The sequence below is a fragment of the Argentina anserina genome, chromosome 7 (genome assembly GCF_933775445.1).
Source record: "Argentina anserina chromosome 7, drPotAnse1.1, whole genome shotgun sequence".
Lineage (NCBI taxonomy): Eukaryota > Viridiplantae > Streptophyta > Magnoliopsida > Rosales > Rosaceae > Argentina > Argentina anserina.
This window is the reverse complement of record NC_065878.1, coordinates 17,314,126-17,375,073: the sequence shown is the minus strand read 5'-3', so window position 1 is coordinate 17,375,073 and position 60,948 is coordinate 17,314,126. Positions and strand designations below refer to the sequence as shown.

Below are 60,948 nucleotides of genomic sequence, written 5' to 3'. Positions count from 1 at the left end.
CAAATATTTTATTTTCGTATCATTGTACATGAACTTTGTATGGCAATAAACATTTGTTTTAGGTTTCAACTTTTCATTTTTTTTTCACTATTTACTGTTTCTTAATAGATAGAAGCATGCATATCAGTATAAATTGCAAATTCAACCTATGAAAGAGATTTTTGGAATGATAGATACCTAACAAACAGGTTGATATAAAAATTCCTAGAAAATATGTATATAGATACATACCTAATCATTATGTTGTAATTAAAAATAAAAAACCTACTAGATAGGGAAAAACTTATATATATACCTCAAACGTAGGTTGCATTGTTGTTTATATGAAATCTACCTATGAAATAGAATATTTAAATTATTCAAAAAAATGGAAAGTTTGTGTCACCATTAAGTGATTTCGATATTGAATTGATTTAAATTGAAAAGCTTCTGAAATCTAAATATGTAATTAAGGAATGTTCAATTATTTCTAAATTTATGATGAGTAAAAGAAAATTTTCAATTATTTAAGGGACTATGAAAATCTATAATTAAGGTAGTAAATGAGAACATAATTTGTTGAGTGACTAATCAGCTTTTAATAGTGGCATTTTGTAATTTAAATTTAAGAGAATGTCAATAATTCAGTATATAATGAAGAAAAAACTATGTGGGTTTCTTATAAAAGAGCTTTCAAAAATTGGGTGTATAGTGAAATACCCCTTAATTCTTTTCTCATCCCGAATCTAATTTCAATTTTCTGTTTTGTATTTTATGGGCACTAAACATTGTTTTTGATAGCTTTGTTAGCTCTAATGATCCGGTTACAATATCCCATGATTATGAGATCTGGGCTGTTTGCCATGGGTCTTTAGTTAGTGTAGGTAATAATCGTGAGAGAGATATTCATGGGAAAATGAGGGTATATCTTTCACTTCTGATGGAGATAAAAATTCATGGTAAAATAAATGGATGATGAAGGTGAAGAACTCAGTATACATAATGGATCACAAGTTTGGGATCGATCTAGTTTGTGTGTGAAAATGAAGAACAACCCTTGCAGAATGCAGATTTCGTAATATAGAATGACGGAGTCAGCACCCCAAAAACATATCAGCTCTGATTTTACTTGTTTTGCACGTCTCAGTCCTTCTTTAATTGGCTTGGGACACCATGTCAGCAATGTAATGTGCCCTAAGAGGAATTTTCCAGTCCTCTCGGAGAGCAATTTCCAGTAGTATTACATTCTAATCACAATTTTACACTTAAAATTTAATTTAAAAAAATTATATTTAAATTATTTTATCAAAAATAATTTGGGTGTTTTTCTAAAACACTACACCATATATTTTAATATTCTAAACTCTAAAACTCGGACTATACCCTAAATTCTAAACTCTAAATTCGAAATTCTAGTTTAAAATTATCAATAATCATAAAAATTATTTCACAAATAATAAAAATACGCAAAATTATAATTTTAATATAATAAATTCATGTGTCAAAATATAACACATTAACACAACGTTCTCCAAGAGAGCACTAAAAAAATTTTCGTTGCATCGAATAATTTATATTTGTCGACCTTCAATGCCAAACTAAGCCCTATTCGAAATTATTAACTTGCCTTCCTTTTTTGTCTTCAATCGTTGGGGGAAGAATGACGACAAATAACGTTTATATGTGGCGCTAAGACCACGTGGAAGTACATAGAGGGTCCTTCACGATCTCTAATAAGAGACCCTTCTCCCATTTCCCACCTCTTCACACTTCGAACCGCGGACTCCAAGTCTCGAATCACCAAAGCGCCCTTTCTGTCTCTCATGGTCGGACTTCCACATTCCCCAGCATCGACACCTGCGCCCCCCGCTGACGTCCCAAGAGATTCCACCACCACAGAAGGTCACACTCTATTCACTCGCATCCGCCTGGCTCAGCCCCCTGACGTCCCCCACATCACCAGCTGGCCGTCTTCGAGCGCCTCACCCACCTCTTCTCCGCCACCAAGCCTCCCTCGCCTCCACTCTCTTCAAGACGCTTCCTTTCCAGTCCTTCACCATCTTCCTTTTCGAAGTCTCCCCCGCACCTTTTCACAACGACACTCACTCCTCCAACCCTTTCTACCACCCCACCGTCACCACCCTAAATCTCGACCTCCCCATCTCCAACCCGGACAGCCAAATTTTCCTGTCTAGCGGCGACGCCCTTGTTGCCGGGTTTGGGCTGTTTTTCCCGAACTATCCTAGCTTTCTCGCCAAGCCGGGGTTTTATGTGGAGGACTTGTTCGTGAGGGAGTGCTACAAGAGGAAAGGGCTGGGGAAGATGCTGCTCTCGGCGGTGGCGAAGCAGGCAGTGAAGATGGGGTACGGAAGAGTGGACTGGGTCGTGCTGGATTGGAATGCAAATGCGATTAAGTTTTACGAGCAAATGGGGGCTATGGTTACGCATGAGTTCCGGACTTGCAGGCTCACTGGGGATGCTCTTCAGGTTTATGATAAATGATGCTTCGGTCGAAAATGAGATCCGAGAGGCTGGCGTTGGTGTTCTTGTTAAGTTGTTATGTTATTATGTTGTTGTGTTTGTCGAGGGGCAATGGTACCTGTCGAGAAAAACTTGCCAACCAGCAATGGAGGATTGTTTTTTTTTTTAATAAGAATCTTTCGAGCAAACACAAAACTACAGCATAATCTAAAGTTTAAACATTAATCCAAGATTATTTGAAACTTGTAATGGTTTGATTTTGTTTTACATGTGACATTAAGATAAGACATACTTGCCACGATCCTGAGCTGATGCTCCCTCTCGATTCCATATGAACTACGTATCACTACCTTTGTGAGATATACTTGACCGGAATATACCCTAATCCCCTCGTTAGTGTGTGAACACTCGTTAGTGTGTTTTAAGATGCGCTATCACATCCTTATTAAGTTATCTATCTCGTAATTGAGTTACTCAATTACAACCGCTGCCCAAAATCACTGATCGATATAATTAATTTAGAGCAATCTCTTATGCACCATTTTATTTTTCATATTATCACGTATTGCATCTTTCATTTGCTAGTCATAATCGATATATATTTCAATTAATCTCTCTAAATCTATTAAACAAGCATTCTGCCTGCTACTTAATCATACTAATCCACCCTGAATTTCTAAATCAAAAACGTTTTCATTGGTCCAAAACAGAAAACATGACCTAGCCCCATGAAAAAACGAAGTCTTCCTTTGTCTGCCTCCTCCCATCGCTTGCCCTTTTCTTCTCTCAATCTTAGCTCCTCCATGACGACAATGACTTAACTCAAAAGTCACAACAACAGTATATGAAAATTCTAATATACAGTATACATCTCACATATATGAGATGTATAAATAAATAAATAAATATATATATATATATAGATTAACCCCAACAGTATATAACTTCCTAATTCTCAAACTCCAACAACATACTCTCGTCCTCCTCTGTCGTCCCAAACTTCCTATGCTATGATACGCCGTCGTCTCTTCCCCCATGTGCAAGACCAAAAAGAGCACGCAGGCAATTGAGCCGTCCCGGAGCCCCCACAAACCCCGAACCTCCAAGTCCCTCTCCTCCTCTTCCATCCCCAACGATCCTTTCTCCGGCAACTACTGCCCCACCGGCGGCAACAGCTCCAGCTACAACGACTTCTCCAAATCCTCCACCTCCTCCTCCGTCGCATCCCTCAAGTCCCTCAAGTCCTCCCTCCCCGAAAACCCCGTGATCTACGACACCTCGGAGATCTCCTCCTCCACCAATAACTTCCTCAACCACCGCCTCTCCTCCTCCTCCACCTCCTCCTCATGGCGCTGCACCCTCCGCGGCAAAGACGCCATCGTCTTCCAGCGAAAGTCCCGGGCCACGATCGACCTCCTTGACCTCCAGCAGAGCCTCTCCCTCATCTCCCGCAGCCACCACACCAGCCTCATCAAGCTCCTCGGCGCGTCGCTCTCCGGCAGCTACGTCTACCTCGTCTACGAATTCGTCGACGGCGCAAGCCTCGCCGACTGCCTCCGCAGCCCAAACAACCCCAGCTACACCGTTCTCTCCACCTGGCTTTCCCGCCTTCAGATCGCCACCGACCTAGCTCACGGCCTCGACTACATCCACCACTGCTCGGGGCTCGGCTCCGGCTTGGTCCACAACCACATCAAGAGCTCGAGCATCATTGTCACATCCTCAACACTCAACGCCAAGATCTGCCACTTCGGCACGGCGGAGCTCTGCGGAGAGAGCCGGGCACAGTCGAAGAAGGTGGAGGGAACAAGAGGCTACATGGCGCCGGAGTTTCAAGTCAGCGGAGCGGTGACGCAGAAATGCGACGTGTACGCTTTTGGGGTGGTGATGTTGGAGCTAATCTCCGGGGAGGAGCCATTGAAGTATAAGATGGAGGCGGAAGACGGCGGGTATAAGAGAGTGAGTGTTATAGAGACGGCGAGGGACGCGGTGGAATGTGGTGGCGGAGTGAGGAGGTGGGTGGATAGGAGGTTGAAGGACTCGTTTCCGATGGATGTGGCGGAGAAGATAGTGCAGGTGGCGCTGGAGTGTGTGGAGGATGACCCGGAAAGGAGACCGGACATGGGTCGGGTTGCGGGTTTGGTTTCTAAGTTGTTTTTGGAGTCGCAGAAATGGGCGGAGAGAATAGGGTTGCCGCTTGACATGTCTGTTTCGTTGGCTCCACGATGATGATTCATTATTCATTACTTGCTTCATAGCAGAATTTTCCCATAGATGGTAGCTGTAGGTTTTGGACTTTCGGTTTCCATTTTTGAGGTGGATTACACTTCACGGGATTGGCCGGATACAAGAATGTGAGTGTATAGTGTATACACAGTTGTAGATATTGTGAGTAATATAAGTTAAAAAGACATTGATTCGTTTGATGCATGGTTATGACCAAAATGCGAGTTAAAAATTGATTAAGAACCATGAAGATATAACAAATTAATGTGGGTGATCGAACATCGGTGTTGTGAAATCACAGAGGAACCTTTAAGCATTGGTGGCCAAATTCACTGTGGTCATAATTTTCGAGTTAACCTAAGAAGCATGATCGAGATGAGTTATAACAGATTAGTGTGCTCAGTTTGAGCAGCTTTTGTTCATCGATCTATTGATCTATACATACATATAGAATACCAAATCATAAATACTATATGAGTTAACACAGTCGTAATATGTAATTATGAAATGTGTATATGTATCTTCTTATGGAACGATGTACCTAATAAAGCTTAATTAGTGAAGATTAAAAAAAAAATCAGAGATGGCAATCTGTTCAATCATATGATCTGAGATACTGGGAGTAACTAATCAATCAACTGTAACGAGTTTATGGACTTAATATTTCAATATCCAGACATTTGAGTAGCACAAATATACCACTCTTTTCTTATGAATGTTATATTCTTGATACTCTGATTGCATAGAGCAATTATCGATTGTAGCTCAAATTTCAGTTGAATATCAAATTGAATGAGATACCATTTATCATTCAAATACGCAATTTATACCTCATTTTATTAATTGAGAGTTGTAATGTAATTGAATGAGGAACTTACTCGGTAATCAAGTATGGACTATGGAGCGAGGTCTTGGCCGGTGAGAAGGACCTCTTGAGAATTGAATGTTTCAAGTTGTGGAGGATAAACTAATTAATAGCTCCGGTAACCCAAATCTTGTTTATACAATTATACTAATACAAAAACAAGTGTTTTGTATAATCAGCATATATATGTTGTCATTCTGTTTTCTTAGTAAGTGGTTTGAATATTGTAATGCGCACACCAAGTGAGGATCCATGATCATCGAGTTTTCTTAGTAATGATGTTCAAGAGGAAATGGTCTGGTCCCTTAAATTTATTGAACCAATTGACATATGAATTTCAACACTTAACTATGCAATTAAGTATCAGATGATGTTATACGTAACTTCTATTTTCTTCAATTTAACTAATAATCGTATAACTGAATTGACACAAAATCAGTGTACTCCAGTTGAACGGAGACTTAATTCCAGGGACTCGGTCACTATGACCCAACTTACTACTCGGTAACTGAGTCACGTAAAAACTCCTACGGTAAAAAACAAAGATTTAAGGGCAGAGTTTGATTGAACGTCCTAAACCCTGAAAAAGAGAAAAGACCAGAGTGTGAAAGCTCACCATGGCCGCCCGGATGTTGCAGAAGCGAATCTCCTCCGTTCTCCTCGGCAATCAGCCTCATCTCTCTCATGTCGTCAAAGGTCAGTACCCAATTCTCTATTCTTGTTTTTTGATACCTCTTTGTTTTTGTATTTGTGAGTGAAATTTTGAGAAAGTTGATTGGGATTTGTATCAGTATGTTTGAATTTTTGAGTCAAATTTAACTTCTTGCATTTGGATCATGCCCTGATTGCTGAAATTTTTGTTCTGTTGGAAGTTTGGAGTTGATTTAAGGACAAAGTTTGGGGCTTTTTGATGGGTTATATTGTTATGAGACCAAAATGAAATTTAATTGATGAATGAAACCCTGGTTCTTTACTATGTTCTATTGGGGAAAAAGTCTTCATCTTTTAAGTGTTTAAAGGTTTGATCTTGAAGGGCATTAGTTGATGAACTGTGGTGTTTTTCTTTATGGGATCATCTATGAATTCAGTTCACTGTGTTTAGTGTGGATTACTGATTGAGAATGGAGTTTATGTCTTTGAATCCATGATGTTATAAGAACTGTTGGTAGTGAAATTGGTAAGAATGTTATGGGTTTCCTGTGTTCGAGTTTAAGCACTAGGAGTTACTTCAGGGATGCTGGACTACAATGTAGGGTCTCGCTATCTAAACTCATAGCCCCATGTATACCTTTTCTCTATGTCAAGAGTGATGAGAACAATGTCTATTAACTCTTTGCCTGTACCTTCGAGTCACATTTTTAACAATGTCTATACACCACCCTTATCGCTATCTAAACTCGTATATGCATTTATCGTCTTCCAGGATAGATAAGACTCCCAATTTGTTTATACACGCTTCTGATGATGGTTAATGTTTAAACTTTATAGAGTTTCTGCTTCGCTATAGCTAAGACACATTCTGGACGTTGATATTAAATTATTAGCAATTCTTTTTTATAATCAATCCGTAAGAAAGGATGTGAGTGAGGATTTAAACGGCCCCAAGTATGAGAATGAGACGGTTATCCTATGTTCTTCTATTCATGGTGCTGATTAAAGGATGCAACCATGCAACTGGTTGTTAATTTGTTATGTGTTTGGTTCACACGCACACAAGACACAGTAAGATTAAGAATTTAAGATACTGGCCAAAACTTGAAGTTCATTTGGGCAACCAAATTGTTATATGTTCCATTGCCTTTTCTCTTCTCTGTGCTTAATACTTTAGATGAACAATCATATGTATTTGTTTGACATATTTGCCTTTACAGCTAAAGATTTTGAGCTCACTGTGTATACGATATATGTCTGCCTGTGCATTTTGTTGCTTGCAGAAAAATCTGTTCCTTCTGCATATTCTATCTTCAGCACATTTCAGCTCGGTAAAAGAGATATCCAGACAGAAACAAGGCCAACTGACTTCACCAATGAGGACCCTAAATTTGAAAATCATGAAGATGATACCTTAAAGCTTAGTTGTGACTCTGATGACCAACCATCTGAGTCATCTCCCGGCGGATTTCAGCTTGGTAAAAGAGATATTCTGACAGAAACAGAGTCGGCTTTTAAGCCATCTTATGAGTATTCTTTGTACGAAAATGAAGAGGAGGCTTTAAGTGAGTCTGAAGACGAGGATGATTCAACCCCCAGAAAACTTGTTGATATCAAGATCAATGCTGAATATAACTTGAAATTATCCCCGAGGCATGACCTTTGTATAGTCTTCACTTGCTCAGTCTGTGAAACAAGAACAATGAAGACAGCTTCTCGAGAATCATACGAGAAAGGTGTGGTGGTGGCACGCTGTAGTGGGTGCAGCAACTACCACCTGATGGCTGATAATCTTGGTTTGTTTGGAGAGAAGTGTACCGTTGAGGACTTTCTGGCTGCCCGTGGGGAGAAGGTCAAGAAAGGTCATTCTGATACGCTGAATTTGACCATGGAAGATTTTGCTGGGATGGATTTGGCTGCAATTTCTGCAAAGGAAGTTGGCAAAACTTGAACTTCAGCCATTACAATCTAGTGTTATGTATAAATTTGGAACATATCTTTAGTTATGTAGAAAACCTCTGAAACATATCTTTAGCTATGCAATTTCAATTTGGAATGTCAAGCACCTGTGTTTGGATCCTCTAATGGAAGTAATTCGCCGCATCATCTTTCTATTTGTTTGGCGCATAATTGTTAAATTGTCTTTGATGCTGTTACTTTCAACTTCATCTGATGCCCTAATACAAGGACTGTTTATAACAATAAGCAAAATGCTGTGCTATACAAGAGGCAAAATAGTGAACAAACAAACAAACAAGCATATGTGGTAAGTCTAGGGAAACAGGCTTGTAGTTTACCGGGATGTTTGTTAAGTTTATAGCTAGGTATCAGGCTCCTGATCTTACAACTTTGCAAGCTAGTCATACAAAGGACAGACACAAGATATAGTAATTAATGTTCCAAAACAATTTTGCATAACATTTGATTGTTTGTGGAATATTGATAATTAGAAGAATTCCATATCGATAATAAGTTATTTGAAATTCATGTTTTTGTGGAGTCACATCTATCTTTCTTATTGCCTAGCCTGTCGGGATCTTTGCTCGATGAAATGTGGCTAACCACGTCTTGGTGTCTGAGTAGTTAGGTAGCTACCCACGAAATGAGAAATCTAACTGAGATTCGTCCCATAAGAAATACCCAGTCAGTTCGATATGTCACGAATTATTTTTAGAAGATATTCTGATAATGAACTCCCTAGAACAAGTTTGAATAAGACTTAGAATCCCACAACGAGACAATGACATAAAATGTGCATTTATAAGGTATTAGATCGTTTCTTCCTTATTCCCGATAAACTTGTAACCTAGTGAGATGCAACTATTTTAATTGAACAAATCCAGTGAAGTCACATTAAGCACTCCCCTTAAACAAACCACAAATTGAGGTAAATTACAGTCTCACTTCTCACTAAGATGATCATCACTTCAACGTGTCGTCGACTATATGCCCTCAGCATATAATTAATTTTTAATTTCTGGCTTGTTTTAGTGAGGACAGAGAATCTTAATTTCCTTTCATGCAGTTACTTTCAGCTTCATTCTAATCGCTTTCACTCTCATCCACAGCTAAACAAACATACCAACCTTAAGAAATTGTGAGAGTAACCAAAAACCACAGAAGCGAATCATAAAAAAGGACGAAGGTAAAATGGATACGAGTCCCGGGTCAAGTAGTTGAGACCGACATAAGAGAGACTGAAACCAATCTTTGTGTTGGAACTCAAGACAAACAAGCAATGGCGACTGGTACGTGTATTCCCTCCACCTTCACACCCATACTTCAAAACTTGACTTCCAGAAACTCCATTGCTATGGTGGGTTTGCTTTCTTATGCCCCCAAAACCTTGAGGCCTCTCTGTTATTCCCAGAGCTTCGGTTTCAGTTCACTTTCCACAGCCAGAAAACCCCCCAGAAAGTTTCTTCAATTCCAAGGTAGTTCCTTTTCTCTCAAGGTTTGATATTTCGTGGGTCTGATTGGTTTTGCGTGTTGGGTTATCTTTGTTTGGACCAAAATCAAGACTTTTTGTATTGATTGATGCCAAGTTTGTGTTAGTGACATGTGTTGTTGTAGTTTGGTTTGTTTGAATTGTTTGATTGAGTTGTGGTGGATAGCTGGGAAGATATTGAAGTAGAAGTCATAGTGTTCGTAATTAAAGTAGGAGGAGAGAATGGACATGTCTGGTTTTGAAATGTCAGATTTTTATAGTGTTGTAGTGGTGAATTTATGTGCGAAATGCGGCAGAGAATACATGATAAGGTTTTCTTGTGGAAAAGAAAACTGTACCAGATAGGCAGATATCATATTGAAAAGAATGGAGCTTTGGGACGGAAGTTGTGTTATAAAATTTGTACTGGGGTTATTGTATCTTTGGCTCTAAAGTGAAAAGGAACTAGGATAAACAATAAGGAATAAATTGAATGTAGAAATTAATAAATGGTGAATTATGTGGATTATGTATAGAGATTGTGCACTCTGGAAACATGTATATTTGAAAGTTGTCTCAATATGAGTTTTCTCAATCTTGTTGGAAAAACATTCTACTTCCTGTACAGCTTCAGCAGGTCATAATATAGTTGAATTTCATGGACTATGAGTAGGCACGAAATGCACTGGTTGAGAATTTTCATGCTACTTTAAGTCGACAAATTTTTTGGGAAAAAAGGTCATCTCTCAACGAAATGTAGTATGATCGGCAAAATATAATTACAGGAAAATGAAATTTTAGTTCCTCCCCTCTCGTTTTCTCTTAGATGATCAAGTTATTGAGTGGTCAAATAGAATGGGTGTCATGGCTATTTAGTCATGGAATTTTATTACCGCAATTTATATGTAGGCACTAGGCAGTATGTACACAGTCGTCCTTGATTCACTCAAACCACCATGTGTCACCATGTGGCTTATGGTACCAGGATAAAGAATAAATTACTAAGAACAACTAAGTGTCTCACCAGTTTAGAAGGATGGTCTGATATTTGGATCATAAGCTTCTTGCAGTTCATAATGGAGTTTCAACAATGCTTTTATTTTTTGTCAGTGAGATCAGTGGCCACTCCTGCGGAATCTGTTGCAGGGTTTGAAGAGATGGTTGCTGGGACGCAGCGAAAGTATTACATGTTAGGTGGTAAAGGTGGAGTTGGTAAGACCAGCTGTGCAGCTTCACTTGCTGTAAAGTTTGCCAACAACGGTCATCCTACTCTTGTGGTTTCCACTGATCCCGCACATTCCTTTAGTGATTCCTTTGCTCAGGTTTAAAAAAATGATCCGCCCTTTTGACTTTCTTTGAAGTGTTTGTGTTATCTTTAGAAGGAAACTTAGTAGGTTGTTCTTTGTGTCTGTTTATGTGCTGACACATATATTGTGCATATTATTTTTTCCTAAAGGATTTGGCTGGAGGGACACTTGTACCAGTTGATGGGCCTGATGCTCCACTTTTTGCTCTGGAGGTAAAAAGGACAGTGGGATTAGCTTCATACAATAAGTTTTTCTTGCCTATTCTGGTGTAGTAATTTATGGCGAGATAGTTACTATGATGAAAAGCTTTTATTTTTATTTTTTTATCTGGTTGGATATTTTAATCTCATGTCTAACTTATAGCTGTACCACAGATTAACCCTGAGAAGGCAAGGGAAGAATTCAAAACTGTAAGCCAGAAAAATGGTGGAACAGGGGTCAAAGATTTTATGGATGGTATGGGCCTTGGGATGCTTGCTGAACAGGTAAAAAGCTCTATTCCAAGATGTTGGTATTGCAGCACATGTGATTGACTTTATTTTTATGATAATACTTGATTCTCTTACATTTTCTACTTCATCATTTTTGAAGTTGGGAGAGTTAAAATTGGGAGAACTGCTAGACACACCTCCTCCTGGTCTGGATGAAGCTATTGCGATTTCTAAGGTACGAGTTTTCTGGCTTGCCATAAAAGTATTTCTTGAATTTGTAATAATCTTAATCCTTTTACAGGTGATACAGTTTCTCGAATCACCAGAATATAACATGTTTACTCGTATTGTCTTTGATACTGCACCCACGGTTAGTAATGTTTAGTTTTCTGATTGCCACTTTTTTCTTTATAGTATCTATATAAGCACACCGTGATGGGATAATTGTTACAGGGCCATACATTGCGGCTTTTGTCCTTGCCAGACTTCTTGGATGCATCAATTGGCAAGATATTGAAGGTTTTGTGTCAACTTAGATGAATCACTATTAATCTGACTGTGTATTAAATTTTCTCTTGGAACTAAATTGAATTGATTTAACAATATGACTCGAGAAGGTAGTTATGAGACAGCATTTCAAATCATCTGCACTGCCTTTAAAATTTCAATATGATGAGTCTCTAGAGACTGATTTCCAGGAATTTCTGAAACTTTAGCTTTTACAGCTGATTGAAATTTTATGCTATGTTTATATTGTCCATTACAGCTTAAGCAAAAGATATCTTCAGCCACCTCAGCCATCAAATCCGTTTTTGGGTCAGAAGAAAATAATTCTGGAGCAGTAAGCCTGATGTTTTGATCTCTTTATGTATTCTCTCTTTCTGTGAGAGGTTTGCTTACATTTTGTTTCCAAAACTTCAATGCAGTCAGACAAATTAGAGAAACTACGGGAGAGAATGATTAAAGTACGTGAGCTTTTCCGTGACACTGATTCCACAGAATTTGTCATAGTAACAATACCCACGGTAAGAGCTTTGCGTTTATATGTAAACTATTCCTTTTCTTATCTGATGTAGTTTATTCTATTTTGAATTTTACTTTGAAAGTGGGCACTTGGGATTAGCGTACAAGTTGGTTATGTGGTAAAATGGTTAAAGATTGTTTCTGGTTGATTTTTCTTGTGTGCTGTTTCTAAGGTCATGGCAGTCAGTGAGTCATCTAGGTTGCATGCCTCTTTGAAGAAGGAAAGTGTTCCTGTGAAGCGACTTGTTGTTAATCAGATTCTCCCCCCATCTGCGTCAGACTGCAAATTTTGTTCAATAAAAAGAAAGGTAAGGAAACTAATCGCTGTCCTTTTGGTTTTTGGGTAGACTTTATGCTCTCTCCTTTTAGCTGAGAAGTATCTGTTGTTGTGGCATTGAGTAAAATTAGTGGCATTTAGAAACCAGTAAATGGTAGACTTGTTCAAAACTTACTTACTAGAAAGTAATAACCAGTTAATGCTAGACTTGTTTGAAACTTGCAGAATTTATTTGCTATTTTGTTTGCAAACAAGATATTCATTCCAACTTTTCTTTCCAAATGCCTCAGGACCAGATGCGAGCTCTTGATATGATCCAGAGTGATTCAGAGCTCTCTGGCTTGACATTGATCCAGGCTCCACTAGTTGACGTGGAGATCAGAGGAGTTCCTGCCCTTCGATTCCTGGGAGACATAGTTTGGAAATGATTATCAATCTGCGCACTCCAAGCAGTTCATACAATTGATGATAAAGAGAACAACTTTTTGTTCAATCTTTCAAATGATAGTGATAGCATTCTCATATGAGGAAATAGGTTAACTTAAATGTTCCCTACATATTTTATTTGATCATCTCTCATCGTCAAAATTACATGGATGATTCTTCAAAAAAAAAAAAATTACATGGATGAAGTAATTCACATTTACTAAACGGTGACATTCCCGTCTCTCGGAATATATTGCAGCATCTTCATCAATCGGAAAGATAACATCTGAAGAATATTGTTTTTGGTAAAGGAATTGAGTCTTGGTCCATAAATATGCAACTGTTACATATGAACTCACCCAAGGAACGGTACGATAAAACTAACTCGTTCTTAGAGAACCACAGTTGGTCTAAAACAACAATGCAAGCTAAACATGGCATCCTAAAATGTAACCAAATCATAAAAAGATTAGTAGCACAAGACTTAAAAATTAGTTCCTGAGCGGTGAGAAAACACGGGTAAAATTGACTTTTCCAATGCCTCTGATTGTAATTGACGCCTATCTGAGCATTTTCAAAGAAGTTCCGACGAGTATTCGAGAGTATCATTTCTCCGAACGAAACGATACGCTCGGAAACGCGCCGTAAATGTCCGAATTCGCTCCGGGGACGATCGAATACGTTCAGAGAACGTGACTAAAAGACAGTATTACCCCTCTGTAGATTAGAGAGAAAACGCAGTCTTTAGAAAAATTGAATGGGGCGGGAACTGACACGTGTCATTTTCGCGGGCACAGGCCGCGGTTATGTTTCGTATTATAATTTCTAAACGATGCAAAGCAAAGCAGCGTTACTTGAATCTGAGAACCCTAAAACGGCACCAGCAAGAGTTGGTTGCTCGACTGAAACCGGCGGCGTTCTCAGTCGACTGTCGATTTTCCTGTAATTGGTTGGTTACCCAGAAAAGAAAGGACATTATTCTTCTGTCTTTAACTTTATGAATGACGCTTTTACTAATATATGGTAGAATTCTTTTGCTTGGGTAAATTGTTATGAATTTTTCTGGTTATTGGCTGCAGATTTTTAGGTTGCAGAAATTTTTTTCATCAGAATAACTGAATAAGAGTACTCATTGTCTTCCTATAGAAAGTTTATTTTGTAATATCTTAGCCCACATTGTATCTGCAATATTTCAGTGTATCATAAGTTCATAACCATCTTTAATATAACAGGTTTCTCTTTCGAGTTACTGAGACCAAATCACCAAATTATGTGGATTGGAAAGTAGAAGAGGTTTGCATCATATATCGGAATCACATTCTTACAGAAGACCCTTTTTCATTCTGAGTGCACAAGGAGATCCCTTTATCTGGCTGTGTAGTTGAGTGCTTTCCTGCTGAAATGTATTACATATAAATTGCGCATAACTGCCATACCAAAATGTGTTTGGTTTCATACAGACTACAAAGGCATTGTACTCTCATTTACAACATTTGCAAGGCAATTTACAACTTCAGACAACCGGTTGTTGTACAATAACAGGCGTGCGGTAAGATTGGTTCGTATTGTATATTCAGTAGTGTATAGTAAGTTCTGTCTCTGCAGCTACTCCAAAACTTCCAACTATCTATCAGTTAAGACCGAGTCACTCCACGAAAGCATCGCGTCCCGCATAAACGATGGAAAGTCTGCAAGTCGCAGCACAAGACTTTAGATATCAACATAGTAAGCCATTGGGAGTATGAAATGGAGAGCACATGTTTTACTTCAGCTCGCTTGTCTTCCCACTTTTGTAAAATTCAATTTTATTTACAGTAAATAGTTATGAATTTTACCTCGTACAGAGTTATTCTTTGATCGTTTATATTATCTCCACTACTATAACTAGAAGCTCTCATTTGATGTCAACAGTTTCACCAAAAAATGAAAAATAGATTTACCAGAAGTACCCATGCCAGAGAGAATGATTAGTTAATAATTTAATATGATAATATATGAAAGAGTAAAAAAGTAAAAAAGTAAAAAAAAACAAAAATTACAAGAAATAAAAAGGGAGAGAGAAGTGTTGTGAGGTTAGCTTTATTTTAGTGGATAGTGGGAAGTTGAATCCGTGCATTTGCACGGGTAAAATGCTAGTTACTTATAATTTGGTGTTTTGTTTGGTATTTTGTTTAAATATTCACCATTTACACTCCATGTAACAAGGTCCAACTAAACCTTCTTGACAATAACTCAAGAAGAAGAAGAAGTGAAGTGGTGGAAGAGCTTCATAAGTCGCTAGAAATTAAAGAGTCTATTTGGAAGCAAAGGTCTAGAATTCAATGGCTGCAGGAAGGGGATAAAAATACTAAATTCTTCCATGGTTTTGCTAAAAGAAGAGGTCGGAAGAATAAAGTTGGGGGAATTTATTCTGACAGTGGAGAGTTGATAGAGAATGAGGAGGAAGTTCAACAGGTTTTTCAGGCCCATTTCTCTCAGATGTTTAGTTCGGAAGGATGTAATAACATGAAGCTGATTTTAAACACGGTCCCTCAAAAAGTCTCTTATGAGATGAATTCTAAGTTGAACAGACCGTTTATGAAATTAGATATTGATGAGGCCCTGAAGCAGATGGGGTCGGATAAGTCTCAAGGGGAAGATGGGTTTTCAGCAAGGTTTTTTCAGACATATTGGGAGGTGGTTGGGAATGAAGTTAGTAACCGTTGTTTACAGGTTCTAAATGATGGAGCTAGTGTGAAAGATCTAAACCACACCTTGCTGGCACTTATTGCTAAAGTTGATAATCCACATATCGTTTTTGATTTCCGGCCGATCAGTTTATGTAATGTGGTTTACAAGCTAATCTCAAAGACAATGGTTAATCGTATGAAATTGATTCTGCCAGATGTCATTTCATGCTACCAAAGTGCTTTTGTCCCTGGAAGATGTATTCATGACAATGTGATTATGGCTTTTGAGACGGTTCACTCTATCAGAAACAAGCAAACAGGTCTGGACCCTTACTGTGTTCTCAAATTAGATATCAATAAGGCTTATGATAGGGTTGAATGGGTCTTCCTCCGTAATATCATGTTGAGATTGGGATTCAGCGACTTATGGGTTGATTTGGTTATGCAGTGTGTGGAGTCAGTCACTTTTAGCATTTTGTGGAATGGACAATCTTTGGGTATGATCAACCCCACTAGAGGCTTGCGACAGGGTGATCCACTATCACCATACCTATCTTTGCTGAGAGAGATGGTCTTATTCATGGAGCTCGTGTCACAGCGGTGGCAACGCCTATTTCCCATCTCTTGTTTGCGGACGATAGTCTATTGTTCAGAAGAGCTCATATGCAGGAGATAACTTTACTAAAACAATATTTGTTATTATATGAAAGTGCGGCAGGACAAAAGGTTAATTTTCAAAAGTCATCAATGGCTTTCAGGCCTGGTTTAGTTAATGAGCATATGAAGTCCATTGCTGATTTTCTTGGAGTTCCTATGGTTCCTTTTCATGAAAGATATTTGGGTTTGCCTACGGTGGCTGGAAGGAATAAGAAGGAGATGTTTAAGAAAATTCATGAGAGGCCTAACTACCATTTGCAGGGTTAGCAGTCTAGGTTGTTGTCCAAAGCTAGAAAAACGGTTTTAATCAAGGCAGTTGCCCAAGCAATTCCCTTTTATACTATGTATGTTTTTAAACTCTCAAAAGGAGTATGTCGTGCTTATCAATCGAATGTAGCTAAATATTGGTGGGGTTCTGGAGGCAAGAAAAAAGGTATTCATTGGTGCAAATGGGAGTTGCTATGTAAAAATAAGATGGGAGGTGGGTTGGGATTTCGAGATATTGAATGTTTTAATCAGGCTTTGCTTGCAAAAACAATGTGGAGAATTATTTTGCAGCCTGGTTCTTTGGTCAATTCTGTGCTTCAAGCTAAGTACGTTGCAGACGAGAATTGGGGAGCGACTCAGGCTGGTCCTAAACCATCTTTTATTTGGAGAAGCTTGGTATGGGGAAAGAAGCTGTTATGTTTAGGCATTCGTTTGCGGATTGGTGATGGTATAGTTACAAGAATTTGGGAGGATAAATGGCTTCCTTCACCTTGGTCTTTCCGAGTTGTGACTCCCCGTTTCATGGAGTCTAATACTAGAGTTTGTACTCTAATGTTGCGGCTAGGAGTGGGGGATATGCATCTAATAAAAACCAAGATGCAGAGAAGATTTTATCTATACCTATTTGTGAGAAGAGTGGAAATGATGTTGCAATTTGGCATTATACAAGTGATAGACACTATACTGTGAAGTTTGGTTATTGGCTGGGAATGAAGATTAAACAGTTGGGTATGAGCACATGCAGTTGCAGCGAGAATGGTGAAACAAACTCCAAAACTATCTAGAGTATTATTTGGGAACTTTCAGTCCCTATCAAAGTCAAGCTTTTCCTTTGGAGAGCTTGTCATTCATTCTTGCCATGTGTTGAGCGTTTGTTTAAACGCAAAATTTGCTCATCGGATAGGTGTGAAAGGTGTGGAGGGGCCAATGAAACTATTCTGCACAGTCTATGGGAATGTCGATGTTCTGTCAAAGTTTAGAAACATATTTGGTTAGCTAGAGTGGTAAAACAATGGAAGATGCAGTCATTTGAGGACCTTTTATTTAGAGTTGCCGAGGAAGGTACACGTAAGGAGTTAGAGTTTTTCAGTTTGATGTATCGGTGGATTTGGAAACAAAGGAATGAAATGATTCATGGGAAGCATCAATTGGAGCCCCGGGTGCTGGTCCAGCACTGTATTGATTGGCATGAAGAGTTGTGCTAGATTCAAACTCATATTCACCCCTCCATCATGACTGCAACAGTTGATGAAAGGCATGTTGTTTTATCACATGTTAGTAATGTTCGAAATTCCCTCTTGTTTTTTGATGGGGGATGTGGATAAAAATAATGGTAGAGTGGGAGTTGGAGCTGTTGTTTTAAGTTCAGATTTTAATTTGTTGGGTGCTTTATCAATTCCTCTTCCATATCCCCTTCTCCCAAAAGCTTATGAGGCTTTGGCTTTATGGCATAGTGTGGAGTTTTGCAAATCTTTGGGGTTGAGGAGAATTGCTATTAGGGGTGATGTTTTAAATGTTTTGGATGGGCTAAACTGTAATGGTTGGGATTTCAGCGACATTGGTGGTGTTCTGGACGAAGTTCGTGAGACTCTGTCAAGTTTTGAGCTCGTTTCTTTGAAGCATGTTAAAAAACACTATAATGTTATTGTTCATCAGTTAGTCCGACTCTGTCTTTAAAGGAAGGTTGGTTCTGCAATGATTAAGGGCCTAGTTGGATTCTTGATTTAGTCGTTAGTAGTTAATTAATGTACTGGGGTTCTGTGTTGAGAATATTACCCTGCTGTTGAAGTTATTAATTTCTCTTTTTCAATAAAAGAAAAAACTAAACCTTCTTGACAGTTGACACACACTACTCAATGAAGTCCCCATCGTATCGTTGACATTAATACATGGAAAAAATGGCTGCCTGTGTTGGCACACCCTCCCCAATCCCGATTGCATAACCAAGCAAAATCCGAAATCTACTCCAAATCATGATCCATGAAGAGAAGATACGTATCTCGAGGTCACATTCCGTACAACTTGGTTGGAAAAAGCAGGCAGATTTCTCTCATTGTTCCTGGTACATCATTTACATATCTTCTTTGTAGTGTTAAAAGTCAATACACTAACTCTCTGTATCTCTAAACTCAAAGGCTGATATCAAACACTTTCAGCCAAGTTTGTGTAGTGCTATTCCTGATCTCTGATGTCACTTCTTCTGAAATGTCACCATGCAGAGGAAAGCTATTACACGGCTGATGAACCCTGTGAAGATGAGGACTATTATACAAAGACTCCAGTCATTCAGATTGTAGCCCTTTTTCAAAAGTGCCCCGCACCGAGTTATTAGCCATACTCCAGAATACCTGTAGCAAAAGGTAAAAGAGTTCATTGTAGTTGAGATACATCAGAGAAACTCACCAAAATACAAAATTTCTTGAAATGGAAAATATGCAGTACGTACCTTTCAGCATTTACAATCACAAATGCTTCCAAAGCCCACTTAGGGTAGCATATGTTGGTTAAAATCTTTAGAATCTGACCATCTTGAGGCCGTGTTGCTATAAGTGTTAAAACAACTGGAAGGAGAACCGATGACTGCAAGAATAACAGCTTGTTAGTTAAATATCAGATTTATTAGCGAAACTGAATATTGAGCAATAATCTGTTGGCTGGTTCTTTCACTTACTAGCTGGGCTGCACCTTGTTCGAAAGATATTGCTAATGCATAGGCTATGCCAGTTACACAGTACACAAGGCACATCAAAACAACATAATTGTCTGCAAAGCTAGATCTTGGGTTGGTGAAGAAGTAGAACATGGACAGATACACAAAGGGTTTGATGACTGTATTAAAATGGTCGACTGAATCTTTAGCAAGAAAATAAGCCAAACTACTCATCCCAGATGAGCTTTCTCTCCAATATTGTAACCTATCTAGAGAAAATGATCTCAAAGCCGCGATTTTACACAGTAGAGCTGAAAGAAACAACAAGACTCATGATAAGTGATAAAGTGATCTGGGGTTCGCATCCAAAACCAATTGGCAATGGATGAAGTAGCTCAAACCTTTACAAACCCACAGGCTAAGTCCCATTTTTCCAATATGGGATGTATAATCTCAACAGTAAGAAAATAAATACTTGACACATATGCATGATTGGAGATCAACTCGCATTAGGGTTTATTAAAGCAAAAATAAGAATAATATGGCAAATATAGACAATGTAGAGATGCATCTTTCAGGTTGCATAAACATTAATACTAGGCTAATATAATGTCTCTTAATGAAGAAACATGGAGCATGTTGTGTCTAGAAATGAAGAAAGCACCCTATAGCTAATTGTACTTACAAACTGCAATTATGGTATATGTGTAACCAAGTGCACCAAAGTCCTGATCGCTCGTTTTTGCAAGTGATCCTAAGCAGGCTCCAGCGAGTAATAGGATCAAATAATCTACTGCTTGTGTCCGAGCTTCTCTAAGCCTCTGCTTACCAAGTCTGACATGACATGAATTTAAAGATCAAGAATTGGAAACTCAAAGAAGTGTACAAAATCATTTGGATAATATCTAAAACTTTATATATATATATATTCTTTCAGGGAAGAAGTCATAGTCACCCAATGAAAAGATATTTAGAAGCATGCCAGATCATCTGGCACGTTTATCATGTTTCCAAGTTATTGGAAAATGACTTGGGAAGTATGCTAGTGTATACTTATGCAACCCATTGGATAGACCAATTTGGTTTTCAACTTTTCAAACTTAACAACATGAAAGGATAAAAAAAGTAAAGCTTTGCTTCAGTAGTTCAGGAAGGCTTAAACACAACTCAAGGAATCAGGCTGCAGTGAGAAAATTCCTTTCATATAGGTTGACTAGGTAAAAGATACTTCTGACAGGCATTTTAGACATATGTGATACCATAAATGAATTCCATTTTAAAAGGCAATTGTTTGATAAATATGTAATATTCAAATCCACCTCAAAACTATTAATTATATTTACCTTCCTAGGAAGTATCTGTATTGCAGAAATACACCTGGAGTTCTTCGATTAGACATATCCTTAGACTTCAAGAAATTGAGACGTATCTTATCACGGTGCAGGTCCACGTTAGTTTTCACATCTTGCCATAACTCTCCAGCAAAAGATTGTTCCTCTATTTGAGAACCATCAGGATTTGTTTCATGAACCGAGTTTTCATCCATTGAGGACAATGTAAGTTGAGCAGCACTTGGCCTCATATCAGGGGGTACTGAGTACCCATTATAAAGCATCCATCTGAGGGGAAGATCTCTATAACTCACTCCCGAACTTCTTTCTGTTGTTACCATACCCTCCAAAATGTCAATGTAGTGGTCTGGAGGATTGATGCGCTCTGGCACATTGATTCCAAGGTTTGAAAAGTATTCTTCTACTTGTTTTGCTGATCCATGATACACAGTTAGACCACCTTTTGCCAGGAGTACTAACTCATCAAACATCTTGAACAAGGCATAACTGAAGCAGACAAGTTACACATTAGTGATTAACTGATGCGCTATGGCACATTGAAAAAGAAAACAAGGCAAAGTTACAGGTCATGCAGCTTAATCAATTATCCCCATTTTTCTGCATTGCATATAATCTAGGCGAAAGTAGATCAGCCTCTTAAACTCCACCAGTATAACAACATCCTTAAAAATGATTTTTTTAAAAGTGAAAAAAAGGTATATATGTGTAATAGACCAAAAGCTCCATTCCACGACAATGAGATGTCTATTGTTCTGGTACCATTATTCAAGAAAAACATTTTGAATCAGAATTCAAGGGATACATCACACAATGAAAGATAAGCTATAAATAGTGGATTTTCAAGTACAAAAAATCTTGTTTCAGAAGGTTACCTAGGTTGGTGAACCACCATGCAGATGTTTACCCCTTCAAGAGCTTCTCGTCTAAGTGCTCTAAGAAGTAGCTGAGAAGAGGCACTGTCCAAACCAGATGTGGGTTCATCCAAAATCAAAAGTGAAGGTTCCATAACCATTTCCAAACCAACATTTACACGTTTTCTCTGGCCTCCAGATATTCCTCGCTTCTCTACTGTACCAACCAAGGAATCACGTACTGTCTGGAGCCCTAGGGACTCGATAGCTCTTTCAACCACTAGAACTTTATCTGGTTTTAATAAGTCTGCTGATAACCTTTCAAAAAAAAAAAAGGTAGCAACAATCAGTACAGTAGGATTGTACAACATTCATTGGTGTCCCAGTGTCCCACAAGATATCTACCCTCTTTCCATGCAAGCTTCTTTGGAAATTTTCTATAGAGCCATTTTTGGAATTACTCTAGAGAAAAGGGTACTGATGCAACCAAGCGATAAAATCGCAGGTTTTTTAAACGTTAAAAGCGTATTTTCCAAAGCAATCAAGACAGCTATGGTTTCTTTTATGGTCTATTAGCTTTGTTATTATTGGAATTTTAGTTGAATTTCGAAATTATTATTTTGAGTAATCTTAAATTCTGAAGATGAACATCTGTTGCGTGTTACAAGCTAATAAATTACTTTTTATTTATGTATATTTATCATGTTCATAACATTTATGTGGGGGTTATAGTGGTTACAAATTATTTATTTCTTTGTAACTTCTTTTTTTATCTTTATGAGTTACAAACTTCCACTCCTATATAATCTTGACATCTCTTGCTCATTTCATTATATACACAGATACATATACACATATACATACATATTCTCTATTCTATTCCATATGGTTAAACTCTCTTAGTTGTTTTCTATCATGCCAAAAGAAATACCAAGTAGTTCTAGGATCCGAGTCTGCGAGTGTACGCTTACAAGGATCAACAGTTGTTGTACCCTGGAGAGTAGACGCCACAAACCTGCTACACCGAGACATTGTCTCCGAGGGACGAAATCTACTCTTAAGGGCAGTGTTTACACGCCTCAACCTTAAACCTTTCGTTATTTAAGTGTTATTTGCAAGCCTCGCTAATCAAAGATAAGTAGTCATTTTATGCTATTTACCAATGATTTTGACTTAAATATTACTAATATTATTTGTTAATAATATCTTGCATTTGTATGACTCTGTAGGAGACGGAATCATGATGACTAGAGGATCATCCATCAACCAAATTTCCCATAGTTATGTAGATTACAAGCTAGTGTTCCAGGTCATAATTATATAAATCAGCATATTCCCACCATTAACCAACATTCCAAACTATAGTAACTGTGAGTTTCGGGTTGATGTGAACTCACTGCTTCAAAGAAAACCTTTTGGTATCAGGTTGATGAGAAACTATAACAATAAATTTCAACTAAAGAAAGGATATGAATATGGAATATATCAGCTATTATTAGCAAATAACTGAATCTGGCATACCTGCACTTTGCACTGAACCATAGATTCTCTTCCACTGTCAAGTTTCCATGCACGATATCATCTTGCGGCACAAAACCTATGATTTTCTTATACGAATGGATTGAAACATTCCTCCCATTCACAAGAATTAAACCAGTCATTTTGCATCCAATCGCTTTTCCAGCAAGGGCAGAAAGAAATGTTGTTTTTCCAGCTCCTGATGGACCCATAACTGCAGTAATGCGACCAGGTTTTATTTTTCCAGTTACACACCTCAGTAGATGCTTGTTTTTCGATTTCAAAGTAAGTGTTAGGTCCTTGAAAGAAATCTCAATTAGAGGCCTCTTTCGTACTTCATTGTTAGTAGCCATTTTAACCACCCCAGAGAAAGTAAGGTCCTTGTAGTCTTGCTGCTGGGCCTTCTCTTTCTCAATCTGAGCATAAGCATAATTGAAGATTTGTGTATGAGTATGTATTTGCTTTCCTTTTGGCACATTTCCTACATTTGTGTCCTCACCTCCAATACTGAAACCTTTATAATTCTCCGGGTCATCTTCAATTTTACGCATAATCTGCATGAGCTCACTAGATTCCTTTTTATTTCCCTTTGGTGGCAGAGATGTAGATGGTGAGACATTTGATCTACTTGGATGTGGAAGTGTAGGCAGATCATCATCTGTGTCTGTTTTTGGCTCATTCAAAATCTTATGCGTCTCAGGATCTTGAGAATCCTTTTTCCGAGAAAATGTGCGTGATAAATGAGCTTGTAATTCACTTGCATGCTTCTTAGCAGCATCTTTTGCACCTTTCCATCTTTGGCGTGCTTTTGCCATTTCCCTTGCACTTTTGGCTGCTTTCTCCCGAGATTTAGCCAATCTCCTACCCCTAGTGATGAGTACTTGGTCAGAACAATTGTAAATAATGAGCAGCAGGGTGATCAAAGCTGCCTGCAAGAGGAATTGAAGAGCATAAATTTCATGTCTTGTTTTAGGTGCTAATTTTCACTTGTGCCAACCGGCAAGCTATAAGTATGATTCCCTAAAGCATTCCACAAAATGATGCAGGTAAGATGCATAACCTCATATTTTTAAAAGAGTTCTGAAGATTTATTTCTTCTTTTTCAGAAAGATTATCAGATGGGCAATGTGATTTCTATATGAATAAAACTCATGTTGGTCTATGGAGCCTGCTGAGTTTTTTGTTTCTGAAGTAAAGTGCAAACTTACAATAAGCATTATCCCGTATGCATGAATGTTTTGATTTGCAGTGTTTGCCTCACAGGACGTCAACTTGAAACAGCCTGTGACATAATAATTTGCAAACATGTCTGAATGAAAGGTCTATTACGCAGAATGATATCTGTAGTAAGTCAAAATTCCAGGTGGGAAAAAATGTCATGATCATTAAACACACTGCAGTTAGGAACTGGTGAATCTTTTTACAAGATACTAATTAACACGAAACTTACGTTTCTCATCTGTAGAACCCATCCGGCAGTAATGTCTGCAATTGCATGAAAAGTAAAAGGACTTAATAACTCAGAATACAGATATTGATTTATCAAGTCAAACTTGATTTATGATGAAAATATCAAAGTGCAAAGCATTGCACAGAATAAATGATGCACTGGACACGTTTGATAAATGATGCAGGGGTGAAACTTAATACCCACTACTACAAGGAATTTTTTTCACGGTGGTTGGACAGTATGATCCAGCTGAACAGAATAATTCACCACTACTAACAACATCAGCCCATATATTTGCTCCTCCACAAGTATGGTTTGATCGTCCAGGGGGTAGCTGGTAAATGTATCTGCAGAAGCATATCAATGAATCATTTTCACATCTTCCAGGCTGTTGAACACCATAAACAGTGATTGCTAAAGCTGGAATCTGAACTTACGGTTCACAAATCCCTGTTGCTCTGTTCAGGGTTGCCATGGGACAGTGAGAACCCGATGGGCAAGCTTCAATAGCATGATATAAAGGAATGATCAGATACATTACAAAAACAAAAGATATGCAAGGGTTTCAACCATAAAGAACTAAACTGTTAAATATTCGATAACTTACGTATCATGCATGTGAGACCATGGGGACAAAAGAAACCCTCACAACAAGGTTGGCAACTCTTAGTTCTGGGAGGCATGTCCTTTGCATTTCCGATGTCAACCTGCTGATCTTGGCCAACACTACAAGCCCATCCTGGCTCACACCCAGAAACCCAAGAAGTTAAATTACAGTTCTGGTTGGGTTTCAAGTAATTTGCACTCTCAACCTTTACAAAGAAATTGTTGAAATAGAATTTCATCTCTGCTGCTGTACACAAGCGCCGCGTAATATCTCCTGTTAAACAACAAAAATCACCAGGAAAGAGACATCAAAAACGGCTCAATTTCACATCTTTCAAAGGTATGGAAGATGTGAACATCTATATTTGATTGCCAATATAAACACAATCCTTATAACTCTAGAACTTTTCCTTTCTCTAATCTCTACATCACTAAAGAACTAAATAGAGCAACATTCACGATTAACTATTCTCATTGTTATTAACCAACACTTCCATACCTTTAGTCTTTTGAATGCATGAAGTTAAGAAATCCAAATTGTTCGAAAAATTAAACGCCTGATTCCAATCAGCTTCACTGAAACAACAAATTGGCTACCAAAATCAATTCACATTCAAACTCAAACAACCTATCTACCAATAAACAATCTCAAGTTCTCAACAGTCTAGTCCAGTAATTCTAATATAAGCAAAATAACACTAATTTGAATTGACTTCTCACACCAACTGGGCAATTCTATATCATTCAAAGTTCTCTACTTTACTCTCTTGCAGGGCTTATAGTCACAAGTACAGAAGTGCTTACGGGTTTTTTACACAGAAGCTTGAACGATTGCTAATCTCCCTACTGAGAATTGCAGTAACATTTGAGATTCTTCCATACACAATCTGAATGATCAATGGAAGAACTGCAGGGTTGTCAAATTCATCATAGTCATCCACAACTTGGCTCTGAACAAAGTGAACCAAGCTCAAAGCCAAGACACCCAGCAAAACAAAGGAGCTAAAGCTTGAAGCTTTGAGCTTCTTGAAGCTCATTTTGGATAGTTGAGACTAATGGGTTGTGGGAATTTAAGAGGATTCAATGTGAGACTTGTACATTGTAGTGGGAGAATGAGAGAGAAGACAAAGCATGTGGGTTTTGGGGGTTTCAGGGTCAATGGAAGGAGATGCAAAAGACAACGTGGGAGAGGCAACAGAGATGTGAACAAAAACCATGTCCGAATTTCCAATGTCCGGCTCTTGAGACATGTCCTATTGTCTGTCTGAAAAGGAAAAAATAATTCGAAGATGAAAAATCGAGATCTCTTGCCATATTAGTGATACAAGATTTTGTATGGAATAATGTAATATTGACGTTATTGCCAATTTTGTCATGTACTAGCGATCGACAATCATTTGTAATCAAGTTTGTGACTTTGAATGATTCATAATGGGGTTCTCCAAGACTTGGGTTTTACTCATGATAAGCTAGCTTGAGAAATGTTGGATATTGAATCACCCTCATGATATGTATCAGCGATATAATTTGTACTATGTAGTAGACCTTTTTCTCATTGACATATGTACCAAGTTTATATAAGATTTTTTGAAAGAAAAATGACTTCATTATACTTGAATTAAAAAAAATAACTAAACGACGATTACAAAATAAGATGACCATTATCGGCATATACAAAAAAAGGACAATCTCCCATCAAAGTAATTGGTAGTGTGACTAATATTGTCTATTTGACGTATGGAGCTATATTGGAGAAGAGGAATATGTTACAAGGTACCCAACTAACCTGAAAGGTAACTGAGCAATGCTCAGACTGATCGCCCTAAGCTGCTAAGCACTGGATCCCAAATTATGGTTCAAACCTAACCCAATTTGTTGAAGCAAATTGCTGATCGAATATGGTGGAAACCGACCTTCAGCTGCCGTCTTCTCTTCTAGTTGGCACCACCCATCTCCCAGATTAGGGTTGCATCAACTTCCATCCCAATACTGAATCATTTTCTTGTTTAGGGGAACATATTTTACTTTATATATGAAAATAGCAACTATATCACTCTATTATAACTCTACATTAACTCTAAACTATCTAGCTATCCAAAATACTCCAAGCACTAAAAGAGGCGAATATGCTAGTCGTTTTAAAATATCTCTAAATGTAAATAACCTTGAGAAATAGTCTAATAAGAAAAGCGGGGCTTTCCTAGAGCTAAAATATTGATCGATCACATAGCTGGAGTAATATTATACACATTGCTTAATTTTATTTGGATCAAAAATATTTGATGCACACGAAGTTGTAGATTATATAGTAGTTGATATTTTTCGTCAACTATAGAAGAATAGTATTATATTGCTGTTGTGAGAAATGATTGAGAATATTAATCTAGAATCTGATTTTGGTGGAACATAACTTAGGCTTAGAATAATCCCTCTATGCAATATCATACTTGGGATATACATATGAATGTGACAGCCCCACCTCACGGTTCTTAAGTACGACAATTCTCTCACATTGATTTAGACCTTATATGAGTTATGATAGTGGGTCGCACATATGAAATTGTTATGTATGGCCTCAAGATCTCAAGTACGGCAACTCTTCCACAGTACAATTGTGTGCGTCACCCTGAAGAAATTTTTTAATCCAATAGGTTGTACTACACTAACATTGATTAAATGTAATTGAAAGACGAATAACTTATTGATGGAATTTTGAATGCCTTAATCAAGTTTCACCATGTTTTTTGATACGAAGTTTCACCATGTTTGATATATGTTTGTTTAGGGACAAAAGCATCATCTTACTTTTATGTTTTAACTTTTAACCGTTGCTCACATATACAAACGACATATTAGTAACGGCGAGCAACCGAGAATAGCACGACTTGAGAATCTACCGCCGTGAGTCGTATCGAATTGTAGCATGAAGAAACGCCCTTAATACTAGCTTCTAGATGCTAAAGGGAACAAAGAAGCATATGCCATCTTATTATATGTTATGATAGAACATGTATATTCTCTCAAGCAACTTCTACCTTCTCTTGTGAAAGTACATTATTTCTGAAGTTATGGGATTTTGTAGGGTACACCACAGAGAATCAGTGGTCTCCAACTTGCAACCACATTTTGAAAAACTTGTAAACCCAATTAATAAAACCAACACCTTGATTGCCACTTCGCAGATGATGACTCGTTCTGGTTTGCCTTTGGCTTCATGGCTCCTTCTCCTCTCCCTTTTCACCTTTCTCTTTCTTTTAAACAAAGCGAGCTACTACCTATCCATCCAACCTTCCCTCACTCGTTTATTCGCTTTCATCAATCTCCCTTTATTAATAATTTGGTCTCTTTTGCTCCCTGTGTTATCTCTATTTTTAAAACTTGTGTCTCTCTTGTAGTTTTCCTTCTTTTTTCCAATGGGGTTCTTAGTTGGTGAGCTAGACCCCAGCTGCCTGTATTGACCTGCCTCAGATCATGGAAAGCCCGTTGTTTTCTGGAATACTCTTGGACATCTTTACATGTTTTCAGGTCTCTTTTCAGAATTTACACCAGAATTGACATCATCCCAAGGTTTGGCAAACCAGTCCTCCACCATTGGAGAAGAAATTTTGTAAGAGGTGAGTTCTTCTAATTTGTTTACTTCAATTTCTGTTATGGATGGATATATGTGTTCTGCTGCCTTCCTCTATTATGTGGTCTGTGAATCAAAGTTCTAGACTTTCTGTTGGTATGTTAATGAGCTAAACTGTTGGTGAGAAACTGAGAATTCAATTGAATGGTAATGGGATCCTGGGTTTTAGAAAATTTTGATACTTTCCCAGATTATTTGACCCATTTTAACCCTTGAATTGTAGGATATTTTCTCTTTGTTTTCTGGTGTCTTACTGTAAAAAAGGAAATTATTGGCAAGAAAATTCAGGTTACTTGATCATCAAGGTCAAAGGTGTTTTTGACTTTTTGTTTCTTGCATGTCAGATGAAACTCTAGGCTGACTTAGGTATAAGGTACTCAGTTGGATATTTCGGAATGTTCGATTAGTAGTGGATAGTCAATTTCAAGTTTTCTTGATTGTCTTCGGCAGGTATAAATTATTAAAATTTCAGTGTGAAAGATCATTTTCTGTGTTTATGATGAACTAGTTGGGACATTTAGATTGCTAATAGAACATATGAAGAGGGCAAGAGGCAATTTGGGTTACAGAGATTTGCCTTTCATTATCATACAAAAGGGTAGTGTACTAATACTTTAATACATGTTTATCTTTTGCAGACTTGAGAGCAAAGCAATCAGCTTTTCTGCAGAAAATGAAGTGTTTTTCTTTCAACAGCAGAGAGAAGAATGATGAAACAAAGACTACCAAGTCTCCTTCTGGTCATTCCACTTCCTCTTTCTTTTCACTTGATCGCGATCCTAGAAAATCAGAGTTCACTTCCCAGGATGTCTCGGAATTCAGCACAACATCCTCTGTGAGGTCATTTGCAGTAATGTCTCAACGACACAGCAACCTAAGAGAATTCACATGCGCGGAGCTGAAAGAAGCAACTAAGAATTTTAGTCTCTCCCTCATGCTTGGAGAAGGCGGGTTCGGCGGTGTTTATAGGGGTGTCATCAAAAGTGCACAAGATCCACATAAGAAAATAGACATCGCTGTTAAACAACTGAGTAAAAGGGGATTGCAGGCAAGTGTTCATCTTCTATGTTGAAAGTTGAAACTAACGCCATTGGAATAGCCGTTCTAAATTGTGGTAAAACTATAGGTGGTATAATTATAAAACAAGACCAATTAATATATCAAAGGTGTCCAAAAGTTATATCAAGAAGAGGAAATTTTGATATCATCCTAGCATGCGATACTGAAGTCTTTGAAGATAGTCAAGATACTTGTACTGTTTGTCTTTTGGTGTTTGATTTATCTACCGTCTTTTCTGTACAGGGCCACAAAGAGTGGATGACTGAAGTTAATGTTTTAGGGATTGTTGAGCATCCAAATCTTGTCAAATTAATAGGATACTGCGCTGAGGATGATGAAAGAGGGATCCAGAGGCTCCTGGTATATGAATACATGCCCAACAGGAGTGTACAAGATCACTTAGCAAGCCGATTTAAGATTGCACTCCCTTGGGTCACAAGGGTTAAAATAGCACAGGATGCTGCTCGCGGATTGGCATACCTGCATGAAGAAATGGAATTTCAGGTACTTTAAATAGTTGATAAACTAATATCAGTTGTAGTTTCATCTAGCAAATATTAATTACTAGAAAAATGAGAAAGTGCCTAACCATATCGATGGTAAGGCCGGCATTTGACAGCACTGATTCTTTGCCTAAAACCAATGCCAGAGAAACTAGTTACTTTAAGGAGCTCACTTGTTATTTTCTATGTGAATAAAAGTTCTCTAGTGGAAGAGGGCTGCACGAATGATATAGTTTGTCATCCATCGATAACCTTCTTCATGACCCTTATATACGTCTCTTAAAATCCTTGTGGTGATCATGTCTCTACAATTGGTAGCTTTACTGGATAATTTTCCCTTTGGATATTTCATATTAGTGTTCAATATACTTGCAATAATTTACTTTCTTACCAAAATTCACTTTTTCTGGCACAGATAATCTTCAGGGATTTCAAGTCTTCGAACATACTTTTGGATGAACTTTGGAATGCAAAGTTATCAGACTTTGGATTAGCCAGGCTGGGGCCTTCAGATGGAGTGAGTCATGTCTCTACTGCGGTATGTTCAGTTGTTTACTTGTACACAAGATCATACTTACATACAACACCTTAAAATCTAATCTCATATAGATATATGTTGACATGACATATCGGCATTACCCAGGTTGTTGGAACAGTTGGATATGCAGCTCCTGAATATATTCAAACAGGTCATCTCACATCGAAAAGTGATGTGTGGAGCTATGGCATTTTCCTTTATGAACTCATCACAGGAAGGCGGCCTATGGACCGAAACCGCCCCAAGAATGAACAAAAGCTCTTGGAATGGGTGAGAGCACATCTGTCTGCAGATTTAAAGAAGTTTCAGCTTATTATGGATCCAAGGCTCGAAGGGAAGTATTCCCTCAAAGCTGCACAAAAGCTAGCAGCTGTGGCCAACCGGTGCTTGGTGAGGCAGCCGAGATTACGTCCTAAAATGAGTGAAGTATCGGAGATGGTGAAAAGAATTGTGGAGACCACAACAGATATGGGAAGTCCTCAACAACTCCCTTCAGAAAGTGTGGAGTACTCCAATGATGAATTTTTGACAGAATCCAAAAGGGAGATTTTGAGAAGGAAATTTGTGGATCCGCTTATTGGAGAAAATGGTTGCTTGAATTTTCATATATGGAGACCCAAGATTGTGAAGACATGTTAACAGAAGCACAAAGGGATCACTGGTATCACTGTTTTGGTTTCATCAAGGATTCAAGGGAGAAGCTAGCTCAGATAGCATGCAATGGTTCCCTTTTTATACATTGTAAATGGAAGTGTGCAAGTTGTACGTATACATGTTGGCCTCTTGAAGAGGCTCCAATGGGAGTTTTAGATTAATGGTAATATATTGGATCAAACTTATACGTTGCTTTCTTTTTCTTCTTTTTGGATAACTCATAGGTTGCTCTATCATATCGCAAATATTGTAGGACCAACCAAATAGAGTATCCCATGAAGTATCAACTTGTTACGGTGTTTAGTCTTAACATGTTCATCCATATATAACATGTTAACCTCAACTAGGATTTATTGGACAAATGTTTCAAGAAAGTTATACTCCTCCCGAGCTCCCTTGCAAAAATGCCACAGGAATTTACTGATGTAAAAACTATCGTGGGAAGTACACTAGCCCTCACAAAAAAAATAAAAATTAGGAAAGCAGAAGCATTTCCTAATTAATGGAGGATCAGGCAACCTTAGTTAAGAATTTAATCCTAATTATTTCCTGATTCATAAAGGAGTACTCCATGAGGACTAAAAACAAAAAGAATTTCCTCAGAAGGGAATCTGCTATATATAAAGAGTACGTTTTGCCGCTGCTGCATCCTTCACATAACCAAATCAAACTTCAGAGAAAGAACCTCAAGTGCAGCTAGCCATGGATTCCTACACGCATTTGACCACTACATGCGGCCTCAGAGTCTTTAAACTCTCGGAGCTTGAGAAGGCAACCAAGAACTTCAGCTCATCTCGCCTCATTGGAGGGGGAGACTTTGGATCTGAGATTTTTAAGGGAGTCATCAAGGAGGCCAACAACACAAAACTCAATGTACTTGTCTATCGGATCACCCGAAGACCTACTCTTGAGGCAAAAGTACGTACGTACACAATAGTACTGGCTAACTCATCATCTCCTTTTACAAGTATAGATCGAGGGACATGCACATTGTTTCAATACTCGATCGTATATTCTAACTACTTCAGATAATGTATTTGACAGAGCGACGAAAAGTGGGCGAGGGAGCTCATAAAGCAAGTATCGGCTATTGATGATCATCCAAACCTTGTTAGAGTGGTGGGATACTGTGTCACTCGATACAAGAAGAAGGTACATGTAGAGCCTGTGCGATTTATAGTGGAAGAAGATGCATGCAATGGAAATTTACATGACTATCTACACAGGGGGCGGCATCAACCTCTTTCATGGGCAAAGAGACTTAGCATACTCCGAGATGTTGCTCGAGGCTTGGCTTATTTGCATCATGACTTAGATAACAAGGTACATAACTGCATACAATATTCACAATTAATATGCTTAATTCCTTTAATTTCCTTTCTTCACGCATGGATGTTGCAGATATTATCATTTAAGTCCTCCAACATACTCCTGGATGAGAACTTAAATGCCAAATTGTCAGAGCACGCGACGGCAACACTAGGTCCTTTCGATGACAACCTGATGGTATGCAGATCTGGTTCATCGATCTTAAACGTTTAATTTGTTAATTAACTCTTCAGAGATCATACGTCTTTGAGTCCTTCAGCGATGAAGAAAATTTTGATCACATAAACATCACATTGCTTGATGCAGGACGTTCCAATCATATCTATGAAGTATGAAGCTCCTGAACTCATCATGCTAGGACAATTGACGTCCAAGAGCAACGTGTGGAGCTATGGCGTTTTTATTTTGGAGCTCATAACTGGTAAGCAGCCATATGATGGACACAGAAAGTTTAAGAAACTATGGAGCTCCAGCAGAAGCAACTTGGAGATGATGATAGACCCCAAGCTTAAAAGACAGTATTCGGTCGAATCTGCCATGGCGCTAGCAGCACTTGCAGCTGATCATTGCTTGCAAGATGATCCAAAACAGCGACCTAAAATGAGTGAGGTCCTCGCAATGGTGTCTACAATGGCAGAGACATCAGAATTTTGATCTTCTAAAACGATGGTGACCCGCTAGCTTGTTTTTTTTAAAAAAAATGTTTAGCACGTAGGGAAAGTTGAATGTGATCAATGCATAAATTCTTACTGGGAATGGAGTCATGTTAGTAGAAGTAGCATACAATTACAAGCGACGTCGCTTTTGTTCTATAATAATTAGGAAATATTAAGCGTTGTATATCCATGTCTTAAAGTAGTAAACGTTCTAGTGACAGAACTAGATTTTCAACCCGGCGGAGAAAGGATTAACCCTAAACCAGCCCTTAAAGGAATCAGTTCCATGCCACATTGTTAATTCTTTCTTCTTTCGACAACAATAATCTCATTAAAACGGTACAAAAATAATAGGACAACATGAAACATCCGAAAATCATTGATGGTTTTTTATTTTTATCTCGATGCATAACATGTTCTAGTTTGATAAGTTATACCAACAACCAATGAGGACTCAAATTATATCAAGAACATCTCTATCCATGTTGTAAAAAAACCACCAAAAACAAAAACAAAGATACGCGACTTTCTTTATAAGAGCCCGAAAAAAACAACCTTCTTCAGGTTGATTATGTGTGCAATCACTAAATAAAACAAGGATAAACCCCTTAATTATCAAGAGTCAAAGATTGAGGCTACATATTTCGTCCTAAGGTGGTAACATATGTTTCCCATTAGACGTGTGACACATCCACATCAATCCTAACAACAAACACGTGTCATCTCAACCGGGTCACGGGCAAAACCCGCCCGGCCCGCTTTCCCAAAATCATAAAGTGGCAGTTCCCTATTTCACACCGGCCAAACCTGTCCCATATATAAATTAAAAACCAGACACAAGTTTTGGGATTTTCTTTCTAGAAAAACCAAACTCCGAGTTCCCAAGTTTTCTGTCTTCCTCGGTTCCTATATTATTCTTTTCTTGTTCCCAAGTTTCCCGGCGACCAAGGCCAAACCAGGTGGCGCGTGCATTACATAGCCCGTTTATCTTGGAAGTTCTTTTTTATCGTCAAAGAGCCTGACTTTAATTTGAAAGGTGCGCTTACATCGTCCCTGGTGCTGTTGCTCTTATTTGGAATCTTGTTTCTTGTTCTGGGTATGTTTGAAGTTCCATAAAGTTTCAATCTTTATGTCGTAATTTGGTTTTAGTGATTCATGTTTTGTATGTGAATTTGGGTTTGTTTTGAACTTTTGATTGGTGAAGTTTGGAAAGTTCAGATTTTTATGATGGGGTTGTGATGGGATTTGAATGTGGTTTTATGAGTTTAGATCATCTGTGATAGAGCTTATGAGGACTATGGTTTATACTGTTTGGCAGGTTAGGTTTGTAGGAGCAAGGAGAGTGGTGTGGAATGTTTTACAATCACATGGCAAAATTGAACCTTGATCAGGATGTTGTTCGTTGGGGGCTGCATCAGCTGTTGGATTGCACTCTTTCAAACGATTGTTCTCGAAGTACTGTTACTGGATACCAATGGGACTCTAGTCAAGTGGAGTGCGTGAGTGAAGGTTATGTTGAGCCTTGTAATGTGGAGAATGATGAGGTTTTGGCTCGCGCTTTACAAGAGGAGTTATCTAGACTTGCAAAGGAAGAGGCAGCCGGACTTTCTAGTTATGGTGATGCGCCTTTGCAAGTGTCGATTCTTGCACAGGATTGGCTCGTTCCTTCGAGCAGACACAGTGGTGCTGGTATGGGAAAAGATGGACATTTTTGATAAGTTCAGTTGCTTGTATTGTGTATTTGTTGAACTTGTTGTGATTAATTGCTGCACTGCAGGGCTCGAAAACGTTCAGGATGCTGTGAATGATTTTAGCAGTAAGATGGACACCAATGAATATTGTCATCAAGAAAATGAGGGGGATGGTTTTAGGAGAAATGGAAGCGGGGAAGCATATGAAAATAGTGAAGGAGGGCACTTGATGAATGGGGAATACATGTCGCGTCCGATGGACATTACAGATGAATATGCTCTTGATGGTGAAGTAGGGAGAAGACTGAATCAGATGGTTCCTGTTCCGGTAAGTATAATCTTTATAAATTACAAAAAAGGGATTAACACAGTACAGACAGTGTATAACAATCTGCTGGCATGTTTCGTATCCACTGCTTTTGCTTATTGTCATGACTTATGTTCAGTCTTAGATCCCTTTCTTTCTCCATAAAAAAAAAAAAGAATTAATCGAACAGTATCATGTGGTGACTGGTGAGGTACATCAAGCAATATGAGAAGCGGAGTTACTTATGTAAATGATTTAGCAACTAACAAACTAAATGTCTTAAGAATATGTGCAAAAGTAACGCTGCAAGCTTATAGACTGAGCACAGCTCACCCCAGCCTGTGTGGTAGTAAGGAAAGTCTCAGCCTCTGTCAGCACAGACTAGAAGTTCATATCTTAAGTTGGTCAGTCTCTTATATGAGTTGGGATGAGTGGACATAGATCAGATGTGTATTTGTCCATTTTCCAATTTCTCTGAGATATTTTATATTTTTATTTTTTGCTTCTAGTTTCTAGTTTCTATGATGCTATCAATTGGAAAATGTTAATTGTCTTCTTTTTCAACAAATGCAGCATATCCCGAAAACAAATGAGAAAATACCCACAGTTGATGAAGAGATATCAGATCATGAGAGGCTTATTGAAAGGTGCTATGTTATTTCTACTATCTCATTATTTACAGGGATTTTTGTGAAATCCTTCGTGTATTCAATCTATTTGTGTTTTTAAGTACACATCCAGTTTGTTAAACTACGGCTAAAAATTGAGTTAAGTCTGTTTGTGGTGATGGATGGACCACATACTTGGAAGTTAGACTTGTTTTTGGGATTTTATTCTATTCATAGATTATCATCTTAAATTCTTAATACTCTGAAAGTTTAAATAAAACTTTTCTTCGTAAGATAGTAATAATTTGTTTTAGGGTGATCATGTTATTCTCTGTGGCATGCAGTCAAAGGTGGGGACATCATTTCTAGTTACATTCTCTAATAGTTGCTGTCAAAAAAAAATTGAGATGGATCCATTCAGTGCTCCTTTTTGCTTGTTGTCTGTTTATATAGAATTGGTCTGCAGTGCTTCACTTCTGATGCATTTTCTTCTTTTCTATTTCTTTTACTAGACTAAAGTTGTATGACTTGGTGGAGTGTAAGATTGTGGGAGATGGGAACTGTCAGGTTGGTGCTTGTTTGAGTTTTTAGGTCTGTTACTTGTAATAGTGAGTTTCCACCTATATATTTGAGAGTTTCTCTTTATTGGTCTGTTTCCAGTTTCGTGCTTTATCAGATCAACTATACCGTTCTTCTGAATACCACAGCCTTGTAAGAGATCAAATTATTCAACAGGTTGGTTGGTATTTCAATACGTGGAAGTGATTTACTTTATGAAATTATATTGTTATTTTATTTTGTATCATAGTCTGATGTTTGAATAACGATTGATTTCTCAGCTTAAGAATCACCCAGAGATGTATGATGGTTATGTTCCAATGGGTTATGTTGATTACATTAAAAAAATGAGCAAGTATGTGCCCATCTTTGTATCCTTTATTTTTTTGTCCTATATCTTTCAATTAGTTTTTTGCTTACCCTTTTCTGTTTGACGTCAATAAATTAGGAGTGGTGAATGGGGTGACCATGTCACGTTGCAGGCTGCTGCAGATTCGGTATGAGACACTTTTTTTGCTAGTTTCTTCTGTTAAAAAATAACACTTTTTCATTTAGGCTGCTATGATCAAACTTATTAGAAGGCCCAACTTCGTAAGAAAAATGACACAATTCTTGGCTCTTAAGTTTGTAACTTATTTTCTCATTTATGATGAGATGTTAAGCAATTTTAACTCCTGTTTCTTTTTTTAAGTGCTATAAGTGTGCACCACAACCGTCTATTATAAGTTAGCATGTCGTACTTGCTTAGTTCTGTTATTGATACTGATATGTCCACTACTTTATTGCAGTATGGTGTCAAGATATTTGTTATCACTTCTTTCAAGGATACATGCTATATTGAGATTCTTCCACATGTTTCAAATTCTAGTAGAGGTAACTGTTTATCGAAGTTATAATACTCTCAAAGTTAGGTTGTTGCCGTTCTCCATTGTCACACATACTTATAATTTACTTTGTGCAGTTATCTGCTTGAGCTTTTGGGCTGAGGTGCACTATAATTCTATCTATCCTGAAGGAGGTAAATGAATAACTGGTCTTATGTAAGGTATCAGCAAGATTCTGGGTATTGACCTAATTATCTTCCTCTTGTTTTTGATTTGTCATCAGAACTTCCTCCGCCTAACTTACAGAAAAAGAAGCATTGGTGGAACTTTTGAGCACAAAGTAAATGAAATGGTGGAACTGCGGAAGTGACGAACCCTTGTTTGACACAGACTCACTATCTGTTTGAGGAGGTTTCAATTGAAATCTTCGGCTCCCAGGATCAGAGGCTGAAAGCTGTTGCTCGTTCAACGTTAGGAATTGGCTTATCCAATTGGACGTAGTTCCCTGATTTGTCCTTTTTGCACAGATAGCCGATACCCTCACTGCTAAAGTTTCACGTACAGTAAATAGTTTCCATTCTTTGATTTTTTGAGTTCTTTTACTTATCTTACCTCTGATTTAGATCATTTGTCATTCTTTTTTTTTTGTACATAAACAGTTTCCACAAGCTATAGATTTCCTAGTTCTTGGCTTCTTGCTGTCCATTAGGGGTGGACAAACTGACCCGAAAACCGAAAAAAACCAGACTCGAACCCAAACCGAACCCGAAAAAACCGAAACCCGAATAAAACCGAACTGAAAATAAAAAAACCGAACCGAACCGAATCTGTTTGGGTTGGGTTTTGGGTTCAGTCCCTTAGAAACCGAACCGATCCGAAAAACCCGAAGTCAATGGTCAACGTTACAAAACGACATCATTTTGTCATATTTATAATTTTACATTATTATTATTTTTTAAATAAAAAATAGTGTAGTCGGCCTCATAGCCTCACCTAATTTCTAACTTAATTGACCTAATGTATAAGAGGCGTATTATTTAGCCGTCTTGCTTCCTTCATATAGTCGCTTCATAATGTGATAGTTTTATTTTAAACTTAATATAAAGGTTATGATATATTAGTTGACACTTAGGCAATCGCCAACTCTAATTCGAAATATGGTCAATCGACACCATCAGATGTGATCGTTATATATATCTAGGGACCACGTAAAAATTTCATCCATTTTGGACATGGTTTGACCATTCGTACCTACGGTTAACTAAAAAAGAGGCGTTTTGACATATTGAAACCCCATTGACCGGGGTTTTGCCAAATAGATTTATTTTGTGCGACCGCGCACGATAGGTAATAAAAATTAGGTGATTTCAGATATGCAAACAACTTTCGGCGTTCGCATATTTGTAATAGGTCCTCCCTTAGGGCATAATAGTGGTGTTTTCGATTTACAGAAAATTCCCACGGTCAAATGAGGTCTGAATTGGATGATATTTTTATAGGGTCACTAAATATATATACCGATCACATCAGCTGGTGTCGATCGATCCCTATAAATTTTCTTCATATAGTCGCTTCATAATGCGATAGTTTTATTTTAAACCTAATATAAAGGTTATGATACATTAGTTGACACTTAGGTGATCATCAACTCTAATTCGAAATATGGTCGATCGACACCAGCAGATATGATCGGTATATATATTTAGGGACCCCGTAAAAATTTCGTCCGTTTTGGACATGGTTTGACCGTTCGGGCTTACGGTCAACCAAAAAAAAGACGTTTTCACATAATAAAACCTCATTGACCGGGGTTTTGCCAAATAGATTTCTTCAGTGCGACCGCGCACGATAGGTAACAAAAATTAGTTGACTTCAAATATGCAAACGGCTTTCGGCGTTCGCATTTTTGTAATAGGTCATCCCTTAGGGCATAATAGTGGTCTTTTCGATTTACCGAAAATTCCGACGGTCAAATGAGGTCTGAACTTGATGAAATTTTTATAGGGTCACTAAATATATATACCGATCACATCAGCTGGTGTCGATTGATCCCTATAAGTTTTATTCATATAGTCGCTTCATAATGCGATAGTTTTATTTTAAACCTAATATAAAGGTTATGATACATTAGTTGACACTTAGGTGATCGTCAACTCTAATTCGAAATATGGTCGATCGACACCAGTAGATGTGATCGGTATATATATTTAGGCACCCCGTAAAAATTTCGTCCATTTTGGACATGGTTTGATCGTTCATACCTACGGTCAACCAAAAAAGAGGCATTTTCACATAATAAAACCTCATTGACTGGGGTTTTGCCAAATAGATTTCTTCAGTGCGACCACACACGATATGTAACAAAAATTAGGTGACTCCAGATATGTAAATGGCTTACGGAGTTCGCATCTTTGTAATGAATCCTCCCTTAGGGCATAATAGTGGTGTTTTCAATTTACCGAAAATTCCAACGGTTAAATGAGGTCTGAATTGGATGAAATTTGTATAGGGTCACTAAATATATATACCGATCACATCAGCTGGTGTCGATCGACCCCTAGAAGTTTTCTTCATATAGTCGTTTCATAATGCGATAGTTTTATTTTAAACCTAATATAAAGGTTATGATGCATTAGTTGACACTTAGGTGATCGTCAACTCTAATTCGAAATATGGTCGATCGACACCAGCAGATGTGATCGGTATATATATTTAGGGACCCCGTAAAAATTTCGTCCGTTTTGGACATGATTTGACTGTTCGGACTTACGGTCAACCAAAAAAGAGGTGTTTTCACATAATAAAACCTCATTGACCGGGGTTTTGCCAAATAGATTTCTTCAGTGCGACCGCGCACGATAGGTAACAAAATTAGTTGACTTCAAATATGCAAACGGCTTTCGGCGTTCGCATCTTTGTAATGGATCCTCCCTTAGGGCATAATAGTGGTTTTCAATTTACCGAAAATTCTGACGGTCAAATGAGGTCTGAATTAGATGAATTAATATATATATATATAATATTACGTATTTTACATACGGATAAAACCGAAAAAAAACCGAACCGAACCGAACCGTACGGGTTGGGTTGGGTTGTGGGTTACAGTCTCTAAAATAGAAAAACCGAACCGAACCGAACCGTACGGGTTGGGTTGGGTTGTGGGTTACAGTCTCTAAAATAGAAAAACCGAACCGAACCGAACCGAATTTAAAATTTGGGTTGGGTTATGGGTTTTGTCCAAAACCGAACCGAATGGACCCGTGTCCACCCCTACTGTCCATTACTTGCTTCTTCTTTTTTATAATTTGGGAAATGCATAAGACGTGGTTTTATTACTATCTTAAGTTTATTTGACCAAAGAAAAATCTCTAGGTAGCTCTCAGAGTAAAGATTGTCAGCCTTGACTTTTCCATGACCACATTGTGATTGGCCTATAAGCACGGACACGTGCTATGGGCACCGTATTGTGTGTCGGATACGGACACGTTCGGATACGCAAACTAACTTTGGACACGGTCCGGACACGCACCAACTCATAATAAAAGTGAAAATGTTTATGGTGAGATTCGAACCTTGGTCATTCAAGGCACTCAAATAAGAATGTTTGTGATGAGATTCAGACCTTAGTTATCCAAGGTACTTATCAAGTCTTTAGTCATTCTAACAAGTTATGTTTTCATCATTTTAATACACACTTTGATATATATATATATATATATATATATATAAAATTCTAAATACTTTCAAATTTATAAATTATTTTTTAAATAAATAAATATATATATATATATATATATATTTAAAATAATATTTAATTAACGTGTCCACTACGTTTCCGTGTCTAAAAAAATTTATATATGCCGTGTCTATATATTGAATCGTGTCCGTGTCCGTGCTACTTAGGTGATGGCCATCTAGAAGCTGACTTTTTCGATAATTTTTTTTCCTTTGATAACAAACTTTTTCGATTAGTACAAGCAGATTCTGTATCTATTTTGTCTTCTATTACGAATACTCCTATTATCCCTATAAACTGTAGTTGATCAAAAGGCATTTGTAGGGGACAATGGTAAGGACCTGCTTCATATTCGAATATGCATAAATGAATTGCATCTATTTCACTAGTACTGTAAACTTGCTGGATGTCTGCCTTCTGATTGTGCCGTCGTCACTTGACCAAACGGATCATCATAGTTCCAAGCTCAAGCCAGGCCATCTCTTCAGTTATAATAGGAGAATTCATAGGGATGAACTAGTTGATCAAAAGGCAGTTGTGGGAGAAAATGGTAAGGACCTGCTTCATTGACGAACATGCATAAATGAATTGTACTAATGTCACTAGTTCTAAAAACTTGGCTATCTAATCTGTGTATAAATTTGCAAATACAGTTCTTTGCTAGATTTCTGCCTCTCGTTGTGCTGTCATCACTTGACCTTGACTAAATCGGATCCCCATAGTTCCAATCTCAAGCCACGTCACCTCTTAATATTTGAGATAAACACACCCACCTTTTCAAAATCCTAAACATGGTAGGAATGAGATAACGCATTTTGCTAAGAGCAGAACGAATCAGTTTAATGTTCTCGTGCGTTTTAACAACGTTAACTCTTGCAATGTAATACGTTGGTCACTACATTTGGTGGAAAACTGGAAGCACTAGCTGACTGGGTGATCAAATATATATCTACCAACTGTGTTTTGAAGTAGACAAAGTAGTCCCATAATTTAGCTCCCGTTAACATTAGTTGATAGCTAGACTGCTTATTAGTGCATACCTTAACAAAGCAATCCCCTAAAAGGGGTAGGTAATTGAGAACCTGAGTAGGTTTCCAAACTACATAAGAAGGTAAGCTACCCAGTACCACTTCTCCACACTACCTCAGCTAGATTTTATCAAACATTTAGAACTTCGTGGCCTCATCAACCTATAAATACCCTTCATCCTTCCCTCAACTCAAACATCAAACACAGATTCATATCCTTATTTTTCAACCAATATGGCAGGTTTCAAACATTGTTCTCTATTATCTATCATGGTAGTAGCATTGTGTTTGTCAAGCACTGACATGAGCTTCGCCGCCCGGCACTTGTTACAGACTTCAATCCCATCGATTCCGATTCCTAAGGGCTTCCCTCCACTACCTTCATTGCCTTCAACACTGCCTATGCCAACTGCATTGCCCCCATTGCCAACTCTGCCAAAACCCACATCACAAATCCCATCTCTGCCAAACACCCAAATGCCATCTCTCCCTAATCCAACATTGCCAAACCTTCCCACTGCTCCCAAGTTCATTCTACCTCCCCTTCCAGCCACTACATTCCCTACCTTCCCCACTACAATTCCTTCACTTCCCACCATTCCGACCACAATTCCCTCTATTCCGTCCCTCTCACCTCCATCAAATTAAACAGCTTCCTAGTCCTACTTATATATCACGGAACCTGTGCAGCGGTTCTGCATTTCAGTGTCTACTGTTACAGGATTGAGCTAGTCTATACACTTTATGTTGTCTCGTGGAATTTGCATCTTGAAGCATCGATTCTAGATGCATCTGTTGTAGTATTTTGATCATTTCCCTTGTGTACTATTTTTGTTATTTCTGCTGCCTTATGCTTTGTGTTATATACAGATTGTTTTTCTGGACTTCTCTTATATTTCATTCCTAGTTGGTGGCGGTTATCATATCATCTATATACACTGAGCATCATGAGCACTAACAAACCAAACCATTCATTCAAGCAATGACTAGTAGTTACAAATTTGTTTGTGAAAACAAAAAAAACATGCTATGCTAGAACACGAAAGTTATTATCCCCTCAAGAATCAAATTGCTCTTCACCCATTCTGAAGATGGTTCAGAATCAATTTGGTTCATATAATGCATAGACAATCGTTATAAAAACTCTGACCTCGTTGGTGAGACAAACTTAGGTTCCCTCTTGAACTTTGTTGCAGATCTGCAAGTATATGTTAACTGCAAGAACCTGCAACTGGATATAACTTATAAGCTTCTAATCCGGTAAAAAATTTCTCAAACTTCAAAACGAGTAGTAGACGAGAAAGTTGATGTATATTTACACTATATTACGTTCTCAGAGTTGAAGACCCTACTATACATGAATACTCCCCTATTATTTACCCTCTTTTTCAAATCGAAGTGCAGTTAACCATTTACACTTAAAAAAGATATAGAAATTTACTCCCAAAGTCCAAGGACAGTCTTATATAATAGACCTTCCTTCTCCAGACAGCTAGAATGGTCCTCCATGTGATGTCTTCATGGTCCAATTAAAAACAGCTTTGCCAAAACTATACAATAGGAGGAGAATGTACCCAAAATTGTATGGCAGGAGACTCTGGATATCATGCTTATTCACATCTATAACTTCTCTGTATTATTGAGGTCGATGCGGCAAACTTGCTATGGTCACTGTCCACGTTAGCTGTACAAAAGGTGCATACTTATTGATGGTGGCTAGAGGAAAAATGCCTGCCATGCTCCAAAATTGGGATGATCAGGAAGAAGACACTGAGGATGACAATCCTATGCGCCTTTCTGCATATAATGTGGATTATAACTATTGTAAGCAGTTGTTAAACGTTGCAAATCTGTAGCAGAAAGAATGAAAATGGAAATAAGGCTTCCTCACCTCCTGTTGCGATGAGTTTCTCGACACGGGAAACAATATGTTTACCATAAGTGTACTTCTTTAAGGCAGTCAAATGAACCTTAATGCGAGAAACAATCAACTCAAGACTGTGATCATCACAGGTCTCAAGAACCTTCTGGACAACGTAGTTTCCGAAAGGATCTTTCATCATAGCCTGCATATATTAGTAAACGTGGTTAGATACTTAGACGTATGAATATGGCACACAATACTTTGGCTAGGTGTTGACACAATACAATAACTTGCATCTCATCGTTCTTTTGAATTAAAACACGTCAGTAAATCTGTTATACACAAGTTCAATAATCTGACTAGGCTTGATGAGACAATAAAAAAAAAGTTAGTAAATCATTCTTTCATAAGGGATTTTACTAACACAGTGAAACAGGTTGATTCAATTATTCTCAAAAGTAACTGGGTGATTTCCAAATCAATTTCGATCTCTAATAAAGTGACTTATGTTCTGCAGAAAAGATAAACAAAAACAAAATTTTAAATTTAACACAATTAGTCATAGCACAGACCTGCAACGGCTCATTTTCATCAGTGGAACCTAGCATCTCTTTTACCAATAACTGGCGCTCCTCAGGACTCCCAAAAGTCAAGCACTTTTCCACAACATTAGAAGCAAACTTCTGCTGACTCATCTTTACAATTTGTCCAGCAAGCTTGTGAATAATTGCAGACCGTTCATGCGGTTTACCATGTTCAAGGACATGCTACCAAATAGAGGTTTATATCAGGTACAGACAGTTGGTGAAGTTACACAAAGTATTAGTACAGACATATCGTACATAGTATTGGCTTCTGCGAATAATTAATCAAAGAAAAATTAATCACATAGAGCAGCATCCACTTATCTGTCAATGTTCATAAACCTCTCAGCCAGATGACTGGAGGAACATGTCATATTAGATGACTTAACAAGATGCAAGCAAACATTTAGAAACAATCCAAATATATCTATTAAAATGAAAAACTTGTAGGTCAACCATGTGGTTGATCATTCCAAAAGCTTGGAATACCTGAATAACATAATTTCCATACTGATCCTGGGCCAGAATGCATACTGATTGCATGACTTCATCCATGATAAGTTCTTGCGTCTTTAAGTCACCACAATGTTCCAAAACCCTCTAAAGGCATACAGATACACTAGTAAATAGTAAAATAAAGAATATCCCTACGTACTAAAGAACAAGAATGTAAACAACTAACCTGTATGACGCGACACCCATAAGGATGGGTGGACATCGTCACAACTTGCCCATAGAATGATGAAATGAGGAACTGAATTTGATCTTGAGGGACACATTCTATACACTTCTGAATGACATGATTCCCATTTTGATCACGGACACATTTCATGACTGAACCATCGAGTTCTGACACCATTTGAGCCTGCTGATCCATGTCAACTACTTCCAAGGCCTATTGGCAAAAGTTATTGCATTAGTCTCCCAATATGGTGAATTGTATACCATACTGAAACATTTCTTATCCATAAACTTGCATTCATCTTTCAACATCCAAGAAAGATACTCATCGATTCTGCCAATGGCACATGACAATGAAGCAAGTGCGATAAAAACATATGTTATGATATATATCATCAAAGGCATGCAAATTCTGAAACCTAGAAATGCATTATGTAACGGCATAAAGAGAAATAAGACCAAGAATTGAAAAAAAAATCACCTTCTGAATGACTCTACAACCATACATTTGCAGACTGAGAGGCAAAACGTGCCCAGTAAGTTGGCTCGTCAATTCTTTTCTTTGGCTTTCTGTACCATGCTCAAAGAACTGCAATTTTCACAGAAAGATATTAATAAATTGAATGCAAGGAAGGATCTTGAAACTTTTAATACAATGCTTATACCTTCTGTATGACATAATTTCCAAATACATCAGTCATCAAGGTACGAGCATGAGGAATAATCTCAGGAAATATTTTTATTTTTTCATCCACAGTGGCGGTTTCGAGTTTCTGCTGGATAAAGCGACTTCCATACTGATCGGTACTGCATTTTGAACACAAGATAAGAAGCAAGAAAAATGCCACAAAAAAATAAAAAACAGATAATAAGATAATATACAATGAAACAAAGCACTATACTACCTGAATGGAACTACGTGATCAACAATATCTGCAAGTTCAAAAGACTTATTCTTGTTGTTCTTGAACTCTTCTAATAAGGATGATGATGGTGTTGATGATGCGTGTCTTCCTTCCAAGTCATTTCCAACATCAGAGTGCCAGGTGCCAACTGATGCTGCCATTGAACTTCTCATCATAGAATTAAAGCGGGAAATCTTCTCATTCTGAAACATTGAGCTTCCAGAACCAAAAGAGTTTGCCACTGAGATTCCTGGATATGTCATGCCAAGACCATATGATGGATTCCCAAAATAACCATGATTAAACCCCCCAGATTTATTTAGAAGGGGCATTTCGTACTGTTGCTTCCGTTGAGCTTGAGCAAGTATTGCTTTGAGGTATGCTTTCTGAATCCCCTCTAATTCTCCATGTAAAGTGCCAAAGTTATTTTTACCCAGAGAATAACCACTTGGACTAGCCAGAGCATGTCTTGCATAAATATTTTTTTGCAGTAACTGAATGTGCGACGGGTCCACATAGGAAGAATGAAGGCCATGATCAACTTTGTTCCTTAATCTGTTCATACTTTGGCTATCACCACTACCAGTAAACCCTGTTGCAATGAAATACAAACCAAAAGAAGATTTATGGGATAACTAACTATACAACTACGGTTCTAGGATGCTTTTTTTATATAGAATGCAGAAATAGATTCAGAAACAATAAGAAATACCTGTATCAATATGACTGTTCAACTTCTGATTTACAGGATAGGCCCCAGAGGCATGACCATCAAAGTCGATTCCTGGAGTATTTGCACCCTGGTAATGAGCATTCAACCCTTCAAAAGTTTCAAGTCCAAAAGAACTCTCGTTTGAGTAAAGACTAGGAGAAGAAGTTCTTCTACGAAAATTAACATGCTCATGTGGTGCATTACGGTTTGTTAGAATCCCATTTTTATTTGCTAAATGAGCATAATTTGCATTAAGGGAGAAAGTTTCAGCATTAAACTTCTCAATGAGTTGCTGCTGCAGTCTCTGGTTCTGACTGTTTGGTGTGTTGAACAGAAAATCACGCTGATTATCCAGGTCTCGGCGAAGCTGAGACTGAAGTCGACTATCTTCATCTGCAGATCTAACTTTTGAGAGGCTTAAGCCAGATAAATCTGTTGTCATACTGTGCAACTCAGTCATGGCAGATGAATTGTCACTGTGGATGTCGGAACCACCAGCATTAGGAAACACTCCTCCCACATGAGGAGGAAGACCAGAACTTCCAAATAATTGTGGATCAGGAGTTCTGCTTCTTGACAAAGGACCTCCACCAGATGAAAATGAATGAGAAACTGGGGCAACATGGTTCTGCATTCCTATCAGGCCATGTGGAGCTGCTCCGGTGTGCATCACTTCTATGGAATCCACTCCATTGCACAACCCTACTTGATGTGGATTAGCAATGCCGGTTGGATTGATACCATCGCCAAAAGCATTACGACTTGATGGTCTTGACAAGGAACCTAACAACAAAGCTGGTTGATCAATTCCTTCCTGCAAAACATGTCATATATCAATGTAATAGGACACCAAGATAAAAGGCGAAGCACTTCATCACAAAATTGTACATGCCAATCTTTCCTACACGATTACCTGTAGAATGTCAGCAAAACTCTTTCTCCTTGCACCAAGTCCGTTTGTCGAGAATCCAGTCAAATTATTCGAATTTCTATCAAGCCACTCAGACGATGCTTGTCTATGCATGCTACTCCTATTGACATTTCTCAATTTGATCAAATCATTCTCTGCCTTCTGTGCAGAAAGCCCCAGCTGCATGGAAAACAACGACTTATCTCCATCGTCAACAAAATTGTTCCTCCTCCAATCCCCATTGCCTTCAAAAGAAGGCCCACTCTGAAACCTCTGTGCAACACGCCAGTCCTCTCTAGACAACAATGGGGGAGGCAATCTTGGGTTGATATTATCATGTGAATAATAGTACGAAAGGTAAGCAGGATGTGAACGAATCTCATCTTCAGACAAGTCCCCATTGTTACTACCAATTCTGCTACTCATATCCCTATCCATAAAATCATTGTTCCTAAACAAACTACCCACAGCACTCAGCGATCCCTCAACAGTTGGCGGTGCACTGCCACTCCTATACATATTCAAATCCCTATCCCTATGAATGGCGTGCTGATTGCGATGCTCCCTTAGAATCAGCTCAAGCTCACTCTGCAATACATCCTCTAAATTCCCATTAGAACCTCGTACATTGTGATCCAGGGTGGGTAAGATAGATATCTTTCCCCCAGTAGCCATCTCCAAAACTCTAATCCATCAAAAAGAGGGCAAAAATCAACAAACATTAAACTTTTAGGCTGAAAAGGCCTAAACTGATATAATCAATTCCAACTTTAAATATCTCCAACTAATTACAGTTTCAAGACATGACAAGCTCGGCTCAAGAAACATTAAAATCTCCAATTTTGTTAATGGAAGGATCCAAAAAAATGCTGATCATTGCGTTTAGCATCAAAATTTTGAAAGAATTGGAACCACAAATTGCGTACCTTTACAGTGATGACAAATCCTCACATCAATCAATATCAACGAAATAAAGACCAGATCTTCTGCTAGCTGCATCATCAAGTAAAAGAATCAAACCAAAAGAAATCGATAAGGGAAGAACCGTACAACACATAAATAAATGCAAATATTGTAACTCGTTGTCATATTCAGGAATTGAAAATATATTGGTAAAGTCAAAACTCCATTGTCGTCGCAGAAACTTACGTCGTGGAAATCAGGGCTTCAATATTCGTGTATGTACAATCAAAAGAATATGTATTTATGTATGTATGTGTAAAAAGAAAAGCTATTGAAAGCTTTTCTAGAATTGAAAATCTAGGCGAACGGATTCCGGAGAGGGTTATAATTTTACAGGGGGAAAAAGAGAGACGGAGGAAGAGGGAGCTAAAGCTTAAGGGAAGAAGAAGAAGGTTTGGGGATGATTAGATCGTGTGGGGCTGATGCTATTCTTCGAGATGGCCTCTTTTAAGAGAGAGAGAGAGAGAGAGAGAGTGGGGACGACGAAGGGAAAGAGTGGGAATCTGAGCCGGTTGATCGGAAATGGACGGTGATGGGTCCTGGGGGAAGGAGTACGTTCACTACGTTGCATGGGAGTTGGAGCAAATAAAAATTTTGTTTGGGTTTTGAAATATTACTCATGACCTCATCTGGCTCATCATATAGTTGATGAAACATATTCCAAGAGATATACATCTATCAGTACATTTTGTTTATGAAAGTAGACTAGCTTTAGCCGCTCTCGATGAAAGTAAACTACTTCGTACAACAATAGAAATAACTATAGCGGCCATGAAATTAATCTACCTCTATATGAAGCTAATTAATCTCCAAGTAACAATTTTCGTAGACTGTCGGTGTTTATGTTCAAAACTCGTGAAAACTAAAAACAATTAGTTCAAGATAACATGAACAAATACTAAGCTTAGATCATATGATCCCCACGGTGTTAATTGTCATAGAAGTCGCCGAGTGCCTGAAAATAGTAGTAGTTTAAACAGTGATCAGTATAAGAGATTGTTAGCGACATCAGCTTGTTATGATTTAGACGCTGCAGTTGTTCTGGACTTCTGGTTTCAATGCCTTCATTTATTCTCTAAACCAACCCCCAGTTAAACACAACACACACTGCGCATTGCATCTGCACACGTATGTGATGCATTCGTCTTCTATAAAAACAGCTAACATAACAACTCCGTTATTGGTAGGCATCGGATATTTGCATCACAATCAAACTAGGATTGATGTTGTTCTCAAGTCTGACTTCATGGTGAATTCATATTCCGACATGCTGAGCTAAAGGGTTAGTTTATAAGATTCATAATTACAACGACGATAGAATCAGTAAGAAGCTTCAAATGATATACCTTTGAACATAAGTCCATATTGCAACAGAGAACGAAGGACTATGTGAGTCCAATAAAACAACCCTTTCATCCAGATGGATAATATAATAGCTATACATATGCCTTAGAAATAAATGAGGAATTGAATCACAGCTCAAGGTAGTGATCGTCATAAAAGGAAGACAAAGTCATGTTTATCATTCACCCATCATTCCTTTACTTACCCATTCTAATGTTAAATGAAAAGATCTACTACTACATTTTTAACAATCACTGAGTTCAGACTTCAAAATTTAAGGGTACGAAATTGAAGTAATGAGAGCTTTCTGCACATGGTTGACCTTTAAAAGAAGGCTTACTACTCTCAGCTCTATATTTATGGCTCACCCTGTTAAAGCGGTAAAATGCATTGCTAGCTAGTCTTTCAGGCATGAATTTCACCCATTTGAATTTACACAAACACTGACATTGTACTTGCAGAGAAAGGCTGCAGCATACATTACAAAAGAAAAGTCATGGTTATGCAGTTTAAGGAATGTCATCTAGCTAGGCCAAGGAAACTTCTAGCAAACTTCAGAAAGCAGGAACTTGACAAAACAAGATAACCATTTTCAATTCATTGTCATCCCTAAAACTGGTACATTTACAAATTTGATGTATGTGTGAATAGAAGGTACAAAAATGTGTATTTGATATTGCCTGTAATACTAAACCTTATGTGCTCTTGCCAGTTTCAATCATTGCACGAACTTCATTAATCACTAAGTATGCTTTGCCATGACCACCAATTACTTCAGCTTGTTTCTTGCCATCTTTCCACAGCTGCAATATTATAATCCTCATTATTAAAGAAAAGGAAATTGGAAAGGCAGAAGAAACATCCCTAGTTTCTCAAAGATAACTTATCCATGTGGAATTTACCTGTACAGTAGGCATCTTCTGCAGAGATGTGAAAGTCCACCATGTAAAAATGCAAGGGACAGAACCATTAATCAATACTCATGCTTATACATATGGTAGAAGCAAGGCAGAGTATAATAGGAATGACAAAGTTTTAATAATTCCCACGGTTGTATTATTATCAAAGACACAGAATTCAGAAACCCATCATGGACTGAAGCTCAAAATATAAAGATGGTTTCAAAACTCATATAGCTTTTCACATAACCTTAAAAACATAACATCAGTTCAATATGCCAAACAATTTAGAAACAAGACCTTTTATATACTCCAACCTCACAAAATAACTTTGTTGCTACTAGCATCCTCAAAAACACCAACTTATATCTTGCATAGGTAAGATCCAGAGTACAAACTAATTTAGACTAACATATACTATCAAGGCCGTTATTATTTCTCCAAATAGTTGTATAAGAGAATGATTACATGAGGAAACACATTTGTTATTTGAAAACATCGATATCTCATATTTAGTAAGGCACTAAACAAGAAGTGTATATATATATATATATTTCAAGTGTGATAAAAACTTACAGTGACTTCAGCTCGGGCAACAAGCTTGTGTGGAACTGAATTGACATCAACACTGTAGAACACCAATCTACAGAAATTCAATTTAGATATAAATTTAGAGTTCTAACCAGAAAAACATCATACTCTTAATTACCACAGCAAACACATAGATTATACATGGACAGATGAGTACAGAACTAACATGTACATGCACAAAACTATGCCAAATAAGGAAGGGGAAGCGGTCAAAAAAGAAAGAGAAAAAGGAAGGGGAATCTAACAAACAAAAGTACAGATAGGATAGCCTTGTTGAATTTGTGCACATATTTTTTCTGGTATTAAATAGAAATCTAGTGTATCATAGAATGAAATTCAAAATAACTTCTACAGACTGTACATAGAGACCAGACAAGGAGATATCTTAGGGAGATCATCATAACGAGTCAAAGAGAGTACCAAGAATATTGTCCTTTTCTTTCTAGAATCAACAAGGCCAGATACCATCAGGTCAAGCATCTCATTAAAGTCTCAAGCTTATGTTTTGACAAACTAAATTAGAACGTAGTTTAAGTTGACGCAGAATCCACAACACACAGATTAGAACACCTTCAATACAATGAAACATCAATGTTCTGAACCTCCAAGCTGACATTGGCTATAACATTACAACAAAGCTCAATAACTCTCAACAGTACCTTGGATAGTACTCGGCCGCCAACTTCTCCAGTTTCGGCTTCAAATATATGCATTTCCTGCACCAGCTTGCCACCCTACATATCCATAAACCCATTTCAACAACACAACTTTCATTTTGAAATAACAAAACGCAGCATTAAACGAACTGAAACAAATCAAACTACTGAATGTAAATAAATCACAACTGAAGCATTAAACCCTACATTACCAACAGAACTCCGAACAAAACCCCCCCAAAAAGCTTGAAACTTTGAACTTAATCCATAAACCCAAAACCAATTATCAAGAACCCAATAAAACCAAGAAACTCACCAAACGACGACCAACGCTTGCCGGAGCTGCTGGGCCTCGGCGGCGACCTGATCGAACTGGGCCTCGCTGCAAATGGGCGCGAGGTTGATCGACACCGGCGAGTCATCGAGCTCCCGCAGCGACCCTTCTGGGCTCAAAGCCCTAATCGGCCCCCGGATTTCGTCGAATTTACGGGAAATGGCCACCGGATTTGAGCCCGGAGAGTCCCAATTTGGCAACCGGAATCCAAAGATTGAAACTTTGATTTGCGAAGCAGAAAGGGTTTGGGAGTCACGTGACGGGTCACGTGTTCTCAGGTACCGGAGAGAAGGGTACGTCACGGACATTTCTGACCGGAGAAACAGAGAGAGAGAAGGACAGAATATTTGTTTTTGGGGTCTCCGATATTTGCTGCGAAGAAAAGGTCGAGAGTTTAGAGAATGGTGGTGGGACCCACTGAGGCTCAGTCAAATTTGCTGACTTGGGGTCAGCGCGCGCGCATCTGAACGTCAGACGACAGTTTCAACTAAAAACAGAGGGGTAATATTGTCTTTTCTTAACGTACTTATCACCTCCGGCGGGTCTCCCGGGATATCCTGCGCATTTCCCAATCCATCTTAAAATGTGGTGCATCTGGAAACGTTAGGAAACGCTATAACTGGTCGGAAGCGAGCTAATAATACGTTGAGAAAATACATTTGTACCCATAAGTAGGTATAAAAGCCGAGAAATAAAATAGAGAAAGGTATAACGGCGTCTTGTTTAGTTTCGTTTGTTACAAAATTGAATATTTCCAAATGATTGTAGAATTTGCTTGCTTTGATGTTAGCCGTTTAGTTGGAGGTCCGAAGATGTGTGAGATTTGATAGAATTGTTATTGTTTTTTTTTTTTTTTACGATTAGAAGTTGATTATTTGCGAGTTTAAATTTTGAGTCATGTTGTCAAATCGAGTACCGCATAACACAATATCAAATTGAGTACCGCACAACGCGATGGCAAGGCTTAGCAAGTGTAATATAGATTATAGATGGAGACAATGAAAATAGGGATTTTACATCTTTTCTTTCTAGGTGTACGGATTTCACCAAACTTTAAAATCATTATAGTTAATGCAAACAATGAAAATGTGGATGGGGGATAGTCACTACAAGAAAAAAAAAGTAACTTTAATTAGATATCGATGTAACTCAATGTTGACTCTCACGGTGTTCTTGCAAATGACTCTTGCGACTGTGGGACGCAGAATCATGGTGTCTCTCACTGTCTTACAAAGTAGACCTTCAGCTGCTTAAACTCTGTATGATTTTAGTTACGGCTGAATATGTTCCGACGACAGATGCTATGACACCTACTATAATTATTATGATACAAAGTATCATCTGCAAATGGAAAGAACAGAAGCACATTTCAAACCAATGAAGCAAGGAGAGTATCTATAATCAATTGGAGCTAGGTAAGAGATTTTGATCACATGAAATTGATGGAAGCATTTGTGTTTGTCCACAAAAGTAAGTAACACATTTACCTGAAAACGAGTGACTCTTCCTTTGAGGATGCTCAGATAACAAGCACAAGGGAGTATCAAGGCCTGCAGTAAAAATAGTTGGCTAGTAAGAAGAGTCATTGCTACTAGAACAGACAAGCAGGTTAGATTGCAAACTGCAAACAGATTTCGACTTACAACAAGCATTGTGAACAAAGATCCGATCAACGACAACATGAGACCTGCCACAAAATTGAAGCAATAAAGAGGTGTAAAAACACTTTGTACTGATGGAATAGGCCAATGAAGATTAATGTGCTAGGGAGATTTACCAAAGAATGGTATACAAAGACCGACGACCAGGGTCGAGATCACCAACCCTGTTCTAATAAAGAAAGAGTACATGAGGGACTTGTCTGATGGTACCAGCTCCTCCAGACTCATTGCAACAGGAGATATAGTTAATGCATATGTGATTCTAATTAAGGAGAAACATATATAGTTTTTTGCAATATTTTCGATTTTTATTGTCTGTCTGATAAATATTTCATTTTTAGTTTGTCATGCCTGTTATTAGTAAAGCTCAAGGCTTGTGTTGTTTTCTTTTTCCTGATCTACTGAAGTTTTATACGTGCTTGTGCATGTATGTGTGCCTGTGTGTGCATCAGTTAACATACATTGTCTCCATAACTTGCAAAAACAAAGGATATTTGGTGAATGGGTTCACTACCTGCAGAAACACATAAAGAACAGATTTTATGTTAGCAACCACTACTTTTTCTCTCAATACACACAACAAAAACATCCACAGCAACAAGTGTTATTAGCATATACCGTACTCCACACAGCGATCTTTGAGGCAACCAAGTCCTGAGGCATGTTGAGAGTGAACTGTGACGATGTTGCTTCTCCAAACATTGTGTAACCGACGACAGCAACTCCAGCATACATGAAAGTACATATGCAAAAGCTACATGAAAAATAATAAATTTATTAAAATAATAAAATGATGAAAATAGTATTTCCACAGGTGGATTATTTGCTACTTTACCATGTTAAAAGAATTGCAGGGTATTGGTTTGGTTTTTCCAATGAAGTATAAATGTTTGGGAATACAGCGTGACCTGAGTAGCAGAAACCATAGAGACCCATAGCAACAGGAAGAGTTGCAAGGTTCAGGGGAGTCCCTTTGCTCTCAAAGCCAACATCATCTACTAGACCAACCCAAAACAAGCAAAGCACTACCAAAATGGTGGCAACGACTCCGCCAGCTAAAAACCAACAGAAGCATAATGTCAGAACTTTCAAAAGAATCAGAGGCTAGTTGGAGAGTATCAAATTGGTTAGTTAAAACTCACCTGATATATAGCTAAGAACACTGAGGTCTCGAAGCCAAACAGTTGGCAGAACAGCAAGGGTGGTCAAAATTGCAAACAAAACATGCGGTTTTAACTCAAATCCACCCAAGTTCATGTGTGCATGTGGGAATAGCGAAGACAAGTTGTCACCCTCCAAAATTATATATTCTATGCAAGAAGCCTGAAAGGAGATACAAATTCATAATAGGTGATATGTGCATTCAGAATGAACTTAAGACACTTGAATTAAAATATGATATATATGCAAAATCATCAAGTTTGTAAATTGAGTACTGAATGAGGTGAATAGGTGATTGCATCTACAGCAAAATTTGAAACTGGTAACCATGCCAAGACACAGAACAACCATAGGCACCTCGGCATTGCATTACATGTATCAAGGATGCATTTGTTAGAAACACTAATACCAAAAAACATCAGATCCGAAATGTTTGATAAGGGACAAGAGTCGATCAACCAGATCAAGATGTGGCACCAGCCAATATAAGGGTTGGTTCCACTTCCATTTATTTTTTTTATCTCACATTGCTTTCTTTTGCAAACCGTAGTAAATTTGTTAAATATGACGCATACTTTTTATCCAAAGCAATAAGGAAAATACTCACTCAGTCAAGCCAGCTCTACTTACATATAATTCCACGTATAGTATTATCTGCAGGCATAGAAAGAGTTCTGAATTAAACACTGAAATCTGGGAAGTACTTCTAAATTATATTTAGGTAAATGCGTATGTAACTTTTAGATTAACAGTTGAAGAACGTAATACATTCAGTAAATGCACATTGCTCTACAAACTACATAGGACTTTTGCAGTAATTGATACTCAAAGCCAGCTTACCGAGATGGCAATGCGGCCTGGGGTACCAAATGCAGCTTGGCCAATGTCCGGGTAAGTCTGAAGTCCAGGTTGACTATCCAAGCAGTAACGCAGAAGCAATCCAGTATAGAATGACAGCACTGCAAAAATAAGCAAAATGGAAAGGCCAATCCATCCTCCTTCTTTGATTGCATATGGTGTTGAAAGAATTCCCACACCACAAAGAACATTGATACCTGAATCAATAGAATCTTTGAGAAAATCCTGATCAAGTGAGGGTAACTTCTTAGTCGTAAAGGTTATACGTACAGTTATTTGGCACAGCCGCACAGTATAGACAAGTAAAATAGCTAGGCTGCCTAGGCACCATGAAAGTTTGTTCCAAGTTGTATCTTTTCATGTGGACCATGTGATATGATGTTTTAAGCCACCACTGAAGTCATGTGAAATTATAAAAATTCAAGTTTGCTTCTTTGTTTGAATGCCCATAATTGAAGTCAATAAGAGGGTATGGACAAAGCAATGAGCTATTTTCTGCACAACACAAACTATAATATTCCTCTATCTAAAGTGAAGTAATCTGTTTCTTAGTTTTGGAAGTATTCTGGTTGTTATATTTCATACATCATACCAATGTGGGATGTCGGAGTATGCAGGCATTAGCTAAATTGGATGCATCTACATGCAGGTGTATATATGGACATTATTAGCATCAGATATATCAAGCTCAAAATCTCAGATTGGTGAGTAAATTACACAGAAGGTTTCAAAGCTATCCAGTGGTTGTTATAGGACACAAAAATTATTATTGCAGTAAATGTGAGCCTGCAGTGAAGAATAACTAATAACATGTCTCATACTTACCATTAACCACAGCTTGAGCAAATGAGCTGTGACGAGACATTGGATGATGATCATAAGAAATCCTGGACTTATCATCTTTTCTTATTGAAGACCTCCTTGAAGGAACTGCTGAGTGTAAAGAATGAGAACTTGGTCTCTCCTGCTGTTGCTGTTGTTGTTCTCCAAAGGTAGGTACCGGAGGTTTTGCCAAAAATGGTAATGTCTCAGGAGTGTGCCTTCTCGTTACTGATGACGAAAGAAATGATGAGGAAAGAAATGAGCTTCCTAATCTTGACAATGGAGTACCTAGAAACCCAATGCTAGGGGATGGTACACTAGTATACAGGTCAATGGATTGCCTGAAACAGTCATCAAGAAATAGTAAGTATTTGGAGCTTAAGATACATAGAACTTTATCCAACAGTAGGCGATCATTACACAAAAGCAACAACACTGGCAGATCTCACTTTTCCAAAACAAGGAAGTGATCAAAGAAAAAATGCTCGTCAGTTGATCAAAGAAAAGACCTAAGTTTAACCATTCTCACTTTCCATCTACAGGAAAAACGACATTTAATAAGTTCTTCTAGCCTCAATGATCCAATATGTCAAAGCCAGCCAAACGTTGAAGTACTCCTAAAGCTTAGAGATACCAACTGAATATAGGCTCTAATACCTTCATGGAATACATTGTTTGATTACTATTCTAAGCAAGATTTCAATCATTTATCATCATCAAATCAAATCAAACAAACAAAAACACCATAAAAGTTAGCATCCTATTCCTACAAAACTTATCAGCATAATACTGAAAACTCATGGACAATTATAGGACCAGAAAAGAAATTTCAAGGAGCAAAAGAACAGAGAGAGATTCAGAACCTGTAACTCTGAGGCCATTGCGTATTGTAAGAACTAGGCTCAAACTGCTGCTGCCGGTGCTGCTCGGCTTCTGAACCTGAAAAATCAGAATCATTCCCATCTTCTATGTGTCTATTGTCCCTCTCCTCATCATCATCATCTTCACTTTCAATGTAAAAACTGCGGTCCGACACCGAGTTCTTCATCTCCTTACACAAATCTTCCTCTCAAATACTTACCCTTCTTCAAATGGAACACCCCCAAATCAATCAAAGCTTGCTTAAGATCTATACACAGCTTTCTTCTGATATAAAGGGTCAATGATCAGACTTCAAAACAAAGTAAGCCTTAGGATACATTGTTTTTTTATATATGGAAGTAATATAGCCCATAATTGAGGCAAAAACAGAAAGCTATTCAAATTGCCAGCCAAATATATATAAGCTTATATGGCAGTAACAGCTCAGACCAAAGTCACACAAAAATGATACACAAAAAGTATGAAAAATGCATACCATGAAAGATAAGACCAAACATTCTAGACGGGAATATACTCATATCGTTAGAGAATTACACTGAAACACAGTTTCAGCAGAAACTCTAGCTGAGAAAGGTTGAATATTTCAAAAGGTCCCTGCATGTAATAACATTGTGTTTGGCTTCAGCGAAAATCAAGCCAGATTTTGAAACCTGAATGAGCTCCGGAATACATTCTGTGGCACACACTGGTTGGATACAAGAATTGAAGACCCAGAGAGAGAGAGAGAGAGAGAGAGAGAGAGAGAGAGAGAGAGAGAGAGAGAGAGAACCCAAGAATGAAAAGTAGTGCACCTTATCTCTCTGTTTCAATGATTTGGATTCTTCTACATTTGGCAATTCACCAACGCAGAGAGAGAAGATTGTGCTCCAAATAGTGGTGGAGGATGGCGGGAAAGAGATGGTTCCATATGAAGTAAATACCATCATGGTTAACCTTCAAAAAAACAAGATGGATTTCTGAGAGAGTGAAGAGAGAAGAATCTCAAAGGTTTGTGCATATCATCTTAAATTGCATTTGAACTAGAACTTATTTGTTGATTGATTGATTGAATTGTAACTGTAGGAGTCATTAGTGTAGGTTTTAATGTTTACTCTTTTGTATAACTACTATGTAAGCTTCCTTCGGATCATCTTGATCTACTCAAATACCTATACTTTGTGTACCTTTTAAGAGTTTGATAGTACATTATTTTGCAGACATGCGAATCCCAAGTGTATATCAGAGCCATGCACAATCAGCTACGAGGCTCATTAAATTGGCAAAGGGAATTGCAGACGAGTTCTTTGAAATCCCAATTGGAATTACAATTTACAGAAGTTTCAGCTCAAGATCTTGCTGATGGTATGGGGCATCCCTTGGAGTACACTGCATTAGTTGCTTAATGCTATCGGCCATTGGTGAGCTTAGATATTGTTCAAGGATGTGGTTATAATACTCAGATGACTATGTTACCTTGAAGCTTATGACTGTTACCTTCGGATGCTCGTGCAATTGTGACCAGTTTCTTAGTGTCTTGCCTGAACAACCAAAGCTAAGTTGGTAACACAGAGTAACAAATCCTTCCCTCAAGGCCTCAACGGCTCAACCTGTTTCATTTCTAGGTGAATGGCTTCTTGTCCAAATCCTAGATTCTTTACATTATCTTCGAGATATGAAGTTATATGGATGTATGTATTATACGTTTATAACACTAGTCAAATGATGGTACAAACTTCTTTACTGGTGAATATCAAAACGTGCGACTGCATCTCTTGGAAACAAGTAAAATAGGGATGTGGGAGGAGGGTGGGGTGGGTACATAACTTACATAGATGGAACTCAAAATTGCAAAAGAACACCATGAGACTATATAATACTCTTACGAGACTAGTATACAGAATCTTCAATCTTGGTGTCTCTCGCCGTTATAGAAAAATAATGTCTCCAAAAACTTCAGCTGCTCAAATTCTCCACAATTTTCGTTACGGCTGAATATGTTCCGAAGGCAGATGCTACCACACCTACTGTAATAATTATAGTACAAAGTATCATCTGCAATTGGGAAAACAAAAGCTTGTTGAAAACCAGTGAAGCAAGAATTGTAATATTTAACAACAGAAGGCATGTTGTGATCGCATAAAAGCACTTGTTTGGCAAGCGCGCTTGCAAGTGTAAGTAACACATTTACCTGAAAACGAGTTACTTGTCCCTTGAGGATAGTCAGATAACAAGCACAAGGAAGGATCAATGCCTGCGGTAAAAATTCTTTGGTTAGTGAAAAGAGTTGCTGCCACTAGAAGAGAGGTATTTAAATTGCAAACAGAAATCAACTCACTACAAGCATTGTGAACAAAGATCCGATCAACGACATCATGAGACCTGCAACGTGTTGAAACAATTGAAGCTGTGAAAAATATTGCAGTAATGGAATAGAAAGGCCAGTCAATAATGATCAAGGGAGATTTACCAAAGAAAGGTATGCAAAGACCAACGACCAGGGTAGAGAGCACCAGTCCTGTTCTAATAAAGATAGAGTACATGCGAGACTTGTCTGACGGTACCAGCTCCTCCAGACTCATTGCCACTGGCGACATAGTTAATGCATATGTGGTTCTAATTAAGGAGAGACATGTATGCTATCTGTTCTTTATTTTATATGTTCGTGCAATGTATATCAATTTCAGTTCATGATTTTTTAGGAAAGTGAAAAGATTGTACTTTTCTTTTTCCCAACATCGGACTATAGTTGATCATCCAGTTAAATGATCAACTGCAGTGTTAATTATATGTGCTTGTGCGTGTGTGTGTGCCTCTGTGTAATTGTTGGTGCATCAGTTCACATACACTGTCTGTATAACTTGCAACAAAGGATATTTGGTGAATGGGTTAACTACCTGCATACAAACATAA

At 38.0% G+C, this 60,948-nt stretch overlaps 11 protein-coding genes and 1 pseudogene across 13 annotated transcripts in view; 7 read left to right on the top strand and 5 right to left on the bottom strand.

Annotated features, from left to right (window-relative positions):
- The first annotated feature begins 1,802 nt into the window (after nucleotides 1–1,802).
- LOC126803693 (probable acetyltransferase NATA1-like) lies at nucleotides 1,803–2,560 on the top strand (annotated as a pseudogene).
- An 882-nt stretch (nucleotides 2,561–3,442) lies between these two features.
- On the top strand, nucleotides 3,443–4,820 carry LOC126802846 (lysM domain receptor-like kinase 3). The gene has a single exon (XM_050530556.1). The coding sequence runs from the start codon at nucleotides 3,496–3,498 to the stop codon at nucleotides 4,687–4,689; it is 1,194 nt and encodes a 397-aa protein (XP_050386513.1). The 5' UTR covers nucleotides 3,443–3,495; the 3' UTR covers nucleotides 4,690–4,820.
- A 1,313-nt stretch (nucleotides 4,821–6,133) lies between these two features.
- On the top strand, nucleotides 6,134–8,314 carry LOC126802623 (uncharacterized). The gene is made up of 2 exons (XM_050530272.1): nucleotides 6,134–6,247; nucleotides 7,486–8,314. Exons 1-2 carry the CDS (start codon nucleotides 6,169–6,171, stop codon nucleotides 8,151–8,153), a joined length of 747 nt encoding a protein of 248 aa, XP_050386229.1. The 5' UTR covers nucleotides 6,134–6,168; the 3' UTR covers nucleotides 8,154–8,314.
- A 1,036-nt stretch (nucleotides 8,315–9,350) lies between these two features.
- Nucleotides 9,351–13,277, top strand: LOC126802359 (ATPase GET3B). Its single transcript, XM_050529976.1, has 11 exons — nucleotides 9,351–9,636; nucleotides 10,740–10,951; nucleotides 11,086–11,148; nucleotides 11,311–11,421; nucleotides 11,528–11,602; nucleotides 11,669–11,737; nucleotides 11,821–11,886; nucleotides 12,134–12,208; nucleotides 12,294–12,392; nucleotides 12,564–12,698; nucleotides 12,958–13,277. Exons 1-11 carry the CDS (start codon nucleotides 9,441–9,443, stop codon nucleotides 13,093–13,095), a joined length of 1,239 nt encoding a protein of 412 aa, XP_050385933.1. The 5' UTR covers nucleotides 9,351–9,440; the 3' UTR covers nucleotides 13,096–13,277.
- Nucleotides 13,278–18,545: 5,268 nt separating this feature from the next.
- On the bottom strand, nucleotides 18,546–26,399 carry LOC126804079 (ABC transporter G family member 24-like). Its single transcript, XM_050531844.1, has 14 exons — nucleotides 25,918–26,399; nucleotides 25,613–25,689; nucleotides 25,115–25,387; nucleotides 24,945–25,008; nucleotides 24,708–24,854; nucleotides 24,508–24,542; nucleotides 24,266–24,339; nucleotides 23,061–23,986; nucleotides 21,561–21,857; nucleotides 20,680–21,174; nucleotides 20,022–20,170; nucleotides 19,358–19,647; nucleotides 19,133–19,266; nucleotides 18,546–19,034 (listed from the first exon to the last, which is right to left on the bottom strand). The coding sequence occupies exons 1-14, from the start codon at nucleotides 26,148–26,150 to the stop codon at nucleotides 18,878–18,880; spliced, it is 3,351 nt and encodes a 1,116-aa protein (XP_050387801.1). The 5' UTR covers nucleotides 26,151–26,399; the 3' UTR covers nucleotides 18,546–18,877.
- Nucleotides 26,400–28,432: 2,033 nt separating this feature from the next.
- LOC126801621 (serine/threonine-protein kinase PCRK1-like) lies at nucleotides 28,433–31,788 on the top strand. The gene is made up of 5 exons (XM_050529038.1): nucleotides 28,433–28,727; nucleotides 29,380–29,789; nucleotides 30,044–30,304; nucleotides 30,719–30,841; nucleotides 30,947–31,788. Exons 2-5 carry the CDS (start codon nucleotides 29,415–29,417, stop codon nucleotides 31,478–31,480), a joined length of 1,293 nt encoding a protein of 430 aa, XP_050384995.1. The 5' UTR covers nucleotides 28,433–28,727; nucleotides 29,380–29,414; the 3' UTR covers nucleotides 31,481–31,788.
- A 409-nt stretch (nucleotides 31,789–32,197) lies between these two features.
- Nucleotides 32,198–33,478, top strand: LOC126803691 (serine/threonine-protein kinase PCRK1-like). Its single transcript, XM_050531448.1, has 4 exons — nucleotides 32,198–32,413; nucleotides 32,540–32,818; nucleotides 32,897–33,001; nucleotides 33,131–33,478. Exons 1-4 carry the CDS (start codon nucleotides 32,198–32,200, stop codon nucleotides 33,476–33,478), a joined length of 948 nt encoding a protein of 315 aa, XP_050387405.1.
- Nucleotides 33,479–34,353: 875 nt separating this feature from the next.
- Nucleotides 34,354–38,095, top strand: LOC126802364 (OVARIAN TUMOR DOMAIN-containing deubiquitinating enzyme 12). 2 transcript variants are annotated; one of them, XM_050529982.1, is made up of 11 exons: nucleotides 34,354–34,516; nucleotides 34,799–35,169; nucleotides 35,258–35,499; nucleotides 36,052–36,125; nucleotides 36,599–36,653; nucleotides 36,747–36,821; nucleotides 36,926–36,999; nucleotides 37,093–37,141; nucleotides 37,433–37,517; nucleotides 37,606–37,662; nucleotides 37,752–38,095. In XM_050529982.1, exons 2-11 carry the CDS (start codon nucleotides 34,833–34,835, stop codon nucleotides 37,799–37,801), a joined length of 1,098 nt encoding a protein of 365 aa, XP_050385939.1. In that variant the 5' UTR covers nucleotides 34,354–34,516; nucleotides 34,799–34,832; the 3' UTR covers nucleotides 37,802–38,095. The 2 variants fall into 2 exon arrangements, with proteins under 2 accessions (XP_050385939.1, XP_050385938.1); XM_050529981.1 differs by having other exon boundaries at nucleotides 34,354–34,576.
- Nucleotides 38,096–43,307: 5,212 nt separating this feature from the next.
- Nucleotides 43,308–49,228, bottom strand: LOC126801452 (pumilio homolog 4). Its single transcript, XM_050528803.1, has 12 exons — nucleotides 49,038–49,228; nucleotides 48,815–48,881; nucleotides 47,892–48,573; nucleotides 46,979–47,792; nucleotides 46,267–46,858; nucleotides 46,027–46,168; nucleotides 45,843–45,950; nucleotides 45,363–45,575; nucleotides 45,170–45,280; nucleotides 44,669–44,863; nucleotides 44,124–44,298; nucleotides 43,308–44,029 (listed from the first exon to the last, which is right to left on the bottom strand). The coding sequence occupies exons 3-12, from the start codon at nucleotides 48,561–48,563 to the stop codon at nucleotides 43,989–43,991; spliced, it is 3,063 nt and encodes a 1,020-aa protein (XP_050384760.1). The 5' UTR covers nucleotides 48,564–48,573; nucleotides 48,815–48,881; nucleotides 49,038–49,228; the 3' UTR covers nucleotides 43,308–43,988.
- Nucleotides 49,229–50,353: 1,125 nt separating this feature from the next.
- LOC126802636 (thioredoxin-like 3-2, chloroplastic) lies at nucleotides 50,354–53,068 on the bottom strand. 2 transcript variants are annotated; one of them, XM_050530287.1, is made up of 6 exons: nucleotides 52,658–53,068; nucleotides 52,345–52,419; nucleotides 51,671–51,737; nucleotides 51,098–51,115; nucleotides 50,890–50,998; nucleotides 50,354–50,663 (listed from the first exon to the last, which is right to left on the bottom strand). In XM_050530287.1, exons 1-5 carry the CDS (start codon nucleotides 52,981–52,983, stop codon nucleotides 50,891–50,893), a joined length of 594 nt encoding a protein of 197 aa, XP_050386244.1. In that variant the 5' UTR covers nucleotides 52,984–53,068; the 3' UTR covers nucleotides 50,354–50,663; nucleotide 50,890. The 2 variants fall into 2 exon arrangements, with proteins under 2 accessions (XP_050386244.1, XP_050386243.1); XM_050530286.1 differs by lacking the exon at nucleotides 50,354–50,663 and having other exon boundaries at nucleotides 50,672–50,998.
- A 725-nt stretch (nucleotides 53,069–53,793) lies between these two features.
- On the bottom strand, nucleotides 53,794–58,225 carry LOC126802694 (amino acid transporter AVT1C-like). Its single transcript, XM_050530362.1, has 12 exons — nucleotides 58,041–58,225; nucleotides 57,181–57,518; nucleotides 56,338–56,552; nucleotides 56,128–56,151; nucleotides 55,479–55,659; nucleotides 55,172–55,391; nucleotides 54,955–55,090; nucleotides 54,831–54,850; nucleotides 54,453–54,592; nucleotides 54,319–54,362; nucleotides 54,163–54,225; nucleotides 53,794–54,016 (listed from the first exon to the last, which is right to left on the bottom strand). The coding sequence occupies exons 1-12, from the start codon at nucleotides 58,223–58,225 to the stop codon at nucleotides 53,918–53,920; spliced, it is 1,665 nt and encodes a 554-aa protein (XP_050386319.1). The 3' UTR covers nucleotides 53,794–53,917.
- Nucleotides 58,226–59,690: 1,465 nt separating this feature from the next.
- Nucleotides 59,691–60,948, bottom strand: part of LOC126801549 (amino acid transporter AVT1C-like) — a 5,549-nt gene continuing 4,291 nt past the window's right edge. Inside the window, exons 9-13 of the mRNA XM_050528934.1 lie at nucleotides 60,913–60,932; nucleotides 60,506–60,645; nucleotides 60,374–60,417; nucleotides 60,227–60,289; nucleotides 59,691–60,090 (exon numbers count right to left, since the gene is read on the bottom strand). Coding sequence (XP_050384891.1) covers nucleotides 59,992–60,090; nucleotides 60,227–60,289; nucleotides 60,374–60,417; nucleotides 60,506–60,645; nucleotides 60,913–60,932 — 366 coding nt within the window. The 3' untranslated portion in view covers nucleotides 59,691–59,991. The remainder of the gene's footprint in view (nucleotides 60,091–60,226; nucleotides 60,290–60,373; nucleotides 60,418–60,505; nucleotides 60,646–60,912; nucleotides 60,933–60,948) is intronic.

Bases quoted from the DNA above. Each gene is read 5' to 3' on its own strand.
- LOC126802846 (XM_050530556.1), top strand. From the start codon at position 3,496: ATGTGCAAGACCAAAAAGAGCACGCAGGCAATTGAGCCGTCCCGGAGC.
- LOC126802623 (XM_050530272.1), top strand. From the start codon at position 6,169: ATGGCCGCCCGGATGTTGCAGAAGCGAATCTCCTCCGTTCTCCTCGGC. The intron at 6,248-7,485 runs GTCAGTACCCAA...TGTTGCTTGCAG, and splicing joins TCTCTCTCATGTCGTCAAAG to AAAAATCTGTTCCTTCTGCA.
- LOC126802359 (XM_050529976.1), top strand. From the start codon at position 9,441: ATGGCGACTGGTACGTGTATTCCCTCCACCTTCACACCCATACTTCAA. The intron at 10,952-11,085 runs GTTTAAAAAAAT...TTTTTCCTAAAG, and splicing joins TTAGTGATTCCTTTGCTCAG to GATTTGGCTGGAGGGACACT. The intron at 12,699-12,957 runs GTAAGGAAACTA...CAAATGCCTCAG, and splicing joins TTTGTTCAATAAAAAGAAAG to GACCAGATGCGAGCTCTTGA.
- LOC126804079 (XM_050531844.1), bottom strand. From the start codon at position 26,150: ATGAGCTTCAAGAAGCTCAAAGCTTCAAGCTTTAGCTCCTTTGTTTTG. The intron at 25,009-25,114 runs GTAAGTTATCGA...ATGCTATTGAAG, and splicing joins TGGTCTCACATGCATGATAC to CTTGCCCATCGGGTTCTCAC. The intron at 21,175-21,560 runs GTAACCTTCTGA...TGTCTGCTTCAG, and splicing joins ATGGTGGTTCACCAACCTAG to TTATGCCTTGTTCAAGATGT.
- LOC126801621 (XM_050529038.1), top strand. From the start codon at position 29,415: ATGAAGTGTTTTTCTTTCAACAGCAGAGAGAAGAATGATGAAACAAAG. The intron at 30,305-30,718 runs GTACTTTAAATA...TTTCTGGCACAG, and splicing joins ATGAAGAAATGGAATTTCAG to ATAATCTTCAGGGATTTCAA. The intron at 30,842-30,946 runs GTATGTTCAGTT...GGCATTACCCAG, and splicing joins TGAGTCATGTCTCTACTGCG to GTTGTTGGAACAGTTGGATA.
- LOC126803691 (XM_050531448.1), top strand. From the start codon at position 32,198: ATGGATTCCTACACGCATTTGACCACTACATGCGGCCTCAGAGTCTTT. The intron at 32,414-32,539 runs GTACGTACGTAC...TGTATTTGACAG, and splicing joins GACCTACTCTTGAGGCAAAA to AGCGACGAAAAGTGGGCGAG. The intron at 32,819-32,896 runs GTACATAACTGC...TGGATGTTGCAG, and splicing joins ATCATGACTTAGATAACAAG to ATATTATCATTTAAGTCCTC.
- LOC126802364 (XM_050529982.1), top strand. From the start codon at position 34,833: ATGTTTTACAATCACATGGCAAAATTGAACCTTGATCAGGATGTTGTT. The intron at 36,822-36,925 runs GTTGGTTGGTAT...TTGATTTCTCAG, and splicing joins GAGATCAAATTATTCAACAG to CTTAAGAATCACCCAGAGAT. The intron at 37,518-37,605 runs GTAACTGTTTAT...TACTTTGTGCAG, and splicing joins TGTTTCAAATTCTAGTAGAG to TTATCTGCTTGAGCTTTTGG.
- LOC126801452 (XM_050528803.1), bottom strand. From the start codon at position 48,563: ATGGCTACTGGGGGAAAGATATCTATCTTACCCACCCTGGATCACAAT. The intron at 45,576-45,842 runs GTGATTTTTTTT...TTTTGCCAATAG, and splicing joins GTTGTAGAGTCATTCAGAAG to GCCTTGGAAGTAGTTGACAT. The intron at 44,030-44,123 runs GTGAGGAAGCCT...CATTATATGCAG, and splicing joins GAAACTCATCGCAACAGGAG to AAAGGCGCATAGGATTGTCA.
- LOC126802636 (XM_050530287.1), bottom strand. From the start codon at position 52,983: ATGTCCGTGACGTACCCTTCTCTCCGGTACCTGAGAACACGTGACCCG. The intron at 52,420-52,657 runs GTGAGTTTCTTG...ATGGATATGTAG, and splicing joins CAAGCGTTGGTCGTCGTTTG to GGTGGCAAGCTGGTGCAGGA. The intron at 51,738-52,344 runs GTACTGTTGAGA...GAATTTCTGTAG, and splicing joins GCGGCCGAGTACTATCCAAG to ATTGGTGTTCTACAGTGTTG.
- LOC126802694 (XM_050530362.1), bottom strand. From the start codon at position 58,225: ATGAAGAACTCGGTGTCGGACCGCAGTTTTTACATTGAAAGTGAAGAT. The intron at 57,519-58,040 runs GTTCTGAATCTC...TGACTGTTTCAG, and splicing joins CAATGGCCTCAGAGTTACAG to GCAATCCATTGACCTGTATA. The intron at 54,593-54,830 runs ATATCCTTTGTT...AATTAGAATCAC, and splicing joins GTAGTGAACCCATTCACCAA to ATATGCATTAACTATATCTC.